Source organism: Chamaea fasciata, unplaced genomic scaffold, assembly GCF_029207755.1.
Source record: "Chamaea fasciata isolate MVZ Bird 193981 ecotype frontalis unplaced genomic scaffold, bChaFas1.0.hap1 SCAF_21, whole genome shotgun sequence".
Classification (NCBI taxonomy): domain Eukaryota; kingdom Metazoa; phylum Chordata; class Aves; order Passeriformes; family Sylviidae; genus Chamaea; species Chamaea fasciata.
Genome location: NW_027094106.1, coordinates 14,706 through 79,979, shown reverse-complemented (window position 1 = coordinate 79,979; position 65,274 = coordinate 14,706). Strand labels below are relative to the sequence as shown.

Here is a 65,274-nt window from a genome sequence, read left to right as displayed (position 1 = left end):
TTTTAGGTTCACATCCTGAGATGAATATGCCAGCCCTTCCTTTGCCTGGTGCACCCAGAAACACAGAATCACAGAACAGTCAGCGTTCAAAGGGACCTCTGGAGACCATCCACTCCAAACTCCATCTCTGAAAAGTGCTGAATAACCACCTCTAACCATTCCCTGTTCCTACCACATCCATGTCTACACTGTCAGTGCCTGTCAAATCATTCACCTTTTTCCTAACAGTCCAGATCACTTTTCTTGCAAAGATGCCATTCCCACTTCTGACCACCCATTTTCTTAATCTCTGTGACTTTTTCCAGTGTTTCTCCATCTTTTCTGAGCCAGGCACCAAGGCCACACACACTTGTGAGCTTGCATTGTACTGGGGCAAGCAATATATGGAACCTTTTTTACTTTTTAATTACTCGTGAACCTTCAGCTGATGTTTTCAGGGAACTGCTTACAGTTACCTTTAGCTCTTGACTGGCATTAGTCTAGGGTCCCCCAGTGTACAGTGAGGGATGTGCTTCACTTTACCCTTATCAACACTGTCTCTCATTTGCGATGTTCTCACCCGCTAGCTCTGTAGCCTGAAATACTTCTGCAGTACTCTCTAGCCACCTTTAGCTGTGACAGTTCTGAACTATTTTCTCCAGCAGAAACACTGTCACCATCCTATTTGCAGCCTTTTCTCCAAATCATGGATACACTGAAAATTCCAGACCCAGCGGAGATATTTGTACCATCCAACAGGAAATCTCTGCATTTTACCCCTTTGCCTTATCTTTGCAAGCTATTGATCTGTTACAGCTCAGTGTCTCTGAAAACTCTATGATAGACCTTCTTAAAAGGGTTTTTGGGTGGCATTATCTTGACCAGATCACTTTGTCCACACACACCACCTCATCTTTCAACAGCTGGAGCAGATTTCTGAGCCACAACATTCTGCTAAAAACTATGTTGACTCTTCCTCAGTTCATTGTATTTATAGAATCATAGATTCATGGAATATCCTGAGTTGGAAGGGACCCACAAGGATCATCAAAGTGCAACTCATGGGCCTGCACAGGACATCCACAAAATCCCACCCTGTTCCCAACAGCACTGTCCAAATGCTTCTTGAGCTCTGGCAGCCTTGGGTCCAGGACCACTTACCTTGCCACTTCCCTTTATTCATTAGTTCCTACAAACTCTGTGTTTATTACTATTTTTTTCAGTAGGTACAGAAAGGAGACCTGGAGATCTTTAGACAAATATAGCATCCAGGACTGGAGCCCTCAGCACATGAAACCTGAACCTGTTGAAGCAAGTCCAAAAGAGACCACGGAAGTACTCTGAGGGCTGGAGCCCTTCTGCCCTGGAGATACGCTGGGAGAGCCAAGGGCGTTCACCTGGAGAAGAGAAGGCTCTGGGGAGACCTTAGAACCTTTTCCAGTGCCTAAGGGGCTCCAGGAGAGCTAGAGAAGGACTTGGGACATGGGGCTGCAGTGAGAAGATAAGGGGGAATGGCTTTCCACTGCCAGAAGGCAGGGTTAGATGGGGTATTGGAAGGAAATTCTTCTCTGTTAGGGTGATGAGGCCCTGGCACATGTTACCCAGAGAATCCCTGGAAGTGTTCCAGGTCAGGCTGGACAGGGCTTGTAGCAATCTGGTCTAGTGGAAGGTGTCCCCATAGCAGGGGATTGGAAATGGATGATCTGCTGTTTCCTGCTCCTTTTGCTCTCCTTTTAACAAGCTCTCCTTGTTTCTACCTGTACAGTCTCCTTGGTCTGCCTGACGAGGATGTACTTAGGCCACCAACTTTGCTGCTTGTTTTCTAATAAAACTTTCATGATATATTTCTCCTCTCTACCTTGTTCCTGGCAACAGTGCTACAAGTTCTATTCCTAGTGCTTTTTTTATTTAGAATTTTTGATTTTTAGGACTTCCCAGGATCCCTATCCTGTGGCAACACACTGGAAGCTGTGTGCTCCTCTGCCTCTCTTGAACCAGGCAGGTCTGAGCCCAGCCATCCCCACCCAGCACTTCTGTGACTGCACACACCAGTGCCCTGGTGCTGTCTGGATCACATGGAGATCTCCATGTTTGTGCAAGTCCTATCCAACCCCAGTTTCTTCAGCTACTAGTAAATCTAGCCCTTCTGTACCAGCCATTCCCCTCCCAGGCACAGGTTGTTTCTCTGCACCTCTGAGTGTGATGTCAGGATAATTTTGGAGCAGTGTTCTAGGGGCTGTGGTCTCTAACCACCCATGTGTCAGTGCACCTTTGGGACATTTTTGGGACAACTTTGGGGCGCTCATCTTGTGTAGCATTCTGGACTACATCTCCCTTGCCACACTCTCTCCAAGACTGTGTTGCATCCCTACAGCTGTACTTGGCATCACACATTTTGAGATCCAAACAGTCTTTTCCAAAATTCCTCAGCTCTGCAGCTTACCTGTCCCTGTGTAGGACTCCTACTCTGCTCCCTGGTTGACTAAGGATCTGTGACCCCTTTCCCTAGGCTGGATGCCCTTTGCCCATGGGATTTCCCTTCTCTGCAGGACAAGAGCTGATGGACCAGGAATGAGGGAGTTGTGATGTTCATAAAAGCCTCACTGATGTACCTCTCTGTTTCCCTCAAACATACATTGTCCCAGAGGACTGAAGTCTGCCCATGGCTGGTGAACAGATGGCAAATGGTTTTTGTCAAAATCCTGTGAAGTCTCTTTTGCACAGCATGAGTGGAATGTGCCCAGAAAGCCTCTGTATCTGTGGCATGTTTATTTCTTTGTGCCTTGCGTAATTCTTAGTTTCCCAGGACGCTCACATGCCCATCACTGCTTTAAAATGTATGCAGAAAGTACTTTTAAAATTACTTCTCTCTTCAACATCTTGACAGGCAGCTTGGGACAGGCTGAGGTGGTTGTAATGAATCACAGAAGGGAAAAAAAGCTACAGACCCACAGAAATCTGGCTGGAAAATGAAGAAATGGTCCTTAAGTGAAGAAATGGTCCCAAAGGGAGGTTTGCACCAACCATTGTAGAAGCTGTCCAAACCAGTTTTTTGTGCATAGTCTTCTTCCAGCTCTAGAAAAGATAGCTGGAATAGCTGCTAACCCTTCTTGGACTCACCTGGGTGGTATGGAAAATATTCAGCTCCATCCACAAACTGGATTAGGGTTCCAATGCCTGCAGTCATCTATGTTGGGTTTATCCCATTCATTTATACTGTATCTCCATCAGAGGTACCTAAGATCTGTGCCTGGGTGTTTTCCAGGCACGTGTGCTCCTTCCAGGATGTGGGGCTGGGACAGAAGTTGCCAGAAACTAGACAGAAAAGAAGAGGTTTAAGTGTGAAATTATATGTGCTGTGTCCCTCTGTGGCTCAAGTCAGTGAGCAGATGCCTGCAACATAGATCTGGCTGGGATGGCACATTCCACATCCTGTATTTATCCAAGATCCACTGTCATGGAGCAGGGGGTTGGTGCATCAAGTCTTGCCTGCCTGCCTGCCTCTCTCAGGAAACCTCAGAGGTGAAGGCAATCTAGGGTGGATTTAAACTGGATATTAGGAAAAAATTCTTTCCTGTGAGGGTGGTGAGGTCCCAGCACAAGCTGCCCAGAAAAGCTGTGGCTGCCTCATCCCTGGAAGTATTCTGGGCCAGGCTGGACAGGGCTTTGAGCAACTTGTTCTCGTAGAAGGTGTCCCTAGTCTAGTGGAAGGTTCCAGCCTGGTCTAGTGGAAGGGGAATAGAATGAGGTGAGTTTTACCGTCCCGTCCAACCCAAATCATTCTAGGATTTGATGATTCTTTGATTTTAAGGACTGTATGACCACAAGGTGTGTAAATCCCACCACACCCAAGCTCATAGCTGTTCTCTCTCACATTTGTTGTTTGTATCCCCTCTCCTGCCAGGTCACAGCTTGGAGCAGGTTTTCCTGGGGCTGTTTCTCAGCTCGGCACTTGGCTCAGTGCCTTGGCCTGTGTTGTGCTGAGCTGAGTGCCCGTTGCTATAATTTAACCTGTTTGTGTCCCTTAATCTTTATTTGTTCCCTTGAAAGTGCAGGGAGATCCATTAAAGCAGAGACACTGGGTAAATACTGCCCGCTCCTCACTCCACCAGCACCTGGGATCAGCGATTAACTCTGGGTAAACAGAGGCAACTGCCAGCCAACCCTTGGCCACAGCAAGGGGGGACAGGGGACCCAAAGTGCTCCTCCCCAGGTGTGTGGGGGATGTAAAAGCTGGAGTTGTCAGGACATTGCTGGAGCAGGACGGTGGCATGGAGCTGAAGCTCTGGTGGCTGGTGCCTGGTGCCTATTGGATGTGTCCTGCTGATGGTGTGCCATGGGCGGGATCAGCCACCAGCACTATAAATAGAGCTGGCAGTGAATCCACCCTGGGGAACAAGCGCTGAACCCTGGAACGAGGAACAGACTGTGTGGGCTGGGTGAAGGAGGTGCTTAGGAAGAGGCGTGGTACAAGTGTCCTGTAGGGCCCAACAGCATGTGCTCAATGCCAATGCAGTGCCTGTAGGGCTTCAGCTCAACTGGGATGTGGATCACAGTGCTGGGTCAGATCCATAAGGGCTCCCCAGTAGGCAGCAGGAATGGCAGGAGCTCAGGTGGGACTACCGGGACATTTCCTGGAGCCTCCGGTTGGGCCTTGCCCCGTCTCTGACTCTGACTCTGACTCAGAGGATGCAGCTATGGGTGGCACAGTACCCAACACTGCGGCACAGAACTCCTCCCAGGTCATCCACAGTGGTCACTTCATGGTGTCGTGCCCGCACAGCGACTCACTGCCCCGGCGACGGCACCACCGTGCCGAGCCTGAGCCAGCTGATCCCCGGAGTATCGACCCGACCCTCACTCGGCTCTTTGAGTGCATGAGCCTGGAGTACAGGTGAGTCCTAGAGCCCTTGCATGTGTCTTATGGACCCCCAGCTAGCTGAAGGCAGCACGCTAGCTGAGCCCTGTTCCCCAGCCAGGAATTTGTTTCCATCTGACCTCCTCCTCCTCCTCCTCCTCTTCTCTATGGGATGTGATGATATGCTCAGAAATTGCCATCCTGGAAAGTTTCAGGGGGCAAGAGCTGATGTTGGGTTGTTGGCTATGGAGCCAGGTGAGAAGCTTCTCTGTTCACGTGTACCTTGACTCTCCTCCATTCTCTGATGAGATCTGGTGTCCCTGTGCCCAGCTGTATTTCCCCCATGGCCAGATCTAGCTCACTCTGTAGAGCAGCAGAGACTCTGTGGACAGCTAACACTCAGTTCTTTGGCAATCTAGCCCAGAACAGGAGTCCTGACTTCCATCCTTGACTCTGTCCCCATGTCCTGAGGTTATTCCATGACATGCAGCAGCACTTGGGAGTGGATGGCTGCATGGGTTTTGTCCAAGATCTCCTGAAAGCTTTCCTCCTTCTCTCCTGCAAAATTAGATGCATGACTGCATTGTTCCCCTGCCACACCAATTGCCAAAGCCCAGTTACAGCTCTTTGGTGACAACAGAACAGACTGCAATGTGTCTTCTATGGCCATGGTCCATATTCTTGGAGGCAGCTCCCCTTCTTTGCCAAGCCCCAAGGTTTTGAGTTCTCTCCTGCATGGCATAAGCATGACTTGCTCTGTTGGAGTCAGTGCCAAACTGCTTGCCTAGCTTTCCCAAAATGTCCAAATGTGAAAACCTAGATGATAGAAACATAGTCCTACCATGTGAAAGCAAAACCTCAGCAAAGCAGCCTTGAAGAGGTGCCTGTTGCCTCATGTAGGATCTTATCCAGTGGCTGAGCTCTCAGGTTTGCCTTGGAGTCCTTGACTACTCAATGCAATATGAAATGTGGTCACTGTCAGGACATCATTGGGGATGCTAGGCAGAGACAGCACTCCAAGGGTACCAGTTCCCACATAGCTGTGCACATCTGACCTGTCACCATATCCCAGATGGTGGATGGGATCATCCCAGTTTGCCAGCAGCCAGCACAGCACAGCTCTGCTGCAAGTGGCTGGGGAAGGCAGTGCTCTGTGGGAGTACAGGGAGCATCAGCATGGGGTGACCCAGGTGAGGATCATGCCTCTTGATTGGGCAGGTCACCCCTGAATGCCACAAACAGGGGACATAGAGACACTGGTGGCCTCACTCTCTCTTCCTCTCCCAGCTCCATTCTTTCTATACCTGAGCCCTGAAGCTTTGAGGCTGCAGAAACGTACATTGTCACACCTGGGGGCTTGAACTATAGACTCATGAGGTGCAAGGCAGCTTCAGTGTGCCCCTGGGCTCTGGAGCTCCCAGGCAGAGTGGAAACAGACAGGGTACAAGGGCTTTGACAGTTGGAGTACTGTATGTGATTGGGGGCTGGCCATTCCACTGCAGTCAGGGCTCCATTGCTCCAGTTCTCCCTACCCCCGGAACTCAGTGGCTCATTCCATGCCTGCACTGAGCATGGCAGTGTAGATACTGGCTCCTATGTAGTTGGGACACTCACCCAAGCCTCGTCCAGCCTGGCCTTGGACACTTCCAGGGATGGGGCAGCCACAGCTTCTCTGAGCAACCTGTGCTGGGACCTCACCACCCTCACAGGGAAGAATTTCTTCCCAGTATCTCATCTGTCCCTGCCCCCTGACACTGTGAAATCATTCCCCCTTGTCCTGTCACTCCAGGCCCTTGTCCAAAATCCCTCTCCAGCTCTTTCAGACCCTCTTTAAGCACTGGGGGGCTCTAAGGTCACTCCCAAGCCTTCTCTTCTCCAGGCTGGACAACCCCAGCTCACTCAGCCTTTCTTCTGCTAATACATTTTTTACACACTTGTAGGCAGCAGCTGAAGAAAGGTATCAGGGTGGGAAGATGGAGTTAAGTGTTCTTGGAGCATTTCTACATTTAGTGTTGTCTGCATCACCTGCCATTTCACACCTCCCCTCCCAGCCAGGTTCGTAGAGGCAGCACAGCCTCAGACACCAGAGTCACCAGCCCAATATCCTCCAGCCCTCAGGAGAGCACCCACAGTTAAACTCAGACTAACTTCCTAACCAAGGAGAAACCACTGTAAGCTGTCACCTGGGAGGTACTTGTGGAGTTCCTCATCCAACCCTAGTATAGGGCAGGGCCAGATCCAAAGCCAGGTCAGGTTGCTCAGGGCCATCACTTTGATAGATGGAGACCTAGGATGTGAGCTCACCACCTGTCCAACCTGCCCAGGGCAGCCCCTCCACCACAGGCAATTGCTGTCTGTGGCTCTAGTTTGGGGTTTACCTGTTCCAATTCTTATGTCCATTTTCTCTTGGCCTTTCTCAGACACAACTGCCTAGCTCCATCTCCTCCTTTGGGCAGCTGATGGCAGTAATTCTCTCTTTGCCTTCTTCAGGATGAACAAGCCCATCCCTCACAATCATTTTCTGTCATGCATATTAGTCCCCAACCACCTTGATAATCCTCCTCCAGGATCACTCCAGTTTGTAAACCTTCCTCTTTGTCCACTGAACACAGTGTCCAGACTTGGCCATAACAGTGTGGACCAGAGGGGAAAACTATCCTGTTTCCCGGTGAGCTGTGACTGCTGCAGCCATCCATCCTTTGTTATCTGCGTTCACACCAGTTCAAAAGCAACTCACTAAACTTTCCCTAAATATTTTTCAATGGCTACAGTTGGAATTCCTCCCCTCTCCAGCATTCCTCCTCTGCATTTCACAGACATTATAGCAGTCCTGTCTCAGCCTAAGCAATCATTCTGGAGATATGACTTATATTCCTTCCATGGGCAGGACTGTGCATCACCCCTCACTGGTAAAGAAATGCTCTCTCCACATCAGGGTTTGCTTCCAGCAGTAACTTGTTTCCTCAGATCCCCCAAAGAGAGGCAACTCCCCTCTCTGAGGTCTTCCTCCTAAGGCTAGGATGAAGCAGTTCCTTTTTACCTATATTCCAGGACATTTACAGCAGCTTCCTGCTTAATGATTTTTTCCCACTCCTTCTCCTGCAACATCCTGCATTCCTTGAATCCTTCCCTAGAATGTTGTCCCTGCAGCCCACCCGGCTGCATCTCATTACTGAAAAAGTTGAGGGTGGAGCTAAACTCCTTCACACTGTGGCCTTAGCACAAGAAGGCTCATCCTCTCCATCACCACACCCCCTCCTGTGACTTATTATTGGGAATCACTGACCTGGGGAACATCCTCCTGAAGGAAGGAAAACTGGGGCAGGTTGGGAGATGCGAACTGCAGTCACTCATGGTCTTACCTGGCAACATCTGTCTTGTGCTTCAGAGAGGAGAATTGGCAGGCAGGGACACCAGACTGGGAAGTGACTTGGAGTATACACTCAGCCTCTCTTGTGATTTAAAACAAGGTATCTACTAATTCATCCTCTTGTCAGCCTGTGTCTCCTCTGGGAGAAGAGAAATTGTTGCAATTGATTCTCTAATTCACAGTGCCTTAAATGCTCACACAGTGGTAGTGAACACCAGGGAGAGAGTCCAGGGATGCACTCACTGGAGTTCATCATCCAATCCCATTTTTTCTGGCAGAAGACCTCCGTTCTAGGGGATCTGATGAGTGGGAAAGGCTCGTGCTTGGGCTAAACCCACCCAGGCTGCACTGTAGCTCTGCTGTCATTAGTGGCAGGAGTTGCGGCTCCTTTCTTCTGTCATTCCCCAAGGTCTTGAGGCTGATCCTGTTCAAGGGTTGTGTAGAGGGACTGGGCTAGTGTGCTGGTGCAGCCCTGCATCTCTCCAGATCATTCCTCTCTTCCCTGCTCCTCTTGCTGCTAATGAAGAGAAATCAGGGACTTGCAACACCTGAAACTGCTGGATGGGTAAATGAATCACAGACCAAACAAGGTTCTGCTGGACCCATGCCAGTGTTGGACCCAGGCTGAGCCCTGTTGCCACCTCACCCTATCCCACAAACACCCTGTGACAGGATCTGTGTCCCCCTCCTTCTGTGTAGGGCAGCAGGACCCCAGCCTTTTTGAGGCACCCTATACCCTTGCCACGGTTCAATGTGAAGTTTGCATTCCCCAGGGGAAATGTTTGCAGGGAAGGGTGGGGCCCTTTTCAAGGCAAAGCAGGGAGCAAAGATCAGCCTGTTGAGCCCCAAAACTAAAAGGATCATTAAGGGGGAAAAAGGCATTTGGTGGTAAAGTTCAAAGACGTCTCACTGTTGCCTCCAGCCCCCACAGCAACTCCTAGCCATGGCCCACTGGCCTCACACGAGGCCAAGGTGTGTCCCACACGCTCAGGCTGCTCTTCTCAGCTGGCTGTGAGTGAGGAACATGGCCTTGACCTGCAGGATCTGGCCATGTGCCCAGGAATCCTGTCCCTTCCATTGGCTCCTCCACTTGGCACCATCTTGCTGTTTGCCTTGTGCACCTGGGGAAAGTTCAAAATCCTGGTAATAGTGGAGTGGTCAGTGTCAGCCTTAACTCTCTGCAGGCTGGAGTCACAGGTCCTTCCCCAGGCCCTGGGGCTGTGTGTTGGGCTGGGTCTCCCTCGGGAGACCATCCCCATCCACTCCTGCACCTGCTCCTAGACACATCCCTGCATCAGGCTCTGGAATTGTAGGGATCCCCAGTCTCCCCCCTCTGCCAGAGGCAGATTTCAAGGCAGGTCAAAACAGAACCCACCAAAATCATTATTTGAGCACACTTAGAAGTTTCACAAGCTTGAATGAATACATCAGAGGCTTCATACACCACTCTCATCCCCAGCACCTCCCCGGTGACACAGCCTGGTGGCACCTGGAGGGGCTGGGAACAGGGGATACAGCACCCTGACACCAGCTCAGTCTCCACCTTTTCTGCTCCACACATGTACCAAGGAAAAGTGGGAGTCAAAGCAGCATCAAGATACTTAGGGTACAAATTGTCTGCTGGAGAGGGACATGGCCCCTGGAATTTTTCTCCTGAGCTTAAAAAAAAAAAAAAGAAAAAGAAAATCCCAGAAAAAGAATCCCTTGCTTGCTCTTAATTTTGCAACTTCTCACTTCTTGAAACTTCTCTTGCTCTGGAATTGTGATCCACTGTAGCCAATAATTATATCTGAGTGGCTGTTTCCAGCTGCAGCCAGCTCTCAAATGGACACCTGGAGCTCCTGGCATTGTCCCGAGTCCATTGGGAGAGCTGGAAAGGTGAAATGGAAACCAAAGTAAGGCAGACGGACCCTGGCCTCCCCTGCAGAGCTCCCTCAGAAGCTCCTTAGTGGCTGCACATGAGGGGTTGTGTCCCTCAACTGGATGGAAACAAGACAAGGAGTGAAATGAGGCTTCCTGCACAGCAGGTCCCATCAAGGACATCACCACCACCACTATGATGACCTGCAGAACAAACACAGCTGCCTCTGAGAACCAGGAAATGGGAAGCATGGAGCCCAGCTCAGGCTGGGGGTGCAGGTTTGCTGGGATCGGTGTGGAGAAGAGGCCGGAGCAGCTCTGGCTGAGGGCAGGTGTCACTCTCTGTCTGTCTTGGAGAATAGGCAAGTGTCCCTTAACATCCTGAACATCCTCCAGTGCTGTCCTGCCTTCCCAGACCCTCCACAATGGCTGCCCCTGACTGCCCCAGTTGAAGGCAGAATTTCCAAGCCTTGCCTGGTGTTAAAGGGAGGGCCAGAATTAGCTGCCCAAACACTGTGATGAAGCAAGAGCCACTACAGTACGTCACCACGCATCTCACCTGGGCAGGAGACTTGCCTTCCTGTCCCCCAGGGCCAGGATACAGTTGGCTTGGTCAGAAGCAGCAGGATCCTGCCTTGAAGCTGGGGTTCAAACATCAAGGAATCAATGCCTCAGTGTGCTGTGCTTTAATTCAGGGGTTTGAGAAGCCTCCTGTGGGTCTGCAAAGCTCAGGATTTAGGTCTGTGCTGCTCCCAGGATGTGCAGGAGCTTGGAATGCTCCTGTGGGTGCTCCTACAGGTGCCTGGCAAGCACCTGCAGTGGAGCCACATGGCTGTACCTGCTCCTGATTTGCCACTAGGTTGGTGGCCCCTGGGCATCTTTCAAGGTGGTGCCCCTCAGCCTCCCCTTTGCTTGGTGTTTCAGTGGGAAGCTAGTATCTCCAAAGTGGAAGAATTTCAAGGGGCTGCGGCTGCTCTGCTGGGATAAAATTCGACTCAACAATGTGATCTGGAGAGCATGGTACATCCAGTGTGAGTATGGGCCAGACCCCACTCTATCTGCCAGATGCCAGGCTGTGCCAGTGGGATGGGGCTGGCATCGGAACAATCATGTGCAGGTGCAGAGATAAGGATGGGGCATGGATGCAGCCAGCTGTATTCTCCCCTGTGCAGATGTGGAGCGAAGGAAAAACCCTGTGTGCAGCTTCATCACCCCTCTGGAGGGCATGGAGGCTGATGAGCACCGAAAACCAGAGGTAGGGCAGGGTTTCTTGCAGCTCTCTGGGCCAGCAGCAGGTCTGTGTGGCATAGTGGGGATCTGGGGATGTGTTGCATTTCATATATTTGCTGGAAAAGGCGTTTCTGATATGGCACAAGGAAAGCAGCCTTGGCTGTGGGGTGCTGGGGCTGGGGAGCTAAGCCATGACCCCCTGTCCTATCCCCCAGGCTGTTGTGCTGGAGGGCAACTACTGGAAACGCCGCATTGAAGTGGTGATGAGGGAGTACCACAAATGGAGGATCTACTATAAGAAGCGGGTGAGTGGCTCTGCCTGTGCTGCTCCCCATTCTGTAGCAGTGCGAGCAGTGGGATGGAACAGTGTGCCCAACCTGCATCCATGGCTGACAGGACAGTACGTGACAGGCTTTTGCCAGTGTGGGAGGGGGATGCTGGCTAGCCCCCTGAGCTCTCCCTCCCTGGGGGGTGACATAGGCTGTCTTCTCCTTCCAGCTCCGAAAGTCCACACGGGAGGGAGAGACCTCCAGTCCAAAGCGGGTGAGTCTGCTGAGAAAGGGTGGGAAGTGGGAGAAAGGGGAGCAAAATTTGGACACCTGCACTGGGCAGAAGGACAAAGAAAAGCCCCAGGGCATGATAAGCCCATTGGAATGGAATGCTAAGCACCTGAGATGCTGGATTCACCCTCTGGAAGCAGCAATGTGCCAGTCATTAAGGTTTGGAGGGAGCAAACACTGCAGGGAGCATGGGAGCTGCCGGCGGGGGCAGCCAGGGAGCCAGACATGGACCCTACCCACCAAAGGTGTCCACTGGGCTCCTTTGCTCTACCTCATGCAGGATGAGGATGTCTGGAGGCCAACAGAGAAATGGTGCAACCAGCTTTTCTGCAACGTAGTGCCCATGCTGCTTGGGGATGAGGAGGAGGAGTGTGGGAGCAGGCAGCATTTCGATTTGGACACCTTCCTCTCGGACATATCTGACACCCTCTTCACCATGACACAGATGCCCAGCACCCATGAGGCACTCCCTGAGGATGGTAAGTGCTGCAGACCATACTTCAGCATGATGTGGAGGAGGAATCCAGATTCTGCACCTGGGCTTAGCCTGAGAGCTGCCAGTCAAGTCCTCTTGGGCAGGCAGAGTCCCCTGGCATCTGCTGTGATGGAGCAGGGGAAAGGGCTGTTCCTGTCCTGCCCAAACAGGAGCCACCAGGGGAGGGAATGCTTAAGAAGTGTTTGGACAGGGTGGGATCATCCCCCTCTCCTGTGGTTCCCTATGCACCAACATGCACTGTCCCAGGGCTGAGCTCCCCAGGGATCACCAGCACCTGATGATTTGCCCCACCCCACAGGGCAGGTCCTGTTTCAATAGCCACTCTTTGATGTCCCTACCTGGCCATGTCCCATGGGCATCTGCAGCTCCAGCCAGGTCCTGTGCCAAGAATCAGCCTTTCACTGGGGTTTCTGGGAACTGGATGAGGCCCTAGAGGTGCTGATGGACAGTGGTGGGATGGGATGGCCCTGGCTCGCCACAGGGTAGGCACTTATCTCCCCCTGCCCAGGGCAGGCTGCAGTGATACAGGGTGACTCTGAGGTGACATGGAGATGTGGCAGCCAGGTAGGTGTCAGGGCAGTGGTGGGAGCAGCCCTCAAGGTGGGTCTTGGGGATGCAGTGGCTGGGCCTTGATGTTCCAGCTCTGCCCTCTTCCAGCGTATGTTGGGAATGCTGACATGATACAGCCAGATTTGGCACCCCTGCAACCCAGCCTGGATGACATGGACATATCAGGTAAGAGGCACCCTGGATACAGTACCACATCCCACCCTGCCCTGTACCCTGTGACTGTCTAAAATGAGGGATCACAGGTTTGGCCTGGCAGCAGTGGGAGTTCCTGAGACAGGCAGAAAACACTGGACATCCAATGGCATGGGAAAAGCAGCACGGATGGTGAGGGGCTGAGGGCAGAGCCTAGTTGTGCCTGCCTGCCCCTGGAAAGAGCCATGGAAGGTCAGGAAGGGCTTGGCCAGGAGCTGTGGGAGGGGATTTCTATAAAAAGTACATATTTCCAAAGGAGTGCCAAAGCCCCTCATTTTGGCTGCAGATAGAGGAAGGACAATTGTCCCCCAGAGCAAGAGGAAACTTCTAGAGAGTAGATTCTGCTCAGTCCCCTCCTCATCCTCAACCACCCCACTGCCCAGCCAGCCTGGGTGGTTGGCTTGGAGCTGGTACCCTGCACTGGGCTGTGCTACATCCCCTGGGGACAAGTCGCTGTCCCTGCCAGGCTGCCCAAAGACAAATCTGGTGCTGGTTTCCAGCTGAGGCAGAGGGCTGCTGAGGGAACACCAGCAAGTGGGCAGTGGCAAACTCCTCCATGCTGCCATGAAGGCTCTGAGCTGTGAATGTCCATGCAGTCGGCTGGGACATGTCCTGGTTCCGACAGTGTCCCCAAATGCCAGGGCAAGGCACTATTGGGGACCAGCTTTGCCCTCAAACATGCCAGAGCTGGTGGCCTGGGCACACTGTGCAGGGTGGAAACTGGTGGGGGTTGGTGGATACTCAGCTATGGCTAGTCACCTTGGGCAGCACCAGCATCTCCAGACCCCTCTGTGAGCACCCTGGAACTCCATGGCCCATCTCCACTTCCTCCAGGAGGAGGAAAAAAGGGTACTTGCGCCATATGGCTGTGGGGTGTTGCAAGACCAGATGCTGGCAGGGAGCAGGCTGGGCACCCCATGTGCCAGGGCAGGTGGTTGCATGGGTGCCCTTGGGATGGATGTTTCTGGGATGGATGAGGTGGGAAGACTCCTGCCAGCACCCTCTCAACTCATTCCAACCAGATATCCCATCAGAGTGAGGCATGCTTGGAAGAGGGTCTGTTGACATGGCTGGTGCTTCATCTTCTGTGCCCTGGTGCCCCTGAGCATCAGTTGCTGGAAGGTGCAACAGCTCCAAGTGGGTCAAATTGACACTTGATAAGTGTCCCTTATCCTGAGAGGTCCTGTATGGTGTCACAGCAGCAGCTCCAGCACCTCTCTGAGGACCCAGCATGGCCTCAAGCTCAGCAGGAGATGGCAGGAGCACAATGGTTCCTTTCTGAACCAATGCATCAGTCAGGTTGGCTTTTTTTCCAGGGAAAAGGTCTGCGTTTTGCTTCAGGGTGCTTCTTGGCAATGGGATGCATCTTACTTCAGACCACAGCATCACAAAGAGACATCCCTTCCTCCTCTGACCATGTCCAGCACCTCAGCCCAGGGATACTGCTGGGGCTGGGGAGGGTCCCAAGTCTAGCTGTGGCTCCTGGTCTGCCAGGCTACTATGTCCTGGGACAGAGCAGCATCCCATGGGGTGCTCCCACCTGTTGGTGGGAGTTTTGTCCTGGACAGAACAGTTCCCTGAGTGATAAGGTGTTACATCTGAGCACTGTGTGTGCCATGTAGCTCTGGGGCTGTGAAGAGAGTGGGAAGAAAAGACTGAGGTGCTGGGTGCCAGCCAACCCCATTATGTCCCAAAAGGTCACTTTTTCAGCAGAGCAGGCAACTTGGGAGCAAGGATCACGCAGCAGCCTCGTGAAAAGCTACACAGGGCAGGCATGTGGAGTGGGCGCCATGGGACACAGGGCTGTCATTGTGTGGGGTGGTGTGGCAGAGCTCAGTGTCTGTCAGTCAATGCCTGCAAACTAATCCCCAAATGAGGAAGCATTTCATGTCTGTGGTGGGTGCTGGAGTGAGATGTGAGGCAGTTGGAGAAGTCCTGATGGCAGAGGTGAGGGAGCAGACCAGCCCTGTGCCCTGCTGGCACTGTGCTCCAGGTAGGATTGGTGCTGGGCACTGGGTCTGGTCTGTCCATCCCATGGGGTGGCAATGCCCTGCTGCACAGCAGGGCCCTTCTCAAAGCCTGGGACAAATGCTGGAGGGTCTTTAGGTTGGGAAGGTCCAATCACATTGGAGAGCACCCCCAGGTTTGAGCAAGATACCAAAGGTGTGGTTTGCTGACCACACAGACTCTTCTCCCTTGAGCAGGCTGTGCCCTGGCCATGCCAAAATGCCTGGAGCAAAACAGGGCAATGCAACAGTGAGGAGGAGCATGGGCAAGACCTATGGGGTGAGGAAGGGGTGGGAGAAAGGGAGGACAAGGTTCCCAGGGACTGCCAGCCACCTTCCATCTCTGTACCACAGTGAGAGGCACAAGAGTCTGACAGGCATGGTGAGAAGTACAATCGGATCTGACAGGCTGGGTACCACAAATGCCTATAAATACCTGCAGAGCTTCACTGCTGGTGGCAGGGACACCCTGGTGTGGCCATGGCTGAGGTGGGGGCAATGTGGGGCTGGACTGCATCCCAGGAAGGCCAAGCTCCTGCCTGGAAGCACTGCAGCACACAGAGTGCTGGCCTGTGGAGGGGCAGGGATGGCCCTGACATGCTGCCAGGGATTCACTATGGCTGTGGCAGGGGTAAGGGGCAGTCTGAGAGCTGACTGGGACATCTCAGCAGTGGCTCTGTCCTGTCTCACATCAGTGTTCCCCTCAGATGGCCAGCACATGGCACGCTGGAATCATCACTGTGCCCAGTCCCATGGCATCCCAAACGGCTGGTGTGTTTGCTCCTCTGGTGTAGATTCAGCAGGATGTCAGGCCTTTGTGAGTCCCAACCAGGGCACCCCAGGTGCTGGAGGCTGGACCACAGATGGTGCCCTGAGCATGGCTGTGAACACCAGGCATGCAGAACTGGCAGCAGGGCCTGGAGCTGGCACTGCCAGTGCTAGCCAAGGGCTGGAGAGCACAGATGGGTGCTTCCCAGAGGACATGCAAGTGCCTGTCCCCGGTGGCTGCTCAGGCATTGTGCTGTGCCAGGCAGCAAACCCAGTGAACTCTCCTGCTCCATCCTACAGGGAAGCATCCAGCAGTGCCATCTGTGTCCCACAGTCATCCTCTCCATGAAAAACCCTCCCTGTGGCAATGCCTGAACCAGCACTCACATAGGCACTGAGCCAAAGCATTCATGGGGTTGATGTGCCCAGGGAGACAGCTGCCAAAATTATGAGGCCAGCCCTTTGTGCTGTGGTGTCTGGGGCTGCGGAAGGACCAGGGTTGTGGGAAGGAGAGAGGAAGGGAGCGGGAGTCGTGGCAGGGTCACGCGGCTCGGCTTCGGGAAGGCCATGGGATGTGGTTAGCCGCAGGCTGCATGCACAGCAGCACTGGACTAGGCAACACAGAACTTGTCACCAATGCGAGGGGACCATCCCCATGGCTTGGGAATGCCATGGCCTGGTTGTCCATCCCCTCTGCTATGCCTGCCCCCCAGCCAGGGTGTCACAGTCCCTGTCCCAGCCTGGGGCTGATACAGCAACACACACCTCTGGGAACAGCTCTGGGGCTGGAGCACGTGGAGCTCAGCTGGGTGTTGAGGATGGGGTCCCCACACCTGGGTGGCATTCCAGGTGAGTTTTTCTGCCCCTATGCATATGGCAACATTGGCCCTGGATGAAAATGTGCTGGAGCTGCCCTGGCCCCAAAAAGTGCAGTTGCCAGTAATAGGGCATGGCTCCACCCCTCATGCCTCAGGGTGTCACCCTCCTCTCTGGGCAGGTCCGCTTATGGCGGTCACTGTGTCTCCACTTGATTCTGCAGAAATCTTCACCAGCCACCGGTCACTGCCATCTCAGACACAACTGGGTTACCAGGATCCACCCTCCTTCTTGCCCATGGCTGAGCCCCTGTTCAGCAGTGGAGGATCCTTGATGGGTTCTCGGGGTCTGCCTGTGAGCCCCGAGGCCCCACTCCTACCTGGCACCCTCCTCCAGGTGAGTGGAATCGCAGCCTGCAGGCTGTGGCTTAAGGGTGGTGTACCAGTCACCTGCCCTGACCCTGCCATGTCTTCTGCAGCCCAGTGGTGTCTCCCAGCTCAGCCTCCACAGTGCCTTCCTGGGCTCTGAGCTGCCCCTGGCCCCCCTGCCCCCCGAACCCCACGATGTGGCACCCAGAAGCCTCAGCCCCCAGCTCCGACACAAGCCCACACTGCAGTATGACTTCCCTGGCAAGTGCCTCAGCCTGGAGCCACCAGCACCCCACTATGTCTCCCCCATCCCATCCCCCCGGGCACCACTGGTGAGCCTGGAACCCCCCTTCTCCGCTGCCTCAGCCCCCTGCTCTAAGTTCCCCTACAGCAGTTCACCTGACCCCTCGCTTGTCACCCATCCTGCCTCCCCTCTCTCAAGCCCTTGCTTCGCTCCCTACGTCCCAGGGCTGGGCTATACCACAGGCATGGGGCCCCAGGGGTACCCCAGCCCTGCTGCCTCCCAGCTACTGCCCCCCACCCTGCTGGGCAACCCCAGGTTTGCCCCCCCAAAGGGGCTGCCCCAGGGTGGGGGTGGGCGGCCCAAGGTGAAGCCCAGTGGCACCAAGGCAAGGAGGCTGCCAGGACACCCCCTGTCCCACCTGTCCGAGCCCAACCCCTGCCCGAGCCAGCTCCTGACCACAGGTAACAGGGTTGGGGGGCTGTGGGGGGACACAGGAGTGAGGTGGGGGGGGCATGCTATTGTGGGGATGAGAGTGGAGACCCTATTTCTCCCTGGGGTTGGGACACAGGAAATACTGGGCAGGGCACATGGCGGTCCCCATAGGGGGGTAGTTCCAAACACAGGGGTGAAGCCATGCCTGAGGGATCACCCTAGCTTCAGTAGCCTCAGAGGGAGATGCAGCCCAATCCCAGGACTTGGCTAAGGACACTGCTGGGAAGTTCCTGTGTCCCCAGTCTGGCTTCTATGCCCCTGTTGGCACAACGGGCTGGGGGGTCACTGGTGTCCTGCCTGATATGCTGCCTGTGGGTGTGATGGGACAGGTCCCTTGGGTACTGTCATGGCCCTCTGCTTGCTTGAGGAGGTGTTGGGGCTCCCTGCCTGCACAACGCTCCTGAGAACATCCCTGTTGTGAAGAGAACAGGCTCCTCCTCCAGAGGTGCATCCCTGTTCTCTGGGGCAATCCAGCAGGGAAGGGGCTGCAGCAGTTCTGGTGCAGGGAGGGGCTGGCTGTCTCCTGAGGCAGGGAAAGTCACCCCAGCCCCAACAGCCCCACGCAGCAGCGCCCATCTGCTCCCTGCCCCCTCAGCCAAGCAAGACCTGACACTGGATACTCCTTGTCCGATGGGTGCAGGACTCATGCCCACAGCCCCAGCCTCCCCGGTAAGCACTCAACAACCCCCTGTGTTGGGAATTGCCTTCTCCTGGCTGCTGGGTAAGGGGTGGACATGGGCTTTGGAGGTCACACTTTGCTGTGGGCTGGACAGAAATGGAGGCGAGAAGGGGGCATGTGGGTGGGTGACTGGGGATGGCAGGAGGTCTGAGTTTCTTCTCCTTGGTAAAAGAACCAAGGTAGAGGTGAGAGATATCCGGCTTGCAAGGCCCCTTTCCTGGGGTGCTGGGGTTGCTCCTGCAGATGGTGGCATGGAGCTGCACATCCCCCTTCCCCATCCCCTCGTGGGGGTTTGGCTGCCAGTGCCTGGGCAATGGCCAACCCTGGTGTGCATGGGGTTCTGATCCTCCAATTCCCCTTTCCCTCTGCCTTCTCCCAGCAGCAGAGCACCGTCTCCAGAGTGCCTGCCACCTTCCTCTCCAGAATGGCCCAGATGAGCCCAGGACTCGCTCCTGGCTCCAGCCCTTCCCAAGTGCTGCTGCACACAGTGGGCACCCAGCCAGGCCCCCTGCAAGTCCCCAAGGCAGAGCAGCTGTCCCCCACCTTCACTTGTGGTGAGTCTGGAGCACCACAGGGCACAGGGATTCCTGCAGAGAGCTTGGACCAAACACAGTGGGAATTTTCATTTTGGCTTCAATCACAGCTATTTCCATTTATCCAGCTGAGCATGGAGGGTTCCTTCAGTGCCTCTTTGCCTGCCTCTTTCTCCAGCAGCAAAAGCAGAAATAGGAAAAGACAAAAATGGAGCAAAATGTCAGACTGTGGTTTTGAAACCGCAGAGCTTGGTTTTGGAGCAAGAAGCATCCGCTTTCACCCACAGTAACCAGCGTGGCTGCTGGAAACAAGGCTCTCATGTTGTTCCCAGTTTAGTTTGGTGCTGCACACCACAAGCTTGCTGCCCTCACAGCTCTCTCCACACAACTTCCACCCCAAGAAATGCTGGGAATTTAAAAGGTCAAATCCCAGATGTTCCCATTTCTGAGCAGCTGTGAAATGAATGGGATTTGGGATAATGTGTACTTGGAGGTTGAAGTGGAGCATCCCCATCAGCTGAGTGGGGTGGCTTGTCCTGGGGTGGAGGCAGCACTAGTGGGATGCCCCTCTCTGCCTGTCCCAGGTGCTGAGACATCATCTTGTCATGAGCGCTGTTGTTATCCCTCTCTTTATATCTGCTTTTTCAGGCAGTGACTGGCCCAAGCCCAGCCAGGCTTCCCTAGGACCCACCACAAGGCTGGGCACTAGCATCTCCCTGCACCAGCCCACGTCCTGTCTGAGAAGGCCTGAGTCCAGCAAGGTATGGCATGATCTGCCAACTTCATTTGCACCCCCCCTTTCCTCCTCCCCCCAAGACACCATCCACCCTCACTTCAAGCTTTGGGCCAGCCTGTCCCCAGTGGGACTGATGGCCCATGGTTGTCCCTGCTGCTGGGAGGTGCCTGACGGCGCTGACCTGCAGCTGGAGAGCCGGCGCATCACACACATCTCCGCTGAGCAGAAGAGACGCTTCAACATCAAGCTTGGCTTCACCACGCTGCACAGCTTGGTGAGCACACTGAGTGCTCAGCCCAGCATCAAGGTGAGCAGCCAGGGCCAGCCCTGGGCATGCAGGGACATGGCATCACCCAGAGACACTGCAACCCTGCTGTGACCCACAACACAGAGCTCCTCTCCTGCACCCCAGCCTGTGGTGCAGGAGGCAGGAGCACACAGCAGGCACACAGTGCGGCTGTGCAAGGGTGGTCTGGCCCCCCTTGCCCTCTCACTCCACGGTCCCCCAGGTCAGCAAGGCCACCACCCTGCAAAAGACAGCCGAGTACATCTGCAAGCTGCAGCAGGAGCGAGCAGCTCTGCAGGATGAGGCACAGCGTCTACGGGTGCAGATTGAGGAGCTCAATGGCTCCATCAAGTAAGGGGGCCATGGCTGGGGGAGATTGGGGGGCACTGCCTGCTTTGGGGTAGCCAGACAGGGCAAGCAGCAGTGCCAGGACAGCAGCAGGACATGGCAGGTCTCCCTGGAGGACCTCCCAGCTGACTGTCCCTCCTCAACCCTCTCTGTGGGAGAGCTGATGCTCAAGAGACAGGATGGAGTAGGGCCAGGTACCACACTTGCCCTGGGAGAGACAATGACTGGCAACTCCTGCTGAGCTTCTGCGGCTCCCAGCCTCCCGAACACGGCCCTACAACACTGGTTGTGCCCCACAGCCTGTGCCAGGAGCAGCTGCCAGCCACAGGGGTGCCCATCACACGCCAGCGCTTCGACCACATGCGCAGAATGTTCGATGAGTACGTTCGCTCCTCCACACTGCAGAACTGGAAGTTCTGGATTGTATCCTTTGGGGCAGGTGTCTGCTGCTCCCTCTCATCCTCCACCAGACACCACGTGCTCTGATTCTTCTGCTGCTACTGGGTCCTTGGTGTCCCTTAAGCTCAGGAGGCTTTGGGAACCACAGGGAGATGTTTCCCAGCCAAAGTCATGTGGTGGGAACATGCTGATGTTCTGTGGTTAGGAGGGATATTCTTCTCCAAGGGATCAAAGACAGTTGGATAAATGGTCCTCAGGGAGAAGGGAAATGGAGCTAAGCTAATGGAGAGAATTGCTCCTGATGACATGGTAACTGGCTCTGAGAGGCAGCAGCCATGGATTAGGAAAGGTCCAGACACAAAGCTGGGGACATGATGGCTTGGTCTTGGTGGTTGCATGGCATACCCTGGAAACATAGGGATGGAGACAATCAAGGGCCAAGGAAGCTGTGGGGAAAGGGCTGGATCTGCTCCTCTGTGAGCATGGATTAGACACACTGGGACTCACTGGCAGAGCCTTTGAGGTCTGTGAAATCCCAAGTGGCAGAGTGATGAAAGGCACTGCTGCCCATGGTCACATCCAGCACAGGACATCTGGACAAGGCAGAGGTGACTTCTGATGCAGAGCTGGGGAGCTCCTTCCTCAGGACATGGAGTATCATAAAGCCAACATGCACTCCAGGACATGCTTGTGGTGGAGGTATCTCTGTGGGATATTGCCTGCACAAAATCATGAGGCTGGTCCCTGCAGGCTGCGAGCAACAGGGGAACTTATGTGACACGCTGGTGTTCTGCCTTTCCCCTGAGCACTTTGCTAGCTGGTTCCCTGACCTGCTCTGGAAGACACATCTCGTGTCTCAGCAACCTTTTCTGGCAGCCCCAGCCATGTCAAGGGTTTTGTATCTTTTCCACTGCCTACCCAGGTGACACTCATGCCATCACCCCAGCAGTTTGGACTAGTGCCAGGTGTGGTGCTGTGCTGGGAAGGCACTCAGCAGATCTGTTCCATGGCCTATTCTGCTGCCCCAGCAGTTCTGCTCCATGTCCAGAAAAAAAAGTCTGTTCTGCTGCCATAGGATAGTGATGCCCACACTGGGAGGAGTGAGACCATTGACATAGCAAAGCTGGTCCTTAACTCTTCTGATCCCACCAGTTCAGTATCATCATCCGGCCCCTCTTCGAGTCTTTCAATGGCATGGTGTCCACAGCCAGCATGGAGAGCCTCACCCAAACATCCCTCGCCTGGCTGGACCAGCACTGCTCCCTCCCAGCGCTTCGACCAAGTAGGTGGCCCTGTGCCTGGCTGTGGCTCCCTGAGCAAGTTGGGTTGGCATGGACTGAGGGAAAGGCAGAGAGGAAAAGGACAGGGGTGCCCTGGGGGATAGCAGGGCTGATGTGTGGAATGTCCTGGGGCTCGTGCTCAGTGCTTTCCCGTGCTCCTGTCACACCCACGCCCCAGCTGAGCCAGAAGTGCCCTAACCCCGCGTCTTGACAGGGCAGGCTCAGGCCACCCCAAAGCCCCTCAGGGTGGGTTTCCCTTCACCGCGTCTTCTGGGGCTGGGGGAGCGACTAGTCCCACCGTTCTGGGGGCTGGAGTGGGGCCGGGCAGCGCCGTCTTCCCCAGGATGGGTCACGCCTTCCAGCCCCCTGTCCCCTGCCCCGCAGCCGTCCTGAGCTCCCTGCGGCAGCTGAGCATCTCCACCTCCATCCTCAGCGACCCGGCCCGGGTCCCCGAGCAGGCGGCGCGGGCAGTGGCAGCGCTAGGGCGCCCCGGCGCCTCCTCCTCCTCCTCCTCCTCCTGAGTGCTCCGGGGGCTCCAGGGTGTCCGACGGGCACCGCCGTGGGGAGCCGGGAGTGCACGAGGGCTGTCCCGCCCCATTCCCCTGCAATAAAGGACTTGCTTGCCATGGATCCTGCGCAGTTCTTCAGCCCCGGGGCCGCTTTGGGCATGGTCGGGAAGGGCGGACGAGGACCAGGACTTGAGGGGGGTGAGACCGGAAGGGGTGAAAGCCGTTACTGGGAAGGGGGGCCAGGGGCTGGGGAGGATGACGGAAACCGAGGTTGGGGGTAAGTGAAGGAAGAAGCTGTGGGGGGATGGTCCGGTGCTGGGGGGGGGGGGGGGGCGGTGTTAAGGTAAGAGCTGGCGGGGGGTGATGCTCGGGGGTGCGGGGAGCAGGGGCTGGAGGGGTGCCGGGGTTGAGGAGCATGAGAGCAGGGGCTGGGGGGACAGGGACCGGGGTGGGGTAGACGTAGAAGCTGGGGGTGGGATGAGGGGAGCCTGGGCTGTGTGGAAGGCATGGGCTGTGTGGTCAGGTGCTGGGGTGTATGTTAGAAGAGGGTCTGGGGGGTTTACGGGGCTTTGTGGGGGGCACGGGCTGAGAACAGGGGCTAGGAGGGCGTCGGGGGTGTCCGTGGCTGAAGGGGGGACGGCCGGGGCAGGGCACGCAGTACCACCGCCAGGGGGCCGCCACGCGCGGATCACTGGGGCCGCATATGCGCACACGGAAATTCCTCCCCGGGCCCCCCCCTCCTGGTACCGGTCGCTGACGCGGCGGCGGGATTATGGAGGCAGCGGCGGCGCTGGGTGGGTCGGGGCTGACGGGCGCCCTCATCGTCCTCATCCTCCTCGTCCTGCTGCTGGCGGTCGCGCTGCAACGCTCCGCTCCGCGGGAGATCCACACCGCTCCGCAGGACGGTGAGTACCGTACGGACGGTGGCGCGTCGGGCGTCGCGGAGCGTAGCTGAACCGGACCCACCGACCTCACCGCTCCCGCAGGACCCAGGGCGAATGGGCACGCCAGGCCGGAAGAGCCGCGGAAGGCGAAGCCGGCTGTTAGGGCTCGCAGGGAGAAGCCGCAGCACCACAGCTTCACACACCGGCTGCTGGTCGCTGCCCTCAAGGTACCGCGTGTGCCCGGGGCCGGTGCCTTCCCAGTGCTGATGCCAGTGGGCTCCTCGGTATCGGTGTCCCCCTCGATGCCGGTGTCCCGCCGGTGCTCAGGCCGGTGTCTCCCCTGGTGCCGCTGTACTGCCGGGGTCGATGCAGGTGTACCTCTCGATGTTGGCGTCCCGCCTGTGCCGGTGTCCCCCTTCCCCTCCTGTGCTGGTGTCCCACTGCGCCTTTCCTCCTCCCCCTCCACCGCGTCCTCCGTGACCACTCTCTGTCTACAGGGCCACAGCAGCCCGGTCACCTGCCTGGACTTCAGCAGCAACGGCAAGTATCTGGCGTCATGCTCTGAGGACCGCACGGTGCGGCTGTGGAGCACCCGGGACCTGGCGGGGCGGGACCACCGCTGCCTGCGCGCGAACGTGGGGCTGGACCACGCCGAGCTCGTCCGCCTCAGCCCCGACTCACGGTACGGCCGGACATTCTACTGGCACCGGGATTCCTGCAGAGCTGCCAGTCTCACAGCCAAGCTGTGGTGGGATCAGTGGTGCTGCTCTGGGATAGATGGAGGCAGCATCTCTCACTAAGTCATCACAGTATCACCGATCTTTGGCCTTTCCTGAAAGCAGCTGGCAGTTAATCACAGAATCACAGGAGTTCGAGTTGGAGGGGCCCTCTGGAGATCATCTAGTCCAGCTCCTGGTGGGTTAATGGGGTTTTCAGGGCAAATATCCAAGTCCCCAGCTTGCTGCACCCGTGGAAGGTACCTGCTGAGGTCACTGCCAGCTGACTCTGGAACGTGCTGCTGAGTCTCTCTGGTGGTCAGAGGAGCTCTTGCTGGGTGGGAAATTTGGTGGAAAAGTGGGTTTTGGTTTTTTGAAATGGTCTCTTTTAGAAAGAGAGGAAGGGATCTTGTTTCCTGGTGTGGATAATAAATGTCATTCTTTTTCATTCAGTGCTGCAGGTAGAGCCAACACAGGAAGAGAACTTAGTGCCCTTGTAGATATTTTTACCTGCCAGTGTATCCCTCTTCCCAGGTGCCCCTGAGTGCCCTGGGCTGAGCTGGGGCTCAGAGCCTGTCCCTCCACAGGGCGTTCATTGTCTGGCTGTCCAATGCTGAGACTATTCGTGTCTACAAGATGACCAAGAAGGATGATGGCAGCTTCACCTTCACTGCAACTTCTGGGGACTTCCCAAAGAAGCACAAGGCTCCTGTCATTAACATAGGGATTGCAGAGACAGGTATGGAAATTAACTGCTCACCTCTCCAGATCAGTTTTGATTTCCTTGTGAAGCGACTGGATTCAAAGTGTTGGAGTTTTTGGCATTCTCAGGGCCATGTACAGCACCAGTACTGAACTCTCTAGTCTCTTAGGGTTTTTTTACTTAATTTGCTACCAACTGAACCAAAAGGTATTGTTTTCACAGCGATTATGTGTGTGAAAACCAGCTCCCCGATATGCACAGTCTCTTAATTTACATTTTCAGGGGTGCTGTTGCAAAGAGGTCTGGTCTCAATATTGAGAGGATCGTTGTTTTCTGGTCCGCCAGTCTCTCTTTAACCAGTCAGAAATCTCTCTAGTGAGTTCATATGGTCTATATTGAACTTTTGGGATCATCTAGAACAGAGGTGGGGGTGGGTGGAAATTATGTTTTAGTGGTGAGGGCATCATGGAATAATGCGTCACGTATGTGCCAGTGGCTGTTGGAGGCAGGTGGGTGTGAGTTCACCTCTCTAATAGGAGAGCAGGGAAAATATTAACTGAGACTGGAGCTGTGAAAGTGAAAACTTAAACCTGAAACAAGTAGCTGGAGGGTAAACAGGCAATTCCCTGCCTGGGCTGAGGTGGCAAAGGGGAAGTGGGAATAAGCAGGAGACCAGCATGGGCACAACCAGGAATCATGGATCATGGTGGTGTGACTGGGATTCAGTTGCCTGCCTGCAATCCACAGCTTGAAAGGTGCTTATTGTTGAGCTGATTTTGGGCATGCAGGTCAGATGGAGTGTGCTTTGTTCCTGTTTGTGGCACAGCCCAGTGGATCTGCATATGGGGCTCCCAGCTCTGTTCATGTGGCTTAGGGTCCTGAGTACAGGCCACACATGGGCTCACAGTGCCCACTACCTGCTTGGGAGCTGGGGGAGTACTGAGGCATAACCAGGAGCTGAGTCTTTTGATACTGCCCTTTACTCTGTCCCAGGAGAGTGACACTCCTTGGATTTTGGTGCTGCTGCTAGTTTTCTCCAGCTGCAGGGAGAGGTTGTCCTGGGGTTTTGTTGAATCTGTTGGCAGCATTAGGTCTGGGGGCTCTCAGGATCTTTGCCTTTTTTCCCCAGGGAAGTTTATCATGACAGCTTCCAGTGACACCACCATCCTGATCTGGAGCCTAAAGGGAGAAGTCCTGGCCAGCTTTAACACCAACCAGATGACCAATGCCTATGCCACAGTGTCACCCTGTGGGAGGTGAGTGACAGGCAGCATTTCAGGATGCACAGCATCCTTTGCACAAGATAGCATCAGTTCAGACCATCAGTTAGTTGTTATTGTAATGCAATTGTAATGCAATTTTCTGAGGGTTCCACAGTTCAAAAAGGTATTTTATCCCCCCAGGAGATGGAGCTGACGTGGGCTCAGGCACTCCTTTGTTGCCATCATGCCTCAGTGCTGCTGTTCTGGTAATGTGAGAACAGCTTTGACCTCAGGTAGCAGAGGTAGGACAGAGCAAATGGCCTATGCAAAGAAAACAGCATTTTGAACTTGTCTGTGACCTCTTAAAGGTTAATTATAAAAGTAAAGGTTTTATTTGTGGGAGATCTGTTTATTGGGAAAATTGCTGCTGTAGGTTGATTTGCCTTGCTCCTGGCCTGAGGAGTTTGGGGATCAAAAGCATTTAGCTCTTTTACTTTGACTGGAGAGTTTCTCATCCCTGAGTTGTTCTGGTGCCTTTCCTTAGTGTTCCCTTTACCAGCTGGGTTTCAGGGAAAAGTGGTAATTCAGCTGACCAGACTTGAGTGCAGGAGTCAGGACAGGTTTGCAGAGCTGTGGCCCTGCCTTGCTCAGATCCTCTGTTAGAGACAACCTGTGTCTCTGCTTGTTCCTTCATGCAGGTTTGTGGCATCCTGTGGCTTTACCCCTGATGTGAAGGTGTGGGAGGTGTGTTTTAACAAGAACGGAGACTTCAGGGAGATAACCAGGGCTTTTGAGTTGAAAGGCCACACTGTTGGTGTACAATCCTTTTCCTTCTCCAATGACTCAAGGAGGTATGTGTGTGTAACCGGCTCTGAGTTACCCTCAGGACATGTAAGCTCATCTCTTCCAGTGTTCACCAGCTGCACCACTGAGCTGTGGGGGATAAAACACTGCCGTGGGGAGTCAAATCTGGCCCATGCCACTCGTGTATTCCCTGCTCATAGGAATCTCATGTGGTTTAACAAGACCACGTGCTGATGCTGCACCTGGATCAGGGCAACCCTCAGTATCAATCCAGGCTGGGAATGAACAGATTGAGACTAGCCTGGAGGTGCTGGTGGGTGAGAGCTGGACATGACCCAGCCCAGAAACTCCCCTGGGTTGATCCCATAGTGTGGATAGCAAGGGCGTGGAGAATTTTGCCCCTCTGGCCCACTCAGACTCTCTCAGGTGAGACCCTCACCTGCAGAGCTGCCTCCAGCTCTGGGGTCCTAGCACAAGGAAGGACATGGGGCTGCTGGTGGGAGTCAAGAGGAGGCACCAAGATGATCAGAGGGATGGAGCATCTCTGCTATCAGGAAAGGCTGAGAGAATTGGAATTGCTCAGCCTGAAAAAGAGAAGGCTTCAGGTCATATAATTGTGGCCTTCCAGGACCTGAAGGGAGCTGACAAGAAAGATGGGAGAGAGACTATTTACAAGGGCCTGGAGTGACAAGATAAGGGGGTATGGTTTCAGGCTGACAGAGAGTGGGTTAGATGGGATATTAGGAAGAAAGCCTTGGTTTTGAGGGTAGTGGGGCCCTGACACAGGTTGCCCAGAGAAGATGTGGCTGCCCCATCCCTGGAAGTGTTCAAGGCTGTGTTGCAGGGGGCTTGGAGCAGCCTGGTCTAGTGGAAGGGTTTTTTGCTTCAGAAAGAGAACACAGACTGTATGTGTGTACACTCACCCTTCCCAAGAGATCTCTCTCCACAGAGGATTCCTGGTTCATGGGCAGGGCAGGGTAAGACGTGCCACCCCTTTTCTACGCACTCATTGTGCTCTCTCTTGGCTGCAGGATGGCGACTGTGTCAAAGGATGGCACATGGAAGTTCTGGGACACAGATGTAGAGTACAAGAAGCAGCAGGACCCGTACTTGCTTCTGACAGGGCAGTGTGCAGTGCTGGAGCCATGCCGCATTGCCCTATCCCCTGATGGTCGCACAGTCGCTGTGGCAGGCAGCACAGATATTGTGGTGTACAACACACGGCGCGGAGAGGAGGAGGAGCGCTTTCTTGGCGTGCACAGCCACCGTATCACTGACCTTGCCTTTGACACCACTAGCCGCTATGTTGTGTCCTGTGGGGACCGTGCTATCCATGTCTTCCACAACACTGCTGGGCACCGCGCTGTGGTGGAGGAGATGGAGGCCATGCTGAAAAAAACTGTAAACAAAGCCACACGGGAGAGGCTGGAGCAGCAGATCTTCAGCGCTCGCAAAGCGTTGGCTGCCATCTATGGCAAGAAGCACTAAGCTACTTGTATGGCAGGAGGCAGCTGTGCTCTGCCTTCAGGAATGCTTTTTTTTTTTTAATAACTGTGAACAGGAGTAATAAAAGAGTGCCTGGGTCCTTCCTTGCGTGCTCTGTGTTGGGCAGGACAGGGCTGGGGACAGTGGGGTCTCCCAGTGTAATGCTCTTGTGTTGTTTTCCCCCATGGGCTTGGATTATCAATATCCCGTGGAAGTGACTGCTTGAGCGGGCGCCTACGAGTTTTCCTGAGCTTAGAAACGGGAGTTGTGTGAATTTGGGGTAGGGTTTGTTTTTTTTTGTTTTGTGTTTTGTTTGTTTGTTTTGTTTTTTGTTCCCCCCCCCCCCCCCCCCCCGGGGGAGCTGCCAAAGCTCAATCTTTGATGCTAAAGGGTGGGGATTCTGCTGCATGGGAACGGGGCAGTGCTGTAGCGGTGCAGCGGACTTAGGATGGCACATTCCTCAGGGTGACAGCACAGTGGCGTGGAGCCGGACTTGCCCCAGAGGAAGATGACGGTGCACCGTCGCGTCGCCTGCGCGTCGTTTCCGTACCCGCTGTGGGGCGTGTGCGTCTGCGCAGGCGCAGCACACGGGGCGTGTCGGGCGTGGTGACGCAGGACGCGCAGCGCGCGGGCGGGCCACGCAGGGCGCGTGCGCGGGGACGGGTGCGGCGGTGAGTGCGGCGGGGCCGGTGCTGCGGGGGTGCGCGCGCCATGTCGGGGCGCTCGGTGCGGGCCGAAACCCGCAGCCGCGCCAAGGATGACATCAAGAAGGTGATGGCAGCCATCGAGCGCGTCCGCAGATGGTGAGGGCGGGCCCGCGGGGGGAGGGTCCCGCCGTCCGCTCGTAGCCAATCACTGCGCAGCGGGGTGCGACGCTGGAGTGCGCGCCCAACCAGCGGGTGTGGGCGGGGGGGCGACGGCCAATGGGAGCAAGGAGGGGACGGAAGTGCCCGTGATGGGCGGTTAGTTCAGCCAATCAGAGTGCGGGGGGCGGGGGAGTGCTGCGGGTTGCTGAACTGACGCTCCTCTGGGCCAACCGGAGTGTGGCGGGATGTCGGAGCTTGTTGCCATGGTGCCCCAGGCCCAGTCCGGCCCATCAGCGTTGTGTCCCGCAGGGAGAAGAAGTGGGTGACGGTGGGCGACACGTCCCTGCGGATATTCAAGTGGGTGCCAGTGGCGGACAGTAAGGAGGTGCGTACCGCGCGTGGAGACGAGCCGGGAGCCACCGCCCACAGCCAGCCTAGCCCTCTTAACAGCCCCCCTTAAGCTGAGCTCTGAGCCCCCCCCCCAACCCCACCGACCACCGAAGCCCCCCGAGCCACCTCCTAGTTCCAACGCCACCAAACGCCCCTGAATCCCCTCCGAGTCGACCCCTGAGCCCTCCTCAAGCCAGCACCTGAGCCCCTGCTGAGCACTCTGGAGGTCCCAGCAAACCCCTCCTGCCCTGTCAAGGTCCCCTGAGTTCCCCAAGCCCCTGATCCCTCCCCAGGCTGACCCCTGAACCCCACTGAGTCCCTTCTGAAGCCCCATGAGCCCCTGTCAATCCCTCTTGAGACCCTCCCGAGCCCTGTCAATCCCCAACGAGCCCCTTTAGCCGACCTGAACTCCCCCAAACTATCAAGCCCCTGCCGAGCCCCCTGAGCTTCCTTGAGCCCCCTCCCGCTCCCCCTATGACTCTCTGCCTGACTTTTCTAAGGACTTGCTTTACTAGGTATCATTCCTAGACAGGTGTCAGCTCCTCCTCTTTTTCCGGATTCACAGTCCCTTTGTAGATGGATTTTTGCCTGTCACTTAGGAATGTGCCCCCAAAGCCAAAGGAAAAGGCCAACTTGAGCAGATCCCTCTGGGCTTCTGGAGACAGAAGGGGGAATGTCTCCTCTGGAGCAGCATGTGTTCCTCTGACATTGTGTTTGTGCTTTTCTTTCCTCAAGAAAGAGAAATCCAAATCGAGTAGCAGCACAGCCCGAGAACCCAATGGCTTCCCAGCTGACACCTCTGCCAACTCCTCCCTCCTTCTGGAGTTCCAAGGTGGGTCTGGCTGAGCTCTCTTCAGTGTGGGAGAAGACTCCAAGGTTGTACAGCAGCTGGGACATTGCTGGTTCTGTGTGCTGCATGTATGGGGAAGAGCAGTGCTCGCCTCTGAGCATTGGTGTGGAGAGCTATGGAACTGAGCTGTGGAGTTGGGCTGATCCACTTCTGGATTGTTCTTGTCCAAACTGTTCATTTTTGCTGTCAAAGAGTCTTAATGGGCTGTTTCTGGTATCATCTGTGGGAAGCTTCACAGCCAGCTGGAGGAATGGGGTTTCCTGCTCCCTTCTTTCCAGTCGCTGCTGGGCAGAGGCAAGTAGCCACCAGCAGCCAAGCTTTTCCAACAGTTACTTCCATGGACCTTAGGATGAAGGGGCAAAGGATGTCCCTGGCCTTGCTCTTGGTCTGGACAGTGGGGTACACCCAGGATAGGCTCTGGCAGTGCCAGACTCACTGCTGAAGTAGAGTGTACACATCTGCCCAGCCCCCACTCTGCGTGTGGTTAAGGAAAATCAGGAGTGTTCTGGCACTTGCAGGAGATGCGGTAGGGTTCTGTTGCAGATCTGCAGTTTGGGAAGGTGTCTGCCAGGCCTGCCTCCTCATTGGGAGACAGGTGCTGAGCATTAATCCTGGTCTTGTTTCACAGAGGAGGAACAAAACCCTGGCAGGCAATTCCTGCCCTTGGATGCCCAGGGCCCTCCCAAGCTGCAGATGTGGGATTTGGCAGTGCTTATTCTCATTCGCAGGGCAGGAGCATTCCCTCTCCCGTGGCCAGTTGTGTAAATGATTCCCACTGTGTTCTGGAGGACAGTCCTGTGCCTGACAGCCCTTGGGCTGATGGGGAAGAGTGAATCCCCTGTTTAACTCTGACTGTGCCCTGCCTTCTTGGGAAGACCCCAGTGCCACCCTGGGCTGCCTGTGCCCCTGGGTCAAGGTGCTCTTCTTCACCAGGTGCTGTTTCTGCAGATGAGAACAGCAACCAAAGCTCCCTGTCTGATGTGTATCAGCTCAAGGTGGACAGCAGCCCCAACTCCAGCCCCAGTCCCCAGCAGAGCGAATCCATGAGTCCTGCCCACACATCCGACTTCCGCACGGACGACTCGCAGCCTCCCACCCTTGGGCAGGAGACCCTGGAAGGTGGGTGCTGGGCTGGGAAGGGGGGAGGCAGATGGGTGGGCTCAGGGAAGGCCCCTCCAGGGCTGTTGGTGGTCTGGTGGGTGGCCTTGGCACTGCTGGAAGCTGACAGGGCATCGGGGACTTCTTTTGCTAGCAGTTCTGTCTTGGCTCAGCACTGAGCTGGATGCTGGATCTGCATTTTTTGACCCACCTGTTCTCCCCAGAGCCCTCCTTGCCTTCCTCAGAAGTGGCAGATGAGCCTCCCACTCTTACAAAGGAAGAGCCAGTGCCCCTTGAGACTCAGGTAAGGGAAGGGGGATTGAAACAACCTCTAAATGTGCATGGGCCCAGATTGGTCCTTTGACCCTTGTTGCTGCTTCTTGTAGCAGAAACATCTTGGTGGATGGACTTGCTCTGCAGTCCCAAAGTGCCCCCTGGGAGCTCCCAGTACCTCCTGGTTTATTGAGCTTTGGTCTTCATCCCCTGGTTCAGATCAAGTGTTGAAGTGAGGGAAGGATATGGGGGTGTGGGAAGATGATTCTGGCAGGCTCCAGGGCTGGAGTGGGCTCCCATTCCTGGTGCCCTGGGGTCTGTGCACAGGTGACAGCCTGAGATGTCCCCATGGTGTGACACAGCCTTGTCTAGGTGTGCATAGCTCGGTGTCACTGCCTGTGACCTCTGGCTCTTGCAGGTAACTGAAGAGGAGGAGGACTCTGGTGCACCACCTCTGAAGAGATTTTGTGCTGACCAGAACTCTGTGTGCCACACGGCCTCGGAGAGCTAACCTGCCTGGCCCGCCACCTTCGCCAGCTCCTTGCAGAGCCGCCTGGCCCCCCAGGACCAGCGCTTCCCTCCAGCCTGCCCCTTCCCCAGTGCTGGGGCTCCCACCACTCGCATCAAGTGCGCCCTGCCCTGCCCTGCCTGATGGATGGGGCTGCTGCCAGTACCTGCAAATTTGCCTCTATTTATTGGCTCCCCCTCTCCCTGCTCCCTGCCCTGGAGCTGGGGATCTCTGCTGAGCAGGCTGCATGTGTGGGGGGTTCTCCTGCTCTCCATGGTCCCCAGGACACTGGCAGATGCTGTTTGCCGGCTCCTGGCTCCCCTGCTTGCCCTACCCCTGGGTGCTGGGAACAGGAGAGTCACCTTCTACCCGCTCTGGGTAATGTGTCCACTCGGTTGTGGGAGCAGATGGAGCAGGTGGTGGGGGTGGGGGCAGTGAGGGGAGGCCGGCAGGGACCCACTGGGACGCTGTGCAATATGCTGGTAGTTTAAGCCATTCATGCTGGGAGGGGGGAGCATTTTCCCTTCCTGGAGGGCAGGTACTGACCAGCCTAGGCTCTGCCGCAGGGCGCAACTGCAGCGGGGTGGAATCTGCAGTCCCCTGGAAGCCGGCAGAGCAGGGAGGGCCGCTGCCCTGTGCTGGGGGGCCTTGCACCGGCCTAGGTACCCGCTATCCCCGGGATGGGGAAGGATGCGGCAGGGTGTTGGAGGCTCTGCGAAGCACTCTTGCCCTGCGGCTCTGCCGCCCTCCAATACACGCTCCCCCCACCCAGCCCCACTCTTCCCCCGCTGCCACTGCATGTCCCGCCGAGTCCGTGATCGAGCCTGGTGAAGCTGGAGGTGCGGCCGCGCGTGGAAGTGGAAAGTTATTTTAGCACTGAATAGAATATTTTTAAAATTAAACTGTTTGAAATACAGATGCCGAGCACGATGTCACCCGTGCAGGGCCGGGTGGGAAGGGGCGGTGCGGGAAGACAACGGAATGGAAATTTCTGCTAAACGGGGCCCAGTGCCGGCACTCGCCACCTGCTGCGCCCACGGAGCGGGTCCGGAGCCCGATTCCCCAGGAAGTTCGGCCAGCGCCTCGTCCCGGTTTCCCACACTTTTCTCCCTGCCGGTGGCCGACGCTGTCCGGAGCGGGCGGGGGGTGGCCCTGAGCCCGAGCCGAGGCGGCAGCAGCCCCCGGCGGGGGCGGCTCGGGGCGGGTGGGAGGGAAGAGGAGCTTGGGGCGGCCCCTCAGCCCCCTGCAGCAGCTCCGACCGCGGCCCCGGCCCCGGGTTCTCTCCGCTCCGCAGGCGCCCCCGCCCACCCAGGGGGCTCTGCCAGGGGGCCGGGAGAAATCGGCCGCAGCTGCGAGAGGCGGGGATGTGCTTTGGACGTGACTCCAGGGCAGTGCCAGAGCGCCCCAGCAATTCCCATCATTAACCCGCGGCCTCCGCACCAACCCGCTCAGACCTGACTGCCCTTGCAATAAATTATTTTCATTTTCCAATGTTTCTTTTTTCCTAAGTTTTCTTGGTCCCGATACCGTGTGTGTGCTCTTTGCATGTCCAGTGAAGGGTAGCAGAGCTGGGGGATGGTCTGGAGCACGTTTGATAAGGAGCGGCTGAGGAACCTGGTGGGACTCAGTCTGGAGAAAAGGAGGCTCAAGGGGGACCTTCTTGCTCTGCACAACTCCGTGACAGGAGGGTGTAGCAAGGTGAGCTTTGGGCTCTGCTCCCACAGAGAAAGGAGTGTCATGAGGGGAAACAGTCTCAAGTTGTCTCAGGGGTGGTTTAGGTTGAACTTTGGGGAAAAGTTTCTTCAGTGAAAGGGTTGTCCAACTCTGGCACAGGCTGCCCAGGCCGGTGGTGGAATCACCATCTGTGTGGAGGGATTGAACACATTTGGCACATGGGGACATGGGTTAGCAGTGGCCTTGGCAGTGTTATGGGAATAATTGGATTCCATGGTCTCAGAAGGCTTTCCTAACCGTAAAAATTCTGTGATAATCATAAGTGTTTTTAATGATGTATCTTTTTAGGATCAGGATGGCCAACCAGGAGGGGCAGCTGCTGATTGATTTGAACACAAACTATCCTGATGTGGTGGTAGTTATTGGGAAAATACTTTTAGGAAAGAGTTCCGGAAAGAGTTCTAGAAAGAAGCAGTCTAGCAATCAGAAAACAGAACAAAAGGTCTTTTCCGTAGTAGTGTGTGCATTGCTGAATTCAGGATGAGGAATAGTGAGAATGGAGAGTGAGGACAGGAATTACTTCTTCTGGGAGCATGGCATTTGTGAGGACACAGAGACTCGCCTCAGGGATTGCATTGGCAGAAACAAGGCCTCCGAATACTTTGCATGGATGCAACAGGGGAGTAACCTGCTACTTTTTGTTAAAACATGGGGTTGTGGAGGCCCGGAGCTGGGAGGTGCAGCCAACAAAGTTGCACCTCTGCAGCTTGACCACTGGTTTGTTTTATAGGTCCGGCACTTTGGTTTATCCTGTGACTTCTAGAGAAGCTCCTGAATTCCTGAGAAAGAAAAACTGTGCCAAGTGCCACAATGAGAATGGACTGATCCCCAAGAGAGCTCAGCTTAGTTTTCATGGTGGAGTAAAAGAGACTCCTCTGAAAATCCAAGAGCACAACATCCAAGATGCTGTGGCCAAGTTTATAAAGAGAGATGAAATGCTGGTTGGGGAGGTCCTGGGTTTCACAGAGGCAACACATACTGAATTTAAGGAATGCAGTACAAAGAGTAGCTTGTAATACATTAGAAAAAAACTCCCTAAATATGTCCCTGCCTTTGCAAACACTGAGGGTGGATATTGATTTTTTGGTGTGGACGACAACAGTAAAGTCACTGGAACCCACAGTAATGTGGAGAAAGTAGCTTTAGAACAAACAGTGGCTGATGCCATCAGCTCAATTTCTGCCCATCACTTCTGTGGCTCCGGGGCTGGCGTGCAGATCCAGATGCACATCCTGGGTGTTTATGATCAAGTAGGCTGCTGACAGGGCTATGCCAGTGCCACGTGCATTGAACCATCCTGCTGCCCTGCGTTCGATGGTGACCCTCAATCCTGGATGGTGCTGGGCGCTGGCAGGGAGGAGAGTGTGGGGGACTGGGACCAGCACTGACCAAAAGACTAAGCGTCAGGAAATGGATGCAGTTCATGACAGCTGCAGACCTAGATAAAACCTTCATATTAGTGTCAATTTCTGTGTTGTCCTGTAAATGTTCAGGAGTAAAGATCAACTTGTTTTCTGGGTGTTCTCACCAAACCTGGAAAGGACACTTTGACCCATGCTTAGCCACATGCATTGCGATGATGGTGCAGTTACTGGCTTGCAGTGGCACCCCATCCCTGAACTCATTCAGCAGGACTTCTTGAAGCACTACCAATCATAGAAAATCATGGAGTGGTTTGGGTTGGAACACAACTGCCCACAAGACACTGGGTTGCCAGTCTCTCCTATTGAAAAGGGCCATCAATTCGTGGTCAGGCGCCCTAATCCGAAAATGGGATTCTGCCTCCAAAATTTGTGAGTATTGGAGGATTCCTTCCAGATGAAAGATACCAGGCTCCGGCTGGCCTTGGGCTCCTGGGGGCTGTGTCTCCACTGCCCCTGAGACAGTGGGTTGTGGGGCTTTCCCTCCTGTGGAAAAGAGCTAACATTCACAGTCACACTCCTGGGGCTAAAAGTTTGATTCTGCCTCCTAAAATTGTGAACGTTGGAGAATTGTTACAAGATGAAAGCTGCCAGGATTTACGGCTCTGGCTGGCTTTGGGCTCCTGGGAGGTGCCTCTGAACTGCCCCTGAGACAGTCAGTTGCCAGGTTAGGTGTAATTGTAAGGGGTAATGGTTAGGGTAGTAGTTACGGTAGTTCAATATGGTAACTTTTCTTATATTTTATAAATCTATATAAAATAATTTTTATAAAAATTGAATTCGAAATACAACCCTTTATCTACTGTTTTATATGCAGGATCTTAAGAGTATAGGAAATTCTAAATACAGATATATAGGGTATGAAAATACAGATGTACCTCTTGTATATATAATTTAAACAAGAAAGGGCTTGAAAATGGGAGAAAATATGATCTCTGTGCAGGCAATAGAAATAGCTCTCTGTATTCAGAGCTTTTTTGTGCCTCACTCTAAGACAGTTTGAGATCTTGGTTGGGACTTAAATCGCTGCTACCACCTGGTGATAAGCACGAGGTACTGCGCATAAATGCTCTGTAATGACTCAATAGTGTCACCTGCAGACTAAAAGCGGTACTGCAAATAAGAAATAGGCACGTGCCATGACTTAAATGACTCGCTGCGGCCACCTGCAGCTAAAAAGCGGTACTGCAACTAAGAAATGTGCACATGGACATTGACTTGTCAGAGTGTCACTGTGGCGCTTTCCATGCCTCAGCCTGCTGCTGGCCCTGGTACACGCGTGGTGCCTGGGAGCACCAGGCGTGGGGCTCAGCTGCAGCAGTAGTGGCAGACAAAGGTTGTAGTGAGCCAAAGGAGGAGCAGGGCTGCAGGAAGTCACATGACTTGGAGGGCTTGGAACACATGCCCTGTGAGGAGCCACATAGGGAGCTGGGGTTGTTAAGGCTGAAGAAAAGGAGACTCAGAGGTGACCTTATCACTCTCCACAACTGCTTGAAAGGTGGCTGTAGTCAGGTGGTCATTGGTCTCTTTTTCCAGGCAACAACTGACAGAACGGGATGACGCATTCTTAAGTTGCACCAAGGGAAACTTAGGTTGGATGTTAGGAAAACGTTTTTTACTGAAAGAGTGATAAAGTACTGGAATCGTCTGCCCAGGAAGATGATGGAGTCACCATCCCTGAATGTGTTTAAAAAAAAATTGGATGTGGCACTCAGTGCCATGGTTTATTTGAGGTGGTGTTAGGGCATGGTTTGGACTCAATGATCTTAAAGGTCTCTTCCATCATAGTTATTCTGTGATTCTGTGAAGATAATGTGCTCAAGATGATAAGAGGAGTCAGGAATTGGCATCAGTCCACTCTCAAGATGGCAAGCATGACAGGAAGTCATGTGCCATACCAGTCAAGATGGCAGAACAAACTTGTAGTGCTACTCTTAAGGTGCTGAGGGTTTACCGGAAACTGCATCATCTACACTCAAGATGGCAGTAATGGACAGAAGTCACTACAGGTACACTCAAGATGGTGGCACAGGCATGCAAATCAAGCTGTCCCTCCCACGATCGTGGCAGGCTAAAAATGAACTTTGGGAAAGAATGCAAAATTGCATTTTGGGAAGACCTCTCTCCTCAGAAAGGTGTTTTCCAGCATGCTTGAGCACAAGCTAGACCTTGACCTCCGGCTTGCAATGCAGTATTGCTTGCAATGCTTCTTGGTGTAAGGACAAGGGTGGTGGGCCAGTGATGATGGAGGAGGGCAGAGGGTTAGGGTAATGGGTTAGGGGTTATGGGTTATGATTAGGGTTAGGGTTAGAGTTAGGGTTAGTGTTTGCAGTTGCACTTGGTTCCCAGAGATTGCATTTTATCACACTGGTCTCCTGGGTGCCATGAAGCCCTGCTGTGTTGCAATGGACACTTGCTTCCATCAGATTTCTTTGCAACACAGTCGCCTCCCAGGTGTCATGCGGCCTTGCTGTGCAATAATGGAGCCTTGTTATTACGATGCCTCGCAATGTCCCAGAGTTACCTGTGACCCATGAAGTCCAACATTTGTCAAAGTAGAGCCTTGGATCCATGATATTCCATTGCATCACAATAATCTGCTAAATTCCATGAGTCTGCAGTGTCAGAATGGACACTCAGTTCCACATATCCTGGCAGTACACCAGTGGAACCTGTGTTCCATGAAGGCCCGTGTTGTTCAAATTTGAAACTTTTTCCCCCAAGATTCTATTGCATCACAGTGGTCTCCTGGGTTCCATGAGTCCCCGCAGTGAAAGACTTGACTCTTGCTTCCATGTGATTCCATTGTGTAACAAATGTTCTCCTCTCTTCCATTAGGGTTCCATTTGGCCCAGCTGTGTCACAATCCACACTTGCTTGCATAAGCCTTGGAAACATCCCATTGGCACCTGGGTTCCATGAGGCCCTGCTGTGTTGACAACTTACTCTTTGTTCCATGAGATTCCATTGCATTACAGTGGTCTCCTTGGTTCCATGATGGCCCTCTGTGTCACAATAGAGCCTTGGTGTCTTGAGATTCCCTTGTGTCGCAATGGTCTCCTGTGTTCGATTAGACCTGCCAGTGTCATAATGGACACTTGCTTCTATGAGCAGTAGCAATATCCCAGTGGCACCTGGGTTCCATGACACCCTGCTGTCTTACAAGTGACAGTTTGCTTCATGAGACTCCATGGAATCAGAATGATCACTTGGGTTCCATAAGGCCCTGCTGTGTTGACAAAATACACTTGGTTCCTTGAGATTCCACTGCCCCACAATGTTCTCCTGTGTTCCAAAAGGCCCTGCTGCACCACAATGGCCCCTTGCTTCCACAAGCCACGGCACGGTCCCAGTTGTCCCTGGGTTCCATGAGGCTGTGCTTTGTTCACAATTAACACTTGGTTCCATGCGATACCATTGTGTTCCATTGGTTTCCTTGGTTCCATTAGGCCCAGCTGTGTCACAATGAACACTGTATTCTACAAGAGTTGGCAATGTCCCACTGGCACCTGTGTCCTATGGGGCCCCACTTTGTCAAAGTACAGCCTTGGATCCATGAGCTTGCCGGTTGTCACAATGGTCTCCTGATTTCCATCAGGTTGTGCTGTGTCACAAGGGACACTGAGTTCCACCTGCCCTGGCAATATCCAAGTGGCACCTGTATTCCCTGAGGCTCTGCTATGTTTGCAGGTGACACTGGGTTCCCCAAGATTGCATTGCATCACAGTGGTCTCCAGGGTGCCATGAGGCCCTTCAGTGTCTGTATGAAAACTTCCTTCTATCAGATTCCATTGTGATACAGCGGCCTCCCAGGTGCCATGAGGACTTGCTGTGCAATAATGGAGCCTTATTTCTACTAGGCCTGGCAATGTCCCAGTGGGACCTATGTCCCATGAGGCCCATCTTGCTCAAAGTAGAGCCTTGGATCTATGAGATTCCATTGCATCACAGTGCTCTCCTATAGAAAAACAGGTAAGAGTTGAAGCAGGGGGCACAGTGGAGTTGTGAATTGAAACATCTTAGGTTGGGTGTTGCTGAGCTTATTCTTTCCAATGATTTGTTCCTGTGTTCCCCCTAGTTCTCCCTGAAGTTGGTTTATTTCTAAAGTTGCACTCTCCCCTTTTTCTATCCATCAAGGTAATTCTGCCCCTTCATCCAGAACTTTCCCTGCCAATCCTCAGTTATCCCAACCCCTGGCCTAAACCCCTCCCTGGAATTCCCCTAACCCTCGAGGCACTATTAGTTGGTTCAAATTGTATCCAACCCCTTTTGCTGCCCCATTGGTTGAGGCTTTGTAAGTCACTCCCTGCGCTCCTCCCTTGTCAAGTTCTGATTGGTTATGGTGTTGTATCCACCCCTTGTTCCACCCCCGTTTAAAGGTTGTGTTCTCTCCTGCTGGAGGCTCTCTCCTGCTCCTGAACCCTTCAGCACTAATAAGTCTACCCCTGCTGGAACCTCAGGCAATCTCCTCCTCCTGCTTTACCTGATCCTAGACATCACCCAGCCCATCTTAGAGCAAGCGGCTCTAAAGGTTCTGCCTCAGGCAAGCCCAACACCAAGGCAGTTCCCAACACCTGGTGCGGCACCAGTGTGCCTCACCTGGAGCTAGTTTGGACACTGTACAGGCTGTTGTGTAGAGAGACTAGAGATATGAAAAAGAACTTGAAAGAGAGTTGCATCTGTAACTGTCAAGGTCTTTAAAACCATGTAATTTTGTAAAAGCAGCCAAATAATGCAAACAATAGGCTGTCTGTACTTTGTGGGGAAAATCTTGTGACTCTTTAGGGCTGTGGCCTAGTTTGAGCTGTAACAAGTACATGACACTGTGGGAATAATATCTGATTTCAATTCCTTTTACCTTAACTTCAACTCCTTTTACCCTAACTTCAGCTTAGACTTCAATAAAATTTAACTTCAACTCAAACTCCAACCTGTTTTTGCTCAATCTCTGACTTAAGGCTCCTTGCTTAGATTACATTTGCACCCCCTCTTTGAAGTCTTGTCTCAGTCACGTGGCAGTCTCCTGCATTCCATAAGGTCCGACTGTGTTTGCAATTAACACTTGGCCCCCCCAAGATTCCATGGTGTCACTGTGCTCTCCTGTTGTTCATGAGGCTGTGCTGTGTCACAATGGACACTGACTTCCACCTGCCCTAGCAATATCCAAGTAGCATCTGGCTTCAAGGAGGCCCCATCATGTTTGTAGTTGCCACTTGATTCCCAGAGATTGCATTGTGTCACAGTGGTCTCCTGGCTCCCATAAGGCCTGGCTGCGTTTACAAGTGACACTTGGTTGCCCATGATTCCATGGTGTCACTGTACTCTACTGTTATTCATGAGGCTGTGCTGTGACACAAGGGACACTGAGTTCCACATGCTCTGTCAATATCCAACTGGCATCTGTGTTTCATGTGGCCCCACTATGTTTGAAGTTGACTCTTGGTTCCCAGAGATTGAACTGTGGCACAGTGGTCTGTTGAGTTCCATGAGACTGCGCTTTGTCACAATGGACACTGAATTCCACCTGCCCTGGCATTATCCAAGTAGTCAGGCTATGTTCCATGGGACCCTGCATTGTTCAAAATTGAAACATTTGTCCCCAAGATTCCATTGCATCACAGTGGTCTCCTGGGTTCCATGAGGGCCTGCTGTAAGAGAGTTGACACTTGCTTCCATGAGAGTCCATTTTGTAACAATGTTCTCCTGTGTTCCATTAGGGGCGGCCTCCTTGGTTCCATTAGGCCCAGCTGTGTCACAATGAACACTGTATTCTACAAGAGCTGGCAATGTCCCACTGGCACCTGTGTCCTATGGGGCCCCACTTTGTCAAAGTACAGCCTTGGATCCATGAGCTTGCCGGTTGTCACAATGGTCTCCTGATTTCCATCAGGTTGTGCTGTGTCACAAGGGACACTGAGTTCCACCTGCCCTGGCAATATCCAAGTGGCACCTGTATTCCCTGAGGCTCTGCTATGTTTGCAGGTGACACTGGGTTCCCCAAGATTGCATTGCATCACAGTGGTCTCCAGGGTGTCATGAGCCCTCCTGTGTCTCAGTGAACACTTACTTTTATCAGATTCCATTGCAACACTGTAGCCTCCCAGGTGCCATGAGGCCTTTCTATGCAATAATGGACCCTTGTTTCTACTAGGCCTGGCAATGTCCCAGTAGCACCTGTGTTTAATGAGGCCCTATTTGGTCAAAGTAGAGCCTTGGATCTATGAGATTCTACTGCATCAGAATGTTTCCTTTAGTTTCATAAGGGCCTGATGTGCTTAAAATTAATCCTTGGTTCCATGAGATTGCATTGCATCACAGTGGTCTCCTTGGTTCCATGAGGCCCATCTGTGTCACAACAGAGCCCTTCAATCAGATTCCATTGCGGGACAATGGGGTCATGGCTAACATGAGGCCTAGCTGTATTTACAATTGACACTTGATTCCCCAGGATTCCATGGGGTCAATGTGCTCTCCTGTACTTCATGAGCCTGTGCTATGTCACAATGGATACTGAGTTCCACCTGCCCTGGCAATATCCAAGTGGCACCTGAGTTCCATAAGGTCCCCCCTATGACTGCATGTGTGTCATGATCTGCTCACACAAGCGGGGTTCATGATGGTTGGTTTTAGGGATCTCAGAGCGCAAAAGACACAGTGGGGGACAAACTCAGTTTATTCAACCACAAATGCACCTTTATTTAGTGCCAACAAATGCGACAGTGGGGAGAGGAAAGAGAATAGTAAGAAAGACAGAAAAAAAGGGGAAGGGGATTATAGCTACCAACGTGGAGGGACGAGTCCTCGAGGCGTGAAGATGCCTATAGACACAATCTTCTCCAGTGGAGTGATCACAAAGTCTGTGGTTAACTCAGGGGTCCTTATAGTCCTCTCCGAAGCGACAGGCAGCTGGCCAAACAGGTGGGGGAAATCATTACAGTGTGTTCGTTTTGAGAACTCAGAACAGGTCAGCCATCAGCAGGTACAGTGTCAACCAGTACAAGTCAGCGGGCGCAGTCACTTCACCGTGACTTGCCCATTGTTTCTGCTCAGGTTCTGATGTTCCAATATGCATGCTGGGTTTTTCCATCAAACACACCTGCAGGCAGCACTGGGCCAACATCCCACCTTAGAGATTTTAAAGTCCCTTTTAGGGGTTTCAGTCTCTGTCCTTGACGATGGTCGTGAGGCAGATGAGGGATCTTCGGACCGTCTCTTACAAGGTGACATTGGGTTTACCATGATTGCATTGCGTCACAGTGGTCTCCTGGGTTCCATGAGGCGCTGCTGTGTCAGAATGGACACTTGATTCCATCTGATTCCATAGCAACACAGTGGCGTCCCAGTTGCCATGAGGTATTTCTGTGCAATAATGGAACCTTGGTTCTACTAGGCCTGGTACAGTGGTACCTGTGTCCCATGAAACCCATCTGGCTCAAAGTAGAGCATTGGATCCATGCAATTCCACTTTATCACAATGTTCCCTTGAATTTCATGGGAACCTGATGTCTTTACAATTGACCCTTGGTTCCTTGAGGTCCCATTGCATCACAGTGGTCTCCTGGCTTCTATAAGGCCTGGCTGTGCTTACAACTGAGACTTAGTTCCACGTGGTTCCATGGTGTCACTGTACTCTCCTGTCGTTCATGAGGCTGTGCTGTGTCAAATGGACACTGAGTTCCACTTGCCCTGGCATTGTCCAAGTGGCCAGGCTGTGTTCCATAGGATCCCACGTTGTTCAAAATTGAAACATTTGTCCCCAAGATTCCATTGCATCACAGTGGTCTCCTGGGTTCCATGAAGCCCTGTTGTAAAAGAGTTGACACTTGCTTCCATGAGAGTCCATTTCGTAACAATGTTCTCCTGTGTTCCATTAGGGGCAGCTGTATCACAACGCACACATTCACCCAGGAGCAGTGGCAGTGTCCCAGTTGCACCTGTGTTCCATGAGGCTGCGCTGTCTTACAAGTGACAGTTTGTTCCATGAGAATCCATGGAGCCGCAATGGTCACTTGGGTTCCACGAGGTCCCACTGTTCTGACAACTGACACTTGGTTCCATGGGATTCCATTGCCCATTGCCTCTCATGGATCTAAGGCTATACTTTGACCAAGTGGGGCCTCTTGGAAGCCTGCTGGCACTGGGATGTAGCCTTGGTTCGTGCCTGAGATGTTTTGGTTTTCTGAAATTCCTTTCCGAGGGAATTTTCTGTAAACAAGAAACATGTTTTGGTAACTGTAACTTGGTTTACATTTTTTTCCCTAGGAGGGACTTCTTCTTGATGTCCCTCTGGTCTGAACAATGTGATTGAAGAGGTTTGTCTTTGCTTCACCAATAAAATTGGTCTGTGTAGAATAGTATAAAGAGGGAGACACATCCCAAAAATAAACGAGTCATTTTTCAGCCTTCTGAAGTCGGAGTCTTTGTGTCATTGTGGTGTACAACAGCATCGTCACGTGGATGTTGACACGATTGCAGCCGCAGGAACAAGGTAAACCGTATCCTCCCCGATTTAAGGAAAAAGGGTTTTTCGGTAAAACCGCCCCATGAGCTTTTTGCCAGCTCGTTTTCCCTCAGTAAGGGAGACGAAGTTTTGGCAAAATGATAATTCCTACGTTAGACCCAGAGAATGAACTGGTCATGGAGCTCTGGGCAGACATTTTGGAGCAAAAAAAGCAAAAATCCCCAGAGAACATTTTAAAACTCTTTATCTTTGGGGCAGAGAGCAAGGCATTTTCCCCAACGCAGAGAAAGCATTTTCGAAGAGCCTCTGGCAAGTTTTGGGGGAAAGTCTGCACAAGACTTTGTACTCTGGTAATGCAGACGTGGCCAATTTGATAACATTCTAGAAGAGACTTGTTGCAGTGCTTTAAAGTTATGGAGAGACTTCCAGTTTAACTCCCAGTTCTGAGGTTTCTGCAAGTGGAGACAGTGCTCAAAGTGATCTGGAATCAGACGCAGAGACTGATGACGGAGTCCTGGTGGACATAGCACAGGAGCTGGGGCAAATCGTAAATCTGGCCGTGCATTGAAATCTTCCCCGCCTACCCAGGCCACCGCGTTTGATTCAGCTTCCGCTTCTGATTGCGGTTTCGACCTTTGGGAAGGGGCTTAGACTCCCCTGCGCTGCGGCGCGGGTGGCCAGCAGGAGTGGGGTGGGCTCGAGACCCTCGGGATCCCCCGTGACCCCGCCCCGCAAGCTCCGCGTCCCTCGGCGCCCGGGAGCCTGTCCAATGGCAGGGAACAGCCCATCCCCCAGACATTTCCTGCGGTGGGGAGTAGTGCACAGCTGGCGGTTTCACCCGCACCGGTGGCAGAGTCGAGTTAGTAGGGTTCGGTCTACACGGAGTGCCTGCACTGCGGTGTGTCTGCGCGGTACCCCCTCGGCCACGCCGATGCCGTGGTGACGGGCCCAGCTGGTGGTGGCCCCGCGCCCACATCGCAACTGACCCCCGCCATGGGGGCAGCGGGCAGGTCCCCTGCCAGCTCCTCGCTACCCGCTGCGTCTGCGCAGCCGGCAGGAACACCGGCAGGCGCAGCTTTGGTAGATCTGCTCCCCGGTTCTGGCCCCGTTGGGGGTCAGCCCGCTCCCCTCCTCCCGATGCAAGCAGCGCCTTCCGTGTGCACTCGAGTCAAGGCTCTATCGTCCCCCGCCCCGTCTCTTCCTGCAGCGCCGGGCGGGGGTGGGGCCGGGGCTCAGTTGGCCACACTTTCGCTGCCCCGTCTCTGCGATGCAAGTGATGGTGCCGGGGCCGTGCAGGCTCCGCCTCTCCCTGCGTCGGCTCTCCTGGCACCGGATGGGGGCAGTGCCGGATCGTTGCCGGTCCCGCCCCCCCCCCCCCCCACGCCAGCTCCTCTCCCGGTACAAGGGTATGGGCGGCGCAGGATCTCTTTCGGCGCCCCTTCCCCCTGCACCGGCTTTGGATACATCTCCTGTTTCCATGCCACAGACGCCTGCAAAACCCGCAGTGACTGGTGTGGCTTCGGTGGCTGCCTTGCAACCCCCACCCTCTAGTGAATCCCGGAATGCCGTGTCTATGGCCCCTCCGGTATTCACCCTTGGGTCAGGGGGCAGTACAGCTGTCACGACGCATGTGATTGCTCGAAGTAGGGGACCCCGAAGTGGTGCTCTCTCTTCAGCCAGCCACTGGACCCTTCCTCCATGCCAAGTCATGGTCCATCCCGGGGACCTCAAGCGTTTCTGGGATGAAGTGAAATCCATAGTTTTGGAAATGGGGGACTGGGACATGGTGGACCGGCTCATGGGGCCTGGAGAGGGTTGTCCTGGCTCTGCAAGCACCGAAAGGAATGTGGTATTGGGTGCCGTGAACCCAGGACAAGTATCTTCTCCTGTTCCTGTGACATCCACGGAGCAGACCCAAACAGATACTGCCACCTTGCAAGGAGGTGTTCAGGCTTTTCCTGTGCTTACGGGTAACCCTGCCCCAGGACAGCCTAACACCCACCATATTTTGTCATGGAAAGCTATGGTAGATCTGTGGGATAAGGTGGCCAAGTATGGTCTGGGTTCTTCTGAAGTAATGCAGATGATTTGAGTCATGAATACAGACATATTGGCACCAGATGATATCAGGCATCTGGCTCAGGTGTTGTTTCAACCTGTCCAGCTTGAGGTGTTTGAATCAAATTGGAATCAATTTGCTATCAAAGTGATAGCACAAAATTGTTAATTGATCCCACAGGACCCCAGGCATGTGGCTGGAGTTGATGTATTCACAGGTGTTGGCGAATATGCTGACCCTGATCTTCAGGCTCGCCTTCACCAACTGGTGCTGGAACAGTGCCAGAAAACAGGAATTGCAGCACTGGTGAAGACAATTGAATTGGCTACTCCAATACACAGATTTGTGACCACAGTTCAAGGGTCAAAAGAATCATTTTTTGAAATTGTTGAGAGGCTTTCTGCAGCTGTGGAGAAGAAGGTGGATGATGTGGACATGAGAACACTTTTGGTCAAGCAGCTTGCAAGGACCGACTCCAATGCGGATTGCAGAAAGCTCACTGAGGCCCTCCCAGGAGATCCTTCTCTAACAGACATGGTGTCCTGGGTTGAAGTATATTCTATCACCATCTTCATGAACTGTTGAAACCAGGTGAGGCAGTGCTCCCTGCCTCCTCCACTCTGGCTTATCTTCTGTTAATGGACCCATCAGCACCTTTGCTACACAGCTCACAGATAACCCCCTCCTGGGCTACCTCCTGTTAATGGGCCCATCAGGCCTTATCACATGACTCACCATCCCATTGTGAGATGCTCCGCCCAGAGGGAGAAACCAAGCATTCCAGCCTGGATATAAGCTGAGACTCTGAACACCAGAGGGGCGCTTACCCACTGGATTCCCAGAGGACCCGAGCTACCAGACCTTTCTACAGGATCACTGCTTCAGGAAGACCACCTCATCTGGACTGCTTCCATCACTCCGCTCAGGTTGTATTCTGACTCTGTCAGTGGTCTTTTGTATTATTGCATCTATTTTATTTTACTTTCTTTCTTTTTTTTTCCTATTAAATTGTATCTCTGACTTGGAGCCTCTCATTTGTTTTGCCTTCAAACTACTACACATGGTCAAAGTGTGTGCTAATGTAAGCATCACAGATCATAAGATGGCTGCCTTCACTACTGTGTTGCAGTCAGCTTGGAAAGGGCCAAAAGGTGGATGGCAGAAACAGGGGAAACCACAGGCCAGTAAAAAGCAAGGAAAGCAAAAACAGAAAGCAAAAGCTTTCTTCTTTTTCTGTTCTCGGTGTGGAAAGCCAAACCATACTGCAGAGGTTTGTACAGCAAAAGTCACTGCCAATGGTCAGCCTTTGCCAAGTTTGGGAAACGGGAAGTGGAGCGCCAACGGGAAACGTGTGCAAACACAAGCATTTCCCCAAGTTCCGATGCCGATGCAGGTCTACTTAGCCAGCTTGCAGCCAGCACCTGCAGTTCAGCTGGAGTTGATATCTGCACAGAAGCAACAGTCATCTTAGACTCTTGCAAAGTGCACAAAGTCTCCCTGGATGCCTTTGGACCCCTGGGTGAAGGCAAGAGTGCCCTCCTCATGGGGAGGTCCAGTGCCACCCTTTAGTGTGTCATTGTGCATCTAGGACTCATTGATGCAGATTATACTGGATGGATTTATGCTATAGTTTCCACACCCACCCCCCCGTCTCTATTCCCGAGAAAACTAGAATTGCTCAACTTGTACCTTTTAAGTCTTCTGTTTCTAGGACAGAGAACCAGTGGCGAGGGGACGGCTGCTTCAGATCTATCAGGCCGCCTCAAGTTCACTGGACTGCAGTCCTGATTGATGAACGCCCTGAGATGTGGTGTAAGCTGTGCCTCCCCTGGCACCACCCCGTCCGAGGTCCACCTTCGCGGTCTGATAGACACAGGGGTGGACGTAACTATCCTCTCCTCTGCATGGCTGCCGCAGTGGCCTCTGGATCCTGTGCAGTGGCCTGTCGTGGGATTGGGTGGAACAGCACAATGCTTCGTAAGCCAGCAGGCTGTGATGATCACAAACTCAGAGGAACAGTTGGCTATGGTTCAACCTTATGTCACCACAGTTCTTACTAACCTCTGGGGGTGGGATGTACTGGCGGCTTGGGGGTATGCATCAGGATGGATTTTTGATGGGGGCCACTGTGACAAAGGGAACACCATGTCTTGCCCCTCCATTATGGGGGCTGGTAGACAAACCCATCTGGGAAAACCAGTGGCCTCTTCTGGAAGAAAAATTGGTTGCCCTTCAAGATTTTGGAAGCCATACCGATCTGCCAGGTTTCATAGTGGAAGGCAGCGCGAGGGGTGACAAGTTGGCTAACCCCACATGGGTAGCACCTCAGCCTGATACACTCATGGAAGCCAAGGCATTGCGTGATTTTTTTTCATCAGAATGCGCATACTTTGCAGAAGCAGTTTCAGTTGACACCAGCTGAGGCTTGTGACATTGTCAATTCTTGCGACGACTGTCATTCATTTGCTGCGCCTTTACCGGCAGGGGTAAACCCCAGAGGCCTCAAGGCCTTTCAGATTTGGCAGACAGATGTCATCCAAATTGCTGAATTTGGCCAGCTCAAGTGTGTGCATGTGTCTGTTGACACCTTTTCTTCTGCTATGTGGGCTTCTGCTCACACTGGAGAAAAAACCCGCGATATCATTGCCCACTGGACGCAGGCTTTTGCTATTCTAGGCATACCTTGTACTGTGAAGATGAACAATGGTCCAGTTTACACCTCACAGAAAGTGCGGCAGTACCTGCAATTGAGGGGTGTGTTGCACAAGTTTGGCATTCCACATTCCCTGACTGGTCAAGCTGTTGTTGAATGCACTTATGGTACACTAAAGTGGGTTCTTCAGAAACAAAAACAGGGAACGCAGGGTGAAACCCTGCAAAGTTGGTTGGAAAAAGCTTTTTATATGATCAATCACCTTACAGTGCCACATAATTCAAATAACCCTGTTATTTTGAACTATCGCCTTTCATTGCAGGCTTTGGATGAGACACATCAGCCTCGAGTGAAGGTTTGGGTGTCAACTTTAACCACCAAGCAGTGGGAAGGCTCATTTGAGCTTATTGCTTCAGGTCGTGGGTATGCGTGTGTCTCCACAGATACTGGGGTATGCTGGGTACCTGTGAAGTGTGTTCGTCCTGACCTGCAACCACAAAGGCAGAATCAGGCCAGCAGGCAACCTGAAAACCATGACCAGAATGAAAGTCATCAGGTGGAGGAAGCTTCGAGTGATGACTCGGATGCAGATGATGCAAGTGATCACTTGGATGGTCCCTCCACAAGCAGGCACTGAACGCTTTGCATTTTTCTTTCCTTTTTCTTTTTTTTTTTTTTTAAACAGAAAAGGGTGAGATGTAGCCCTGGTTCATGCCTGAGATGTTTTGGTTTTCTGAAATTCCTTTCCAAGGGAATTTTCTTGTAAAACAAGAGATATGTTTTGGTAACTGTAACTTGGTTTACATTTTTTTTCCCTAGGAAGGACTTCTTCTTGATGTCCCTCTGTTATAAAATGTTTTAAGAGGGGTTCCTGAAATTGCTTGTTGTTAGTTGTATCTGTTTCAAAGTTATAGAAGGGGGAATTGTTATAAAACGTTTCAAGAGGGGTTTCTGTAATTGTTTGTTGCTGGTTGTACCTGTTCTGGAGAAGTTTGATTGATGCAAAGGTTGTAAGTTGCTGCGACACTGTACGGATGTAAGGTGCTATGTTACAAGGAAAGCGGGAAAATATCTAGTTCACACAGGTTACATCACCCTGAACCATGACTGGTGGACGTGAAAGTCACTCGACGCCCTTGGGAAATGATTGGTCAGGAGTGACTCGTATTAAAGACCAATCAGAGCCCTGACAATTAACCAATCAGAAAGAAGATCCAAAATGCACCAATCAGGAGGAACCACAGAGGATAAAGGGGACTGTCAGACTGTTGGGCGGTGAGGTGTCTTCTTCAGAATCTTGAGGGTTTGAAGGAGCACCCAGTGTGGTGTCGCACTGTTTTTGGATTTCTGGCTTGCTGAGAGGAACCTGGGCTTATCCTGGGGTTTTGCTCCCAGTAGTTGTTTACAGTTAAATAAACAAGTGCCTGTTTTTTTCATGTTCGTCTCGATTGTGACAACAGGAGTATGACACAAAGCAGAAAGGCAGATTGGAAGTCACCTACCATACGCCAGGTAAGTCTCTGATGTACCAAAATACTGAAAACAAGAGTGGTACAGCAAACAAGAAGAGCCCCTATTTGTGGGGAATAAAGTCCCAAGACACCAGTTTTTTGTTAAATATTTTTAAGGTTAATAGTTTCTGCTGTTAATTATTAATTGTCAATGTTCCTTAGTAAAGTTTAATTACTGTTTGTACTGTACCTACTTTGCCTTTCCCGTCAAGTATCACTTCTGCTGCTCCCATAAGGACGTGCGCTCAAGATCATATGCAAATTAAAAGCCTCCGGTACCAGTCAGGACCTGATGACAACGAGCCAGAATAAAACTAGTGACTGAGAATAACTGCTCTGGGCTGGCAGAGCCATAAGGAACTCTACACCAATCAGAGCTGAGTCTTACTTCATCACCGTAACTTGAAGAGGACTCAACTAGACAGACACTCCTAGACCATGAGCCAGTAAGTGTCTTCTCTGGGACTCCTGTGAGGATGGAAGGCCCAGATCTGCCGTGCAAAGGAACTGATCTCCTCCTCCTCTGCGTCGTCCCAGGGAGCAGCAGTGGTGTGCGCCCGTCCCTCAAGCCCCCTACCCAGGCTGTTTTCAATAAAGGCCCTTTGAAGGGAGTTGGTCTCCTGGCCGTTTCTAACACTATGCATTGTCCATCCCCACTGCCTCTGGCTGGGAAACTTCCATTCAAACAGCCAGTCACTCTTCTCTTAGAAACACGATGGCCAAATCGAATTGCCTACTGCAAACAACAGATCCTGGACTCTCCCTAAACCATGTCTGGGCATTGTCTCTGCCTAACTGCCACAGATCCAAACCTGGAGTGCTGATACACCTGGAGTAACTAAGGCTATAACCCCACTAGATGACTGCAAGGTATAGGGTACTACCACAAGTCAGAGAAGACTGCTTGCATGTTGCAAAACAAATACTCAGAAAGTTTATTAAAAGCTGAAATAATTCATGCTAAGCAGATAATCCTACATTATTGTCTTGGTTTGGAAAGACAGGTATCTGCTAGGGAGGGCAGGAGCCTCCCTTGGAATGGAGAATGTAAACCCCCTCCCTCAGAATTATTAAAATTTTGAAATTAAGGAGCTCTCAGGCAAAGATATGGGAATAGCAATAACAGTTCTTTACTAGGAAAATTAAAATAAAATTGCAGTCGTACAAAACAAAACACTGACAGAGTCCTGACTGGACACCCTCTTGGTCAGGGTGCTGGTAGCAGTCCAATTAAAATTGTGGCTGCAGTCCTCCTGGAATGGAAGATGTGATTCTGTTGAAGCAATGATACTATAGAAGGGTGTAGTTTTCCTCTGAAGGTCCTGTGGTGGTGTAGATGGGTCCAGTCTTCCCCAGGCTGCCCTGATGTTCTGACTCTCAGATTTTTATCCAGGTAGGAATGCTTGGCTCCTCCCCCTGGGTGGAGTATCTCACAATGGGATGATGTAATTTTATCAGTCACACAGTGAGATTTAATGGCCCATTAACAGAACATATGCCCTTGATGGGAGGATGGGTCATGGAAGAGATAAAGAACACAGGCCCATTTGGTTTTAACAGCTGGCTCATTAACAGAAGATCCCCCCGGGGTTATGAAAGATGGGTCATGGAAGACAAAAAATGCTGCCCCACCTGGTTTTAACAGATCGTAATAGAATACTTACTTTTATTATTTTTTTATTATTTATACAGATAATTATTATAATTGTTATTCACTAAAACTTCATATTGTATCAAGTAACAAGAATTTTTTAACCAACACAACATATTCTTTTGTAACAGATATTCTTTTCTATACCATTGAAAAATGGCTTCACAAATTTTCAAGCAGAATTGTTTGTTTATTCTTACACTTTTAAAAATAACTTCTATTTGGAAGAATTTCAAAAACACAACATCAAGAGTTACAATACATCTCAATCCCTTCACAATACACAACACATTTATTAGTTGTTTTAAACTGACACATCTCCTGTCTTTTAACTCAACCACTTGCAAATTCTGCCTACAAGGAGCAAGTCTAAGGTCATGGCAGCAAGAAAAAGAACTCTCTTCTCCAATGTCACAATCTATTTTTCAGTCACAAAATGACTATAGATTAGGCTTCTACTAAAATACTGTCTTCCCAAGTTTCAAAACATGAAATTAGAAATCAAAGAAAAAACAAACCACTACATTATGAGCTTTGTCTGTGTCTTGGTTTAGGAAGACAGGTATCTGCTAGGTAAAATTACAATCAGAGGCTCTTTGGCAAAGATTTGGGAAATAGGAATAGCAGTTCTTTACTAGTATGTAATACAAAGCAAACAAACACAAAAAAAAGTCCCCCCCCCACCAAACAACTACAGCATTAATGACAAACGACAACAGTACCAAGAACCTTGAGGGCTTTGTTTCACAAAACCCAGGGCAGTTTGGTTTCGGTGTCCCTGCAGGATCCTCAGAGCACCAAGCTGGAACAGTGGAACAGTCCCGGGCTGGTAGCTGGGATGGCAGGGTGTCCCGGCAGGCAGGGGCAGGATGTCCCGGCAGCGCAGGGGGTGCAGGGTCACGCTGCAGCAAGAGGAGCAGCGCCGAAGAAGCTCGAAGGCGAGGCAGAAAAGCGGCCCAGCTTCTGCTCGGCGTGCTTTGCGGCGGCTGAGATCCTCGAGGAGCGGCCGACACGCGTCTCCCGAACGCCGGAAGAAGAAAAGCACGCAGCTGCCTCAAGCCCTGTCCTCTACCTGCGTCATCTCCCCCCTCCACCTTTTGTCCACCTCTTTGTTTCAGCCAAGCACTCTCAAGTATCCAACACCCGGTCCCCTTGGCAACCCGTGGGGAAAAAATTCCCCAGAGAAAGAAGGAACAAACCCAACCCCCAACATTATCCACCCCGAATTTTTTCCCATACAAACATATTACATTGAGTTTTAACTATTAAAAATACATATATATATATGCAAATATGGATGCAGCCACATTGTCATGGGTAGTTCACCCCAAAACAAGGTCCCCTTGAGGTATGCATCGGGTCTCTCCATCCTTTTGCATCACCCACCAGGTGCAACCTGGTCCCTGAGCAAAGACAACCCCACGGATGGGATTGTCTTTGCTGGAGGCAGGATTAATCCAAACAGTTTTTCCCAGCATACCTCTCATGTGTACCACTGGAACCTTATCTCCGTCTGTCTTTTGCAAGGGCTCAGATTGGGCAGGACCTGCTCGGTTGGTGGAACCTCGAGTGTTCACCAACCAGGTGGCCTTTGCTAAATTAGTATCCCAATTCTTAAAGGTTCCCCCACCCAGTGCTTTCAAGGTAGTTTTAAGCAGGCCATTGCACCGTTCAACTTTCCCGGCCGCTGGTGCATGATAAGGAATATGGTACACCCACTCAATGCCATGTTCTCTAGCCCAGGTGCTTATAAGACTATTCTTGAAATGAGTCCCATTGTCCGACTCGATTCTCTCAGGGGTGCCATGTCTCCACAGGACTTGTTTTTCCAGGCCCAGGATGGTGTTTCGGGCAGTAGCATGAGGCACAGGGTAGGTCTCCAACCATCCAGTGGTGGCTTCCACTATGGTTAGCACATAACGCTTGCCCTGGCGGGTTTGGGGAAGGGTGATGTAGTCAATCTGCCAGGCTTCCCCATATTTATATTTGGACCACCGCCCACCATACCATAAGGGCTTCACCCGCTTGGCTTGCTTGATTGCAGCACATGTCTCACAGTCATGGATAACCTGAGAAATACTGTCCATGGTTAAATCCACCCCTCGGTCTCGGGCCCACTTATAGGTGGCATCTCTGCCCTGATGACCCGAGGCATCATGGGCCCATCGGGCTAGGAACAACTCTCCCTTGTGTTGCCAATCTAAATCTATCTTTGACACTTCTATCTTGGCAGCCTGATCTACCTGCTTGTTGTTTTGGTGTTCCTCATTAGCCCGACTCTTGGGAACATGGGCATCTACATGGCGGACTTTCACAGGCAGCTTCTCTACACGAGTGGCAACGTCCTTCCATTCATCAGCAGCCCAGATTGGTTTTCCTCTACGCTGCCAGTTGGCCTTTTTCCACCTTTCCAGCCAGCCCCACAGAGCATTGGCTACCATCCACGAATCAGTGTAGAGGTAGAGCTTTGGCCACTTCTCTCTTTCAGCAATGTCAAGGGCTAATTGAACAGCTTTGAGTTCAGCAAGCTGACTTGATCCCCCTTCTCCTTCAGTGGCTTCTGCAACCTGTCGTGTGGGGCTCCATACGGCTGCTTTCCACTTACGGTTCATTCCCACGATGCGACAGGAACCGTCAGTGAAAAGAGCGTAGTGTGTTTCTTCTGCTGGCAGTTGGTTGTATGGAGGAGCTTCTTCAGCCCGTGTCACTTGTTCCTGCTCCTCTTCGTCCGTGAGACCGAAGTTTTCTCCTTCCGGCCAGTTTGTAATTATCTCCAAAATCCCAGGGCGATTTGGGTTTCCAATACGGGCACGCTGTGTGATGAGGGCAGTCCATTTGCTCCATGTGGCATCAGTGGCATGGTGCGTGGAGGGAGCCTTTCCTTTAAACATCCACCCCAGCACTGGTAGTCGGGGTGCCAAGAGGAGTTGTGCTTCTGTGCCAATCACTTCTGAGGCGGCTTGAACTCCTTCATAGGCGGCCAAGATCTCCTTCTCTGTGGGAGTGTAGTTGGCTTCAGATCCTCTGTAACTTCGACTCCAGAATCCCAGTGGTCGGCCTCGGGTCTCCCCTGGCACCTTCTGCCAAAGGCTCCAGGACAAACCGTTGTTCCCGGCTGCAGAATAAAGCACATTCTTCACATCTGGTCCCGTCCTGACTGGGCCAAGGGCTACTGCATGAGCAATCTCCTGCTTGATCTGGGCAAAGGCTTGTTGCTGTTCAGGGCCCCAGTGGAAATTGTTTTTCTTGCGGGTAACCAGGTAGAGAGGGCTCACGATCTGACTGTACTCAGGAATGTGCATCCTCCAAAAACCTATCGCTCCTAGGAAAGCTTGTGTTTCCTTTTTGCTGGTCGGTGGAGACATTGCTGTGATCTTATCAATGACCTCAGTGGGGATCTGCCGCCGTCCATCTTGCCACTTTACTCCCAGGAACTGGATCTCTCTGGCAGGTCCCTTGACTTTGCTCTTCTTGATGGCAAACCCGGCTTTCAGCAAAATCTGGATGATCCTCTCTCCTTTCTCGAACACTTCAGCTGCAGTCTTTCCCCACACAATGATGTCATCAATGTACTGTAGATGTTCCGGAGCCTCACCTTTCTCCAGTGCAGCCTGGATCAGCCCATGGCAGATGGTGGGGCTGTGCTTCCACCCCTGGGGCAGCCGGTTCCAGGTGTACTGCACGCCCCTCCAGGTGAAAGCAAACTGAGGCCTGCATTCTGCAGCCAGAGGAATGGAGAAAAATGCATTGGCAATGTCAATAGTGGCATACCACCTTGCTGCCTTGGACTCCAGCTCGTACTGAAGTTCCAGCATGTCCGGCACAGCAGCGCTCAGCGGTGGAGTCACATTATTCAATGCACGATAGTCCACAGTCAGTCTCCATTCTCCATCAGACTTGCGCACAGGCCAGATGGGGCTGTTGAAGGGTGAGTGGGTTTTGCTGACCACCCCTTGGCTCTCCAGCTCACGGATCATCTTGTGGATGGGGATCACGGCGTCCCGATTTGTCCGATACTGCCGACGGTGCACTGTCGAGGTGGCAACAGGTACTTGTTGTTCTTCTACCTTCAGGAGTCCCACTGCAGATGGGTTCTTTGATAGTCCCGGCAAGGTGTTCAACTGCTTAATGTTCTCTGTCTCCACAGCAGCTATTCCAAAAGTCCATCTGAGTCCTTTAGGGTCTTTATAATATCCATTCCTGAGGAAGTCTATGCCCAGAATACATGGAGCCTCTGGGCCGGTCACAATCGGAAGTTTCTGCCACTCCTTCCCGGTCAGGCTCACCTCGGCTTCAACCAGAGTCAGTTCCTGTGATCCCCCCGTCACCCCGGCAATGGAAATCGGTTCTGCCCCCACATGTCCTGATGGCATTAGAGTACACTGCGACCCAGTATCTACTAAAGCTTCATATTTTTGTGGCTCTGATGTGCCAGGCCATCGAATCCACACAGTCCAAAAAACCCAATTTTCCCGTGCCTCTTCCTGGCTAGAGGCGGGGCCCCTCTAGCACTGGTTATTATTCCCTTCCTGGACATACATGGTAGAGGTTCCTTCGAGGGAATCTGACACAGCATTCCCACCTCCGTAATACCCGGCAGCTTGCTCATGGGAGGCTGAGGCTACCTTCATTCTAGTGGAACTCCCTCTGTTAGCGTTTCTCTCCTTGAGCTCATGTACCCGTGCTGCCAGGACAGAAGTAGGTTTCCCATGCCACATTCCCATGTCCTCCCCATGGTCCCGCAGATAAAACCACAGGTCAGCTCGAGGGGTGTACCCTCTCTCTCTTGCTGGGGGATGTTGGGCTCTGATTCTGGGGCCTGTGACTCGCACCGGTGCTACATGGGAACTGTTCCTTCTCATCTCCTCTCTCACCTCCTTTATCTCCTCTTTGAGTTCCTTCACCACCGCAGAGACATGAGCCTGCATTGGGCCACTGATCATACTTTCATAATTTCTGAGCTTGTTGGCAACAGAACCCACTGTCTCTCGGTTATCCTCGGCATTAATTGTTGCGATGAATGTGGCGTATTGGGATGGTCCATGAGTTGCCAGATTCCACAACATGTGCCCTGTGCATTTAACCTTGTCGGGGTCATTATCATGCTGTCCGGTCCTCCCAAAAAGTACTTCCAATACTGCCACTTCTCTCAACTGTTGGATTCCTTCCTCAAGGGTCTTCCATCGCATTCTATTGTTGTGCTCTTGCATTCTGTCTCTGTGGACAAATCTCTCTCTCACACTCATTAGAAGTCGTTCCCAAAGGGGAAGGGGCCTTTGCTCTCTTACAAATACCTGATTTATACCTGAGTCCTGGGTCAAGGGTCCCAAATTCCTTGCTTCAGCACTATCCAGTTGCACACCTGTACCCATAAGGTCCCAGACTCGAAGTAGCCAGGCTGTATAAGCCTCACGTCCTCGTCGTGCAATATCTTTTTGCAGATTACATAGACTTTCATATGTCAGGGACTCAGTGATGATCTCAACCTGTGGCTCTTCTGTGGGCTGTGAGGACCCTCCTTTCTTACCCTTAATATCAGGATCTGACGATTTCACTTTACACTTCCTTGTTTCCACAGGGGCGACTGCTGCTGGCTGTGGCTGCCCTTGTGGTTCAGCTGGAACCTGGACAGTTGTAACATCTGTGGGTTCCACTGCTGCACCATCAGTCTCTGCCTTCTCGGGGCAGGGGGAGGGTTTTTCATGAGCTGGGGAAATGTACTCCTTCAGCATTTGGCCTATCTCTTTTACCAGAACCTCAACCCAATCCGGGTGGGTCCTTTCTGAGGCAGGCTGTGGGGCAGAGTCAGGCTCTGGGGTATCATCCCTATTCTGTGGGGTAGGTATCAGGGTGGTTATCCAGGTCAATCTTCCCTGATCTCTGAATGCTAAACAGAATACGCCTATTAGCAGCACCAGCCATTGTATGATATCATTAGCATTCAGAGAGGATTTAAACCCTTCAAAAACTGGTGGGGCAGACCCAAAGAGATGGGTAAAGGGTTGGGAAAAAGAAACTTCCCCCGGTGTCATTTCCTCACAGTAGGTACCATTGTTAAAGTAACTCCAAAAACACACAGTTAGTGTACGATAGCCCTGAATCCATGTGCCTGCCTTCCAGAGGAAATTAAAAATCCATGAGTTCTTCACCTTATTAAGCCATAAAATAAACTGGATGACAGTCACAGTAGCCTTAGTTATAGGGCCCATGTTTAGATAAGGGCCTGCAAATGGAAGGAATACAGCCACAACCACATGCCACCCAAACCAGGCTAAGTTAGACCACATGATGCAGCCTAATGAGGTTTTTATATCCAACGCACACAAAAGAAAGTACTAGGTTAGTTAAGAACTGCTATTTCTCTTCCCTTTTCTTTTCTCAGTGCCCTCAAGCCCCACACTTGGGCGCCAAAATCTGTCTTGGTTTAGGAAGACAGGTATCTGCTAGGTAAAATTGCAATCAGAGGCTCTTTGGCAAAGATTTGGGAAATAGGAATAGCAGTTCTTTACTAGTATGTAATACAAAGCAAACAAACACAAAAAAACTCCCCCCCCACCAAACAACTACAGCATTAATGACAAACGACAACAGTACCAAGAACCTTGAGGGCTTTGTTTCACAAAACCCAGGGCAGTTTGGTTTCGGTGTCCCTGCAGGATCCTCAGAGCACCAAGCTGGAACAGTGGAACAGTCCCGGGCTGGTAGCTGGAATGGCAGGGTGTCCCGGCAGGCAGGGGCAGGATGTCCCGGCAGCGCAGGGGGTGCAGGGTCACGCTGCAGCAAGAGGAGCAGCGCCGAAGAAGCTCGAAGGCGAGGCAGAAAAGCGGCCCAGCTTCTGCTCGGCGTGCTTTGCGGCGGCTGAGATCCTCGAGGAGCGGCCGACACGCGTCTCCCGAACGCCGGAAGCAGAAAAGCGCGCAGCTGCCTCAAGCTGTGTCTTTTACCTGCGTTATCTCCCCCTTCCACCTTTTGTCCATCTCTTTGTTTCAGCCAAGCACTCTCAAGTATCCAACACCCGGTCCCCTTGGCAACCCGTGGGGAAAAAATTCCCCAGAGAAAGAAGGAACAAACCCAACCCCCAACACCTGGGCAGCTGACTTTACTTACCCCTGGAAACAGGCCATCCATTGTGCCCAACTCCCTCTGCCGGGCACCTGGCCTCGGCCACCTACAATCCCGAACGGAACAGGATTTCTTCCAGATGCAAGCTGCCACAAGCAGGAAGCCTGGCTTCCCATGGAGGGCCAAAGGCCTCCTACAAACTGACATCAGGCTCCTGGGCAGCTGACTTTACTTACCCCTGGAAACAGGCCATCCTTTGTGCCCAACTCCTTCTGCCGGGCACCTGGCCTTGGCCACCTACAATTCCGAACGGAACTGGATTTCTTCCAGATGCAAGCTGCCACAAACTGGAAGACTTGCTCCTCTTGGAGGGCCAAAGGCCTCTTACAAACTGATATCAGGCACCTGGGCAGCTGACTTTACTTACCCCTGGAAACAGGCCATCATTTCTTCTTAACTCCCTCATTCCGGCACCCAGCTCCGGCCACCAACAATCCCGAACGGAACAGCATTTCTTCCAGATGCAAGCTGCCAGAAACTGGAAGACTAGCTTCCCTTGGAGGGCCAAAGGCCTCTTACAAACTGACATCAGGCACCTGGGCAGCTGACTTTACTTACCCCTGGAAACAGGCCATCCTTTGTGCCCAACTCCCTGTGCCGGGCACCAGGCCTCGGCCACCTACAATCCCGAACGGAACAGGATTACTTCCAGATGCAAGCTGCCACAAACTGGAAGCCTGGCTTCCCATGGAGGGCCAATAGCCACCTGCAAACTGACATCAGGCACTTGGGCAGATGACTTTACTTACCCTTGGAAACAGGCCATCCTTTGTGCCCAACTCCCTTTGCTGGGCACCTGGACTCAACCACTTACAATCCCGAATAAAACAGGATTTCTTCCAGATGCAAACTGCCACAAGCAGGAAGCCTGGCTTCCCTTGGAGGGCCAAAGGCCTCCTACAAACTGACATCAGGCACCTGGGCAGCTGACTTAACTTACCCTTGGAAATAGGCCATCCTTTGTTCCCAACTCTCTCATCCGGGAACCCGGCTAAGGCCACCTACAATCCGGAACGGAACAGCATTTCTTCCAGATACAAGCTGCCACAAACTGGAAGACTAGCTTCCCTTGGAGGGCCAAAGGCCTCCTACAAACTGACATCAGGCACCTGGGCAGCTGACTTTACTTACCCCTGGAAACAGGCCATCCTTTGTGCCCAACTCCCTGTGCCGGGCACAAGGCCTCGGCCACCTACAATCCCGAACGGAACAGGATTACTTCCAGATGCAAGCTGCCACAAACTGGAAGCCTGGCTTCCCATGGAGGGCCAATAGCCACCTGCAAACTGACATCAGGCACCTGGGCAGATGACTTTACTTACCCTTGGAAACAGGCCATCCTTTGTGCCCAACTCCCTGTGCCGGGCTCCTGGACTCAACCACTTACAATCCCGAATAAAACAGGATTTCTTCCAGATGCAAGCTTCCACAAGCTGGAAGCCTGGCTTCCCATGGATAAACAATAGCCACCTGCAATCTGACATCAGGCACCTGGGCTGCTGACTTTACTTACCCCTGGAAACAGGCCATCCTTTGTGCCCAACTCCCTCTGCCGGGCGCCTGGCCTCGGACACCTACAATCCTGAACGGAACAGGATTTCTTCCAGATGCAAGCTGCCTGAAACTGGTAGACTTGCTTCAGTTGGAGCGCCAAAGGCCTGCTAAAATCTGACATCAGGTACCTGGGAAGCTGACTTTACTTACCCCTGGAAACAGGCCATCCATTGTGCCCAACTCCCTCTGCCGGGAAACTGGCCTCAGCCAACCACAATTACGAACGGAACAGGATTTCTTCCAGATGCAAGCTGCCACAAACTGGAAGACTAGCTTCCCATGGAGGGCCAAAGGCCTCCTACCAACTGACATCAGGCACCTGGGCAGGTGACTTTACTTACCTCTGGAAACAGGCCATCATTTGTGCCCAACTCCCTCTGCCGAGCACACAGCTTCGGCCACCTACAATCCCGAACGGAACAGGATTTCTTCCAGATGCAAGCTGCCACAAGGTGGAAGCCTGGCTTCACTTGGAGGGCCAAAGGCCTCCTACAAACTGACATCAGGCACCTGGGCAGCTGACTTTACTTACCCCTGGAAACAGGCCATTCTTTGTTCCCAACTCCCTCTGCCGGGCACCCGGCTTCGGCCACCTACAATCTTGAACGGAACAGGATTTCTTCCAGATGCAAGCTGCCACAAGCTGGAAGTCTGGCTTCCCATGGAGGGCGAATAGCCACCTGCAAACTGACATCAGGCACCTGAGCAGCTGACTTTACTTACCCCTGGAAACAGGCCATCATTTGTGCCCAACTCCCTCTGCCGGGCACCAGGCCTCGGCCACCTACGATCCCAAACGGAACAGGATTTCTTCCAGATGCAAGCTGCCTTGCACAGGAAGACTAGCTTCCCTTGGAGGCCCAAAGGCCTCCTATAAACTGACATCAGGCACCTGGGCAGCTGACTTTACTTACCCCTGGAAACAGGCCATCATTTGTGCCCAACTCCCTCTGCCGGGCACCCAGCTCCAGACACCTACAATCCCGAACGGAACAGGATTTCATCCAGATGCAAGCTGCCAGAAACTGGAAGACTAGCTTCCCTTGGAGGGCCAAAGGCCTCCTACAAACTGACATCAGGCACCTGGGCAGCTGACTTTACTTACCCCTGGAAACAGGCCATCCTTTTTGCCCAACTCCCTCTGCCGGGCACCAGGCCTCGGCCACCTACAATCCTGAACAGAACAGGATTACTTCCAGATGCAAGCTGCCACAAACTGGAAGCCTGGCTTCCCATGGAGTAAAAATAGCCACCTGCAAACGGATATCAGGCACCTGGGCAGCTGACTTTACTTACCCCTGGAAACAGGCCATCATTTGTGCCCAACTCCCTCTGCCGGGCACCTAGCCTCGGCTACCTACAATCCTGAACGGAACAGGATTTCTTCCAGATGCAAGCTGCCAGAAACTGGTAGACTTGCTTCAGTTGGAGCGCCAAAGGCCTCCTACAAACTGACATCAGGCACCTGGGCAGCTGACTTTACTTACCCCTGGAAACAGGCCATCCAGTGTGCCCAACTCCCTCTGCCGGGAAACCGGCCTCAGACACCCACAATTACGAACGGAACAGGATTTCTTCCAGATGCAAGCTGCCACAAGCTGGAAGTCTGGCTTCCCATGGAGGGCCAATAGCCACCTGCAAACTGACATCAGGCACCTGAGCAGCTGACTGTACTTACCCCTGGAAACAGGCCATCATTTGTGCCCAACTCCCTCAGCCGGGCACCTGGCTTCGGCCACCTACAATCTTGAACGGAACAGCAGTTCTTCCAGATGCAAGCTGCCACAAACTGGAAGCCTGGCTTCCCTTGGAGGGCCAAAGGCCTCCTACAACCTGACATCAGGCACCTGGGCAGCTGACTTTACTTACCCCTGGAAACAGGCCATCCTTTGTGCCCAACTCCTTCTGCCGGGCACCAGGCCTCGGCCACCTACAATCCCGAACAGATCAGGATTTCATCCAGATGCAAGCTGCCACAAGCTGGAAGCCTGGCTTCCCTTGGAGGAAACATAGCCACCTGCAAACTGACATCAGGCACCTGGGCAGCTGACTTTACTTACCCCTGGAAACAGGCCATCCTTTGTGCCCAACTCCCTGTGCCGGGCACCAGGCCTCGGACACCTAGAATCCCGAATGGAACAGCATTTCTTCCAGATGCAAGCTGCCACAAACTGGAAGCCTGGCTTCCCATGGAGGGCCAATAGCCACCTGCAAACTGACATCAAGCACCTGGGCAGATGACTTTACTTACCCCTGGAAACAGGCCATCTTTGTGCCCAACTCCCTCTGCCGGGCACCCAGCTTTGGCCACCTACTATCCCGAACGGAACTGCATTTCTTCCAGATGGAAGCTGCCACAAACTGGAAGACTAGCTTCCAATGGAGGGCCAAAGTCCTCCTACAAACTGACATCAGGCACCTGGGCAGCTGACTTTACTTACCCCTGGAAACAGGCCATCCATTGTGCCCAACTCCCTCTGCCGGGCACATGCCCTCGGCCACCTACAATCCCGAACGGAAGAGGATTTCTTCCAGATGCAAGCTGCCACAAGCTGGAAGCTCGGCTTCCCATGGATAAACAATAGCCACCAGCAAACTGACATCAGGCACCTGGGCAGCTGACTTTACTTACCCCTGGAAACAGGCCATCATTTGTGCCCAACTCCCTGTGCCGGGCACCAGGCCTCGACCACCTACAATCCTGAACGGAACAGGATTACTTCCAGATGCAAGCTGCCACAAACTGGAAGCCTGGCTTCCCCTGGAAGAAAAATAGCCACCTGCAAACTGACATCAGGCACCTGGGCAGCTGACTTTACTTACCCCTGGAAACAGGCCATCCTTTGTGCCCAACACCCTCTACCGGGCACCTGGCCTCGGCCACCTACAATCCTGAACGGAACCGGATTTCTTCCTGATGCAAGCTGCCAGAAACTGGTAGACTTGCTTCAGTTGGAGCGCCAAAGGCCTGCTAACAACTGACACCAGGTACCTGGGCAGCTGACTTTACTTACCCCTGGAAAGAGGCCATCCATTGTGCCCAACTCCCTCTGCCGGGAAACTGGCCTCAGCCACCCACAATTACGAACGGAACAGGATTTCTTCCAGATGCAAGCTGCCACAAACTGGAAGACTAGCTTCCCAGGGAGGGCCAAAGGCCTCCTACAAACTGACATCAGGCACCTGGGCAGGTGACTTTACTTACCCCTGAAAATAGGCCATCCTTTGTGCCCAACTCCCTCTGCCGAGCACACAGCTTCGGCCACCTACAATCCCGAACGGAACAGGATTTCTTCCAGATGCAAGCTGCCACAAGCTGGAAGCCTGGCTTCCCATGGATAAACAATAGCCACCTGCAAACTGACATCAGGCACCTGGGTAGCTGACTTTACTTACCCCTGGAAACAGGCCATCCTTTGTGCCCAACTCCCTCTGCCGGACACCTTGCCTCGGCCACCTACAATCCCGAACGGATCAGGCTTTCTTCCAGATGCAAGCTGCCACAAACTGGAAGACTAGCTTCCCATGGAGGGCCAAAGGCCTCCTACAAACGGATATAAGGCATCTAAACAGCTGACTTTACTTTCCTCTGGAAACAGGCCATAATTTGTGCCCAACTGCCTCTGCCGGGCACTTGGCCTTGGCTACCTACAATCCCGAACGGAACAGGATTACTTCCAGATGCAAGCTGCCACAAACTGGAAGCCTGGCTTCCCATGGAGGGCCAATAGCCACCTGCAAACTGACATCAGGCACTTGGGCAGATGACTTTACTTACCCTTGGAAACAGGCCATCCTTTGTGCCCAACTCCCTTTGCTGGGCACCTGGACTCAACCACTTACAATCCCGAATAAAACAGGATTTCTTCCAGATGCAAACTGCCACAAGCAGGAAGCCTGGCTTCCCTTGGAGGGCCAAAGGCCTCCTACAAACTGACATCAGGCACCTGGGCAGCTGACTTAACTTACCCTTGGAAATAGGCCATCCTTTGTTCCCAACTCTCTCATCCGGGAACCCGGCTAAGGCCACCTACAATCCGGAACGGAACAGCATTTCTTCCAGATACAAGCTGCCACAAACTGGAAGACTAGCTTCCCTTGGAGGGCCAAAGGCCTCCTACAAACTGACATCAGGCACCTGGGCAGCTGACTTTACTTACCCCTGGAAACAGGCCATCCTTTGTGCCCAACTCCCTGTGCCGGGCACAAGGCCTCGGCCACCTACAATCCCGAACGGAACAGGATTACTTCCAGATGCAAGCTGCCACAAACTGGAAGCCTGGCTTCCCATGGAGGGCCAATAGCCACCTGCAAACTGACATCAGGCACCTGGGCAGATGACTTTACTTACCCTTGGAAACAGGCCATCCTTTGTGCCCAACTCCCTGTGCCGGGCTCCTGGACTCAACCACTTACAATCCCGAATAAAACAGGATTTCTTCCAGATGCAAGCTTCCACAAGCTGGAAGCCTGGCTTCCCATGGATAAACAATAGCCACCTGCAATCTGACATCAGGCACCTGGGCTGCTGACTTTACTTACCCCTGGAAACAGGCCATCCTTTGTGCCCAACTCCCTCTGCCGGGCGCCTGGCCTCGGACACCTACAATCCTGAACGGAACAGGATTTCTTCCAGATGCAAGCTGCCTGAAACTGGTAGACTTGCTTCAGTTGGAGCGCCAAAGGCCTGCTAAAATCTGACATCAGGTACCTGGGAAGCTGACTTTACTTACCCCTGGAAACAGGCCATCCATTGTGCCCAACTCCCTCTGCCGGGAAACTGGCCTCAGCCAACCACAATTACGAACGG

At 52.9% G+C, this 65,274-nt stretch overlaps 3 protein-coding genes and 1 pseudogene across 7 annotated transcripts; all 4 read left to right on the top strand.

The window, feature by feature from the left end:
* The first annotated feature begins 4,577 nt into the window (after positions 1-4,577).
* MLXIPL (MLX interacting protein like) lies at positions 4,578-22,886 on the top strand. The gene is given in 17 exon segments (XM_066201692.1): positions 4,578-4,873; positions 10,992-11,098; positions 11,240-11,322; positions 11,513-11,602; positions 11,796-11,840; positions 12,138-12,336; positions 13,011-13,088; positions 16,929-17,119; positions 17,121-17,778; positions 18,405-18,478; positions 18,871-19,042; positions 19,670-19,782; positions 19,945-20,064; positions 20,267-20,394; positions 20,691-20,814; positions 21,943-22,072; positions 22,455-22,886. Coding segments are annotated over 17 exon segments (2,745 nt in total). The 3' UTR covers positions 22,592-22,886.
* A 313-nt stretch (positions 22,887-23,199) lies between these two features.
* On the top strand, positions 23,200-28,473 carry TBL2 (transducin beta like 2). Of its 2 annotated transcripts, XM_066201693.1 has the most exons (7): positions 23,200-23,484; positions 23,566-23,690; positions 23,961-24,145; positions 24,767-24,918; positions 26,012-26,138; positions 26,783-26,935; positions 27,920-28,473. In XM_066201693.1, exons 1-7 carry the CDS (start codon positions 23,352-23,354, stop codon positions 28,374-28,376), a joined length of 1,332 nt encoding a protein of 443 aa, XP_066057790.1. In that variant the 5' UTR covers positions 23,200-23,351; the 3' UTR covers positions 28,377-28,473. The 2 variants fall into 2 exon arrangements, with proteins under 2 accessions (XP_066057790.1, XP_066057791.1); XM_066201694.1 differs by lacking the exons at positions 23,200-23,484; positions 23,566-23,690; positions 23,961-24,145 and adding an exon at positions 24,156-24,378.
* A 577-nt stretch (positions 28,474-29,050) lies between these two features.
* Positions 29,051-33,789, top strand: BCL7B (BAF chromatin remodeling complex subunit BCL7B). 4 transcript variants are annotated; one of them, XM_066202080.1, is made up of 6 exons: positions 29,051-29,144; positions 29,489-29,564; positions 30,305-30,401; positions 31,353-31,538; positions 31,742-31,821; positions 32,209-33,789. In XM_066202080.1, exons 1-6 carry the CDS (start codon positions 29,131-29,133, stop codon positions 32,299-32,301), a joined length of 546 nt encoding a protein of 181 aa, XP_066058177.1. In that variant the 5' UTR covers positions 29,051-29,130; the 3' UTR covers positions 32,302-33,789. The 4 variants fall into 4 exon arrangements, with proteins under 4 accessions (XP_066058177.1, XP_066058175.1, XP_066058174.1 ...); XM_066202078.1 differs by having other exon boundaries at positions 29,051-29,176; positions 31,368-31,538; XM_066202077.1 differs by having other exon boundaries at positions 29,051-29,176.
* Positions 33,790-34,327: 538 nt separating this feature from the next.
* Positions 34,328-35,282, top strand: LOC136299990 (schlafen family member 12-like; annotated as a pseudogene).
* Positions 35,283-65,274: the final 29,992 nt, after the last annotated feature.

What these genes read in the sequence shown, in the direction of transcription:
- BCL7B (XM_066202077.1), top strand. Translation starts at nt 29,085, where the DNA reads ATGTCGGGGCGCTCGGTGCGGGCCGAAACCCGCAGCCGCGCCAAGGAT. An exon ending in TGGGCAGGAGACCCTGGAAG is followed by an intron (nt 31,539 to 31,741) that starts GTGGGTGCTGGG and finishes TGTTCTCCCCAG; the next exon opens with AGCCCTCCTTGCCTTCCTCA. An exon ending in CAGTGCCCCTTGAGACTCAG is followed by an intron (nt 31,822 to 32,208) that starts GTAAGGGAAGGG and finishes TGGCTCTTGCAG; the next exon opens with GTAACTGAAGAGGAGGAGGA.
- TBL2 (XM_066201693.1), top strand. Translation starts at nt 23,352, where the DNA reads ATGGAGGCAGCGGCGGCGCTGGGTGGGTCGGGGCTGACGGGCGCCCTC. An exon ending in ACAGTGTCACCCTGTGGGAG is followed by an intron (nt 26,139 to 26,782) that starts GTGAGTGACAGG and finishes TCCTTCATGCAG; the next exon opens with GTTTGTGGCATCCTGTGGCT. An exon ending in TTCTCCAATGACTCAAGGAG is followed by an intron (nt 26,936 to 27,919) that starts GTATGTGTGTGT and finishes TCTTGGCTGCAG; the next exon opens with GATGGCGACTGTGTCAAAGG.